We start from the raw sequence: 72089 nt of genomic DNA on the forward strand, positions 1-72089 counted from the left end.
CAATACCATTATTACTGAATGGGCTTAGGCCCAATAGGCTTGAGTGACTTGGGCTTTGAATGGGTTTTCCTTACACACCGAGTTTCCCCAAACTCACCCTCTTATTTTCATCCACGCAGAAATCCCCAACCATAGTGGGCTTGAGTCGTGAGGGATTCGAGTGGCCACCGCTCGAAAGTTTGATTTTCTTCCGTGAACTGGACATCCTTTTATTTACGTTTGAAGTTTTGGGTTTTTAAATGTAATAAGGCCGCTTAATTATTTTTGATGGTTTTAATATGTATTACTAAGATAGGTATTACTTATTTTAACTGTTGAAATTGGATAGCTTTAGGGCGCGTTTTCAAAAACAACAATTGATTTCAAAATAACACGACAACAAGCAAAGCTTCCGCAATGAAAGTATTTTCCAAAATTAATCACTTTTCCTAAAAATGACTTAATCAAATCGGTTTCCTAGAAATATCCATGACATTAAGGTGTGGCAATGGCGGTATGCATGTCTAGGATTGGATCCGAAGGGAGCTTGGTACTTAAGCAGTCCGATGGACTCACCACCTCTTTTCCGGTTTTCTACCTGGTGCACAGCTTCCATTCACTTTAACCTATAATGAAATTATCTTTTAAAACACTAAATAAGTTTTTCTGGACCAATAATATAAAATGTTTTGAATGCTTCGATGTGGCATGTCGGATCCGACCATAACGTCTGGGCCGGGTTTGGGGTGCTACAGTTACGACAATAGTTGTTAATTTTTTTTAAAAGTCTAGCTAGCAAGCTCCAAGCGACAATTTGATAATAGGTACAGTGGACCAATACCCATCATTGAGTAGAACATATCTTAGATCCAAGTCGATTCAACGATTAGTTTCGAAGATCGAAGAAGAAAGCTTTTTAGATTTTGGTTCATAGATTCGAAATATTCAAAGTTATTTCATGAAAAATATGACCAAAAGAAAAGAAGGGGAGGAGAGCTTCGATTGGTGCAGACAGTGCTAATAGAGAAGACCATACAATAACAATTTTAACAACCGGTAACTTAAATAAAAACTTTCAAATAGTTCAATGACCATTTTATATCTTTTTAAACTTAAATGATCAAAATATAAACTTATTGATAATTTGGTGACCTTAAGAGTAATTTATCTTTATAAAAAATTCATAAATTCACGGTTTCACTTTTAAAATATATTTGTTTTCTCGTTTAATACTTAAAATTTTTAAATTATTTTAGTACCTAAAATATTTCACTTTTTCCGCTTTTAGAGAGAACCTTGTTTTGAAAAAGGAAAACTACATCATTAGTCACTAAACAATGGGTAAGTTTTTATTTTAGTCATTTAACTAAAAAAACTTATAATTTGATCATTGAACTATTAAAAAATTTTCATTTAAGCCACTAAACTATTCAAAAGTTTTATTTAAGTTACTAGGTTATTAAGTTTTTTTTTTTTAAGTTTCGCCAGCGTGCTCTAAGCAACGATTTGACAATTGATATGATGACTCAGTACCCATCAACGAGTAGAAGAACTCACTTTAGATCCAAGTTGATCTGAAGGTCAGTGCCGGAGATCGGAGAAAAAAATTGTTTGAATTTTGATTTACAAATTCATGATTTCCTAAGTTATTTAATAAAAAAAAAACTAAACTATAGAATAAAAGGGGAAAGAAAACTTTCGATTGGTGCAAACAGTGCAAACAACGAATGCCATATAGCATTGACTTTAACATCTCAATAGCTTGAGTGAAAATTTTTGAATAGTTTAATGACAAATTGTAACTTTTTTAGTTAAGTGACTAAAACAAAAACTTATCCATAATTTAGTGACTAATAGTATAATTTATCCTTGAAAAAACAAAAACTTCCTAACTGATTAAAGAGTGGGATGCTATGTCACTGTAATGCAACACTCTTTATTAGTTAGTGTTGCTTAATGTAGACCATAAGTTGCTGGGATTTTAAATTTCTTGGTTCAAAATTGGAAAAGCAAAAGGCTTTTTGGCTTCTTTAACCACATAATATTGAGAATAATGTGCAACTTTTTGTTTATACTTTATATTCTATCTGGTTATGCTTTAACTAAATGCTATGCTTTTCTTCGGATAAAACCCATAAATTCTTTCAAGAATTTGGTTAAATTATATTTGCAGTTAAAATATTTCATTGGTTAAAATTTAATTTTATATTTTTATTTTTAAGAATTTATTTTTCTACTTTTAAGATTTTAAATTGATAGTTTTTTTATTAAATTTATTAGTGTGACATTTTGATTTTTTTTTTAAACATTTGATTGCAATGTAACATTCTTAAATTAAGGTAGGTTCAGTGCCCTAAAAGAATCGGTTGTTGTTAGACTAGCTCTGGCTTGATGGCATGGGCGTAGTTAGGAGGGTTAGCAGGAAAAAAATACCCACTTGAAAGCAGGGGTGTAGCTAAGGGAGCTGGCAAGGGCCCAACCCCTAAAATAGAAATTTTTTTTATTTAAGTCTTTTAAAATTTTTAAAATTTTAAATTAATAAAGGTCAAATTATACTTTGACCTCTAAAATGATAATTGATTTAATCTTTTAAAAAATGTAAAGATATAAATTATTAAATAGTGAAATTATATTTTTACTGCTGTAATTACAATTTTAATTTTCCCCCATAAAAAAGCTTTCTAGTTTCGCCCTACTGGATGTCTGCTTTCCTTGGCTTCAAATGCCTGGCTAACAAAGCCTTAAGGGGGAAGCAAAGTCAGTAACTAGACCGTAGGAAGAGAAAGGATTGATCCAAGATCTAGGCAAAAGGGAATTGATTTAGGTATGTAAAGGCTCAAGGCGTAGGAACTGAATCGCTAGAAAGATCTCTTCTTTCGTTTAAACCAAGTAGGCCCTAAACCAAAGCTTTGATCGCTGTGCTTTCCCCTTATTGTTAGTCCTCTTACCATACACCACTTCGAATGGTTACTTCCCCCCTTACTTAACATAGGCCGATTCACATCGTTTTTATAGGCAAACTCTGCAGTTGGAAGAACTTATTCCCACTTGCTCGGTCTCCCTTGCACTAAGCTCCTCAGAAAGTCTTCCAGTAAACCGACGACTGGAGTCTGGCCGTCCTGAGTGATAAGCACTGCTAAACCTCAGTTCAGTGCCTAATTTCTTCCGTAGCACCCTCTATTAGGGGGCAGACTGGTGTCTTGATCGGACGTAATGCTCCCCTTTCGTCATAAGGCGTGGTTTCTCACCACCTAATGATGATATCATATCACGATCATGTGGTAGCCCCGTTCGAATTCCATATGCAAATTCTAATTGAAATAAAAAAAACCCGATTCAAATTTACGAAAAATACAAAGGGGTCAGTGATTTGAGTATAAATGGTTTTTACATTTCATTTGTGTGGATGGTCTGGCAAGCATTTTTCTTAGCTGACCACTTTATTAGATTCTCTCAGGGAATCTTTTAGGCCTTGGCATGTCAATTGCAGATTTACAGACCTGAATACTGTTACCTGGCATAATATATCTGTCTACTTTCATAAAGACAACCATTTTACTAGTCAAGAGAAGCATTGGTTTTCAATATAGACAGATACATTTTATGCATTTCTTTTTACTTTATTGTTCAATGATGCAAACTTCTCAAATGAGTAAGGCTTTCTTATACTCATCCAGCTTATTCTATACTACCTACATTTGAGGAAAGTAGCATAGAAATTTGTGCTTGTTTAAGTAGTGTAATGTTCCTTTTTTACTACAATTTGCTTTCAAGGAAAATTATCAATGATGAATGCAGTAGTTATATAACCCCTTTAAATGCCATATGATTAATATAGTAATTCGATTCTTGAAATGCATATGCTTGACTTCCTTGATTTATTTATTCTTCTCTTGATATTAAGACCCAGATTCGACCACACTTGGTTGTTTGTTTTATTGCAGCTCCACCTTTACTTAGTTGCAAGTCATTAACAAACTCAGTCCATTAAATGTGTGTTTTTAAATCTAACAAGATTAAGAAACTTGCTACAAATTCTTCTTTCTTGCGGTCTCAGTGTTTATCCTCTCCTGTATTGGTATATAAGGAAAAGATTCTATTGTAATTGTATCAAATAATAATATAAAGATGTATATATAATTATTAAAAAATAAATAAAAATTATAAATTATAAATATTGAGAAGGGTTGGATGTCGAATTCTCAATAGAAGGTATTGTTCCACTCAAGAGAACACCTCGATTCACAGTTGATGTAGATACAACTTACAAGTGTACTTTACATAATTAATATCTATAACAATACATATACCTCTTTTATGAGCTTGCAAGTTATATGTATACCAACCATCAACTAAGACACCTGGAGTGAAATAATACTTCCCATTAAAAGTCAAAAATCCAATTTCTCTCGACAATAAATACACCTGGACGGAATTGATGAACACCACCTATATTCAACTACCATTTTTACAAATTCACATTAAAGAACTGAAGGGTTTTATTATTATTAGTATTATTTCTTTCTTTAACCTTTTATGATGTTTGCAAGTTCACAGCCCAGTAACCTTCTCCACCACAAAATGCGGTACGGAAATATAGTCTCTCCTACCTTCATTACTTCTCTTTACTTTTAAGGGAAACCGATCGCAGGAGCAATAAAATAAATTCAATAATTAAAATTATTTTGTTATATTTTTATTTATCATAATATTATTTTTAGTTACATTATTATAAAATATGTTTTTATTTCAAAATGCAATATTAATAAATTTTAATTTTATAATATTAGTAATTAAACCTAAATTTTTAAAATTAAAAATTAAAAAATCTAAATTTATAAATAATAAAATAATATATAATATATTTTAATCAAAAAATAATTGAAGAGACCATCATTGTGTTAAGTATTAAAAGACAACACAAGTTTTAAGTAATATAGAGGATAATCAACGGCAGAAATAGTAAAACAAACCCGAAAGGTGTAAAAACAAAAAGGAACACGCGTCCTAATCCCAGGGCTAGCCGCCCAATTAATGACCCATACTTCTTGGTCAGAATGACCCCCGTTATTTCACCTTTGGTAATAATATTCTAATAGTTACTATGAACAAAAACGTGCTGATTAAAATTTTAATGGTAATTCAATTATTATTGGGTTTTATTTTTGTTGTTTAATTGTGAAAATTCTAAAAATAAAAAATTTAAAATAAAAATAAAATAGATATTTAAAAGGAAACTATAAGTATCAAATTATTACAAATGAATTATCAAAGTAATTATAAAATCAAATCAAATCATTATAATATAAATAAATTAAAATTGATACAATTCAGACTAAAGTCAACAAACTAAACTAAAATCTAAACACATGTTAAGATTTTGACACCTATAGATATAATTATGCACAATAAATCTTAAACTTAAATGCTAAAAACCCATAAAAATCATTTAAGAATTGACCCAATACCACATTAACAAATAATAATAATTCTAAGTTCGGTAGACGAGCTGATTAGCCTCTTTATGTCAATGTTGTTGCATCAATAAATTTAGGTCCCCTATATGGATGAACACATAGAATTGACAATTGATGATGAACACCTACCACAAGTAATAATAAAAGCTGAGAAGGAAATTATTGAACAACCCAACATTTTATACCTATCTCACATGCTTCAGTCTCATGATAATTGGGATCTACAATAAATGTACTACATAAATAGGGCAACCCAAACCCTAAGACCCTCATCAACTCAAGTTAGATATTAGAATCGAGAATCATAATGAACATTGGAAGTGAAGCTCAAAATAGAAACATGGTGAAAGAGTTGAATGTAGATGAAGGTGAGTCTTCAGAGCCAGTTAGTCCCACTGGTCAGTATTTCAACAGCTCAGTGCTGTCCATTTGTGTTCTTGCTGTTTTGGACTCCGATATCCCTATCGATGATTCCCCAGCCTTGGCTTTGCTTAAAGATGTCTTCCTTCCCATTAATCCTCGCTTCTCTTCCCTCATGGTATATATATATGTCTTACACTTTATTTTCTCTTTCTCAATCATCTTTCAATGGTGCTAACTATTAAAGTGATGCTGAGAGACAGGTTAAAGATGAAAATGGAGTAAAGCAGTGGAAAAAGGTTGAAGTAAAGCTAGAAGATCATGTAAACATCCCTAATTTTCCACCAGGGTTATCACCAGCATCTTATGACAACCATCTAAGCAACTATCTGTCCAAAATAGCAATGGAACAACTCCCACATAACAGGCCACTATGGAACATTCATATCATCAAGTACCCAACTAGCAATGCAGCTGGTAATCTAATATTCAAGCTCCATCACTCACTGGGTGACGGCTTTTCTCTCATGGGTGCTCTTCTTTCTTGTCTACAAAGAGCGGACAACCCTTCGGTTCCATTGACATTCCCTTCACTTACTTCAGCCCCCACAACCACAAGTCTTTCTCTCAAGACCAACTGCATCTTCAAGAACATTCCTAATGTCTTATGGTCAGCTTTCAACACCGTATCAGATTTTGGGTGGAGCCTGTTGAAAAGCAGCTATGTTGAAGATGATATTAGTTTGATAAGATCCGGGGGTCCTGGAGTAGAGTTCAAGCCAATTGTAGTTTCAACAATGACATTTTCACTTGATCACATCAAACAAATCAAGACCAAGCTTGGAGTGGTATGCTATTTTTTGGTACTAAAATTTATGTCACTTGCACATTAAATAACCCATTAGTTGTTTTCATTCAATCTGCCTTACAATTATGCATTTAATTGAAAAGACTTATATTTTAATAAATAATAGTAATATATTGTTAATGAATTAGATAATAAAATTTTAATTCAAAAATTCAAATCAGGTAAAGTTTATATATAATTTTAATAATTTTTCACATAAATAATTAAATATAAATACTTTAATCTTTTTAGTGAAATGGTAGAGGATATAAAAGATCTAAACATTTAGCCTTATTAGATAAGTTGCATTTAAGAATCTGCAATTCTGCGCCTATTTTCCTTCATTGAGAAAACAATATGCTGGTAGACAAGTTTGTTGATGTTACACCTCTGTATATCTTTCTCATTATATATATTTTTAAAGATAGTCACGAACTTAAAATATAAATAATAAAATAAATATTAATTTTTTTAAATTGTTATTTTTATTAAATAATTATTTTATTTAAAAAATTAGCGAATTTTGATAAAATGAAAAAATATATATTTAAGTGCTGAATGGAGTATAATGGAATTATGAAATTTTGTTGGATAAATTTTAAAAATGCATTGAAGTCTTCGATATTTCTAAAAAAAAGAGTATATGGTCATAATATTTTTACTATGCTCCATTATCAGTAAGGTTTTATTTCATATTTTCCGTTTAGACTTACTTATTTTTCGGGTCACTAACAGACAATAAATGATGTAATTACGGGGATAATTTTCTTTGGAACTCGATTATACATGCAAGGAGGAAGCAATAAGTTGAATAGTGAAAATTCAACAGCACTTGTGTTGCTCAATACTAGGAACATTGGAGGGTACAAATCAGTGAAGGAGATGGTGAAACCCGATCCTGAGTCAGCGTGGGGAAACCAGTTCGGGTTCTTGCATGTTTCATTGCCTGAATTGACCACTGTTGAATCTTGCAAACCGCTTGATTTTGTTTGGAAAGCTCAGAAACTTATCCAGAGAAAGCGAAACTCCAGAGCTGTTTTTCTTACTGGTCAGCTGTTAGAGTGTTTGAGGAAGTTTACAGGGCCCGAGGTATGTTATTTCAACATTATTATATATAAATAGTATTTGGTATCCTGGCAGTGTAGTTTTTTTTATTGCACAAGTTGTTTTAAAAATATGACAAATCTTTTTTCTAAATATATATATATATATATATATATATATATATTTTAAAATTTTACTACATTTTTATAGGACATTTATTAACCCTTGACCTTATGAAATCTAAAAACTCCATCAGTAGTACACTAAATACTTTTTCTCTATATATAATAATGATACCTATAATGATATATACAAATCAAAATCCGATTCAATCTTACTGGATAACCCAAAATAATTTGTAGATATTTGGTTTTAACAAGAACAATTATCAATATTAATATTGTTAAACTCAACTCCATTGCCACCTTAGATCAAAAAGGGTCTCATTTGAAAGTTTCATCTATCAAATCCTAATGAAGCAATTACCCTATTAGGATATCATTTCAGAGGAACTTGGTCTAGTCTAGCTCTTCCTCTTCCATAGAAGCAAAGAATCCTTTTTTTTATACTAATATTCTGTCCAAATTTCAACTTAGCTCATTCAATCTCTATAAATACTATGAGTGGCTCTCCACACCACCACAGTGTAAATCTTTTACAACCTCTATCGCTAAATATTGCATCAACAATTAGTGTTGTTTAGGGGAATTAGAAAAAAAAAAGTTATCTCTAGAAAATGAAACCATTCACAACATGCAAAACTTTGAAATCCCAAAAGAAATTGAAGAAACATAAAGAACATCACAAAGTTAGCAAAAAAAAAAAAAAAGAAGAGTTATCTGAAAGAGTTAGTCAAGAAAGAAGCTAGCCAAAAGGCTCACCAAATAGTTAACCAAAAAAATGGGCTAGATAAAAGAGATGGTTAAGAAGGGAGCAAGGAAAAAGGTTCACAAAAAGGAGCTAGCCAAAAGAGTTTGCCAAAAAGGAGATAATTAGAAAAGTATGAAAAAAGTAACTAGCAAAAAGAGTTAGCCAAAGAACAGACATAGCCAAAATAGTTAGCCATGAAAGGAGTGAACCAAAAGAGTTCGACAAAAAAGAGGCTAGCTAGATGAATTAGCAAAAATGAAACCTAGCTGAAAGAGTTAGAAAAAAATGGACTAGCTAGAAGAGTTAGCAAAAAAAACAAAAAAAAAGATTTAGCAAGAAGAGGTAACCAAAAAGAGAAGGCTAGCCAAAAAAGAAGAAGCCAGATAGAAGAGCTAACTAAAAAAAGGCGTTAGCCTGATGAGTTTTCTAAAAAGGAGTTAGCTAGAAGAGTTTGCCAAAAATGGGTTAACCAGAAGAGTTAGACTAAAAAAAAAAGGGGCTAGCTAGAAGAGTTTGCAAAAATGGGAGTTAGTAAGAATAGTTCGACAAAAAAGAGGTATAAAAAATAGTTGGTCAAAAAGAGAGCTATAGAAGAGTTTGCCAAAAAAAGGGGGGGCTATGTAGAAGAGTATGCCAAAAAACAAGAGGGCATCTCGCCTACCAAGGGAGACCCCCTAGCACACCAGTGCCGACCACTACGGGCACCCTTTGTACAACAATGGACTCACACTTTCCCAACCTCGCATCAATAGCCAAGTACTTTTAAATTATTATCTATTAATGCTTATCCACTATTAATGTTTATTGCTTAAGGGAAAAGGTGGCTAGCATTCCTATTATATGCCAAAAATTTTATGCTCAATGAGATGATGAAGTTTTCAAAGCTAATTGGGATTCACTTAAAGAAATGAAAGATTAAGAGGAAACCATGCCAAAACATCTTACAAATAACAAGGAAATCAGATATTATGATCTAAGGTACGTCATTGGAAATCCCTACTCTTTAGGCTCACCTCTAAGGCATCTTATTTTGACTTTAGAGACATCAACGAATTAGTCCCACCTTACATTGCTTTTACATTATCTCAAGGGTAAAGAATACATCCTTCCTTGAATCCAAAGAGAGAAGCACACTCCCCCTCGATGTCTTAAACAAGGATGCGAAGGAAAAAAAATCTTGATGCCAAGGTGAAAAGTACAGTCCCCCATGATACCTTAGAAAAGGATACAGAGATGAAAAAAATCTCAATGCAAAAGGGCAAGGTACAATCCCCTTAATTCCCTAGAGAAAAATATGATAAAATAAATCTCAAAACTAATGAGTGAAGCACAGTTCCCCATTGTATACAAACTTATGCTCTCAAAACACAAGGTAAGGGTTCCATCAAAATTTGTATATATAATGTATGACCAAATAATTCGCCTCTTTAAGTCTGTTTCACTAGAATTTGCCTTAAAGGCACCTTATTTTGCTTTGCCATATCAAGCTCGAATTTATAGGTGTTTTATTTCGCTTCACTAAATCAAGCTCACATTAACAAGCGTCCCATCTCATTTCACCAAATCAAGCTTACCTCTATAGGTATCTTATTTCGCTTTGCCAAACCAAGCAATTTATTTTTCTTCGTCAAATCAAACTCACCTCTAAGGCATATTATTCGCCTCTTCAAGTGCACTTCACTAAATTCACCTCTAAGGTTACAACAATTAAATGTTTCAATTGCCATAAACAAGAGACACAAAGAAGCATTATCTTGAGGAAGGTAATTTTATAACTTTCCCTTCGACTAGGGACTATAAGTTATAACTATTTTTACTACCTCCTTAAATCCCAGAGATCAATTTGGAAGTCTTATCTATCACATCCTAATAGACCCTTCATACCTTCACACCATTCTATATAGTAAGGCATTATTCTAGAGAGACCCACGTTAAGTTTCTTCCTTTTATAAGCTCCCCTTATCACCAATAATGCCTTAGGGCTCTTTTCCTATACCAAAACTCTACCCAAATCTAAACTTAACCCCCTCTATCACTAGTGGCTCTTGGCACCACCATGGTGTGAACCACCATGGTGTGAACTATCCCAACCTCTATCATCAAATCTTACATAAAAAATAATTTTTTTTACTATTTTAAAATTTGTTTTGAATAAACCATTATTGTTTATAATATTTTTTGTCCAAAAAAACAATTGTTCAAAAATAATAGTGTTCAAAACAACTTTGTTCATAATAGAGCTTTAGTCTAGAACAATTGTCATCCAAAGTAGTTGTCATTTGAGAATAGCTCTTGTTAGAAACAACTCTTGATTAGAATATTTTTTCCTACAAGAGCAATTATGTCCAAAACAAGCATGATTGATTGTTCTTAAAGAATAGTCATCATTCAAGACAACTCATATTTAGGACAACTATTGTTAATAACAACTATGTTGAGAATAATTGATGTTGAGACCAGTCATATTTAGAATGGCTATTGTCCAGAATAATCTATCAAGAACAAGTCATGTTCGAAATAGATCAAGATAACTCTTATTAAAAACAACTTTTTGCTCAAGAACAACTCATGTTGGGATTGATTTTGGTCAAAACAACACTAGTTATAAAAACTCTTCTCCAAGAACAACTCTTATTCAAAACAACTGTTGGTTGGAACAACCTACGTTTAGAACAACTCTACCATAGAAAAAACATGTTCATAGAACAACTTATCAAAGAAAAAATGATTAAGAAAAACACATTCTTCCAAAGATGTTTTCTAGAAGATGTATATTCACAAGATATCATTTCACCAAAATAGAAGAAATTGAGATAACTTTGTATTATAGCAAGATTCTTGGGTTAACTTTACTCTTCGAATATTCTCAAAAGCTTAGCTCGGTGGATCAAAGATGGAAGTAGTTAATAAGCCCCTTTTTAACTTTTCCTTATAGTATTGAGTGTTTTTTCCTTTCTTTTATAAACATTGCAAACTTTTGTTCACTATTCACCATTATCAACAATTTAATTATTGTTTATATATTGTTAATATCTTTGTAATCTAACGTATCTCAATTTACTCCAATTCAATATCTAATTTTGTAAATTTTATCATCTACATCTATAAATAAAAGTTCCCATAACTCATTTGAGAGAATTTTGGAACTTTTGGCTTTGGGGCAAGCTTACTCTCAAACTCTTGTATAATTCTTTTATCTTAATTCTGTCCTTATCTTGGTTCTCCATCTTATTAAGCTTTGAATCAACATTCTAACCATAACTTGTCATTGCGCTCATTACTTACGGATTGCTCCAATCCCTTTCTAACGTCTCTCAACACATTTCATTTCACTCTTTGGAATATTTCCTCTCCTTACCAATACACCTCTACCTTATCCGAACTCGAATTTTTCAAAATTTATCCAAAATTTATAATATTTGAATTAAATTGGCCTTAATAGTTATAATTTAAACCCAACCAATACGTCAAATGTACTGTTATGGTTCCAAATTAAAAGAAAGGGTACAGTCAATAATATTTTACATGTATTATAGACGACAGCCAAATACATCCATAGCACATTGAAGAACTCAAGCATGACAATCTCAAATGTGATTGGACCAGTGGAACGAATGGCATTGGCTAATCATCCAATTAAAAGCTTGTATTTTATGGTGGTCGGCGTACCTCAGGTTTGTTTACAGATTTTGCTAAAACTTTTTATTTATATATCAATATATATATATATATATATATATATATATATATATATTTAATGGATGATTTTGCACATTTACAGAGTCTAACCATAACAATGGTTAGTTACATGGGAAAGCTGAGGATTGCTGTAGGAACCGAGAAAGACTACATTGATTTGCCCAAGTTCAAGTCGTCTATCAAGAATGCCTTTGAGATGATACTCAAAGCTACCCATGAAACTGTTTAAACTTTTTTTTTTTCTATTGTTTACAGTGCATCATGAATATGGATGTATGATCCTCATTGGCCCCAAAGTTTAATATTATTTTATTTTAGATTTTTCCTCACTTCATTGATAGCATTTAACTAGTACATAATAATTTCACAATTTGGTCTTGATGGACGAAAATGAATTCACAAGAACAATAGAGCACCATGCAAAGCAACTCCAATGTCAAATATACAGAAATGGGAAAGAAAAGGGGTCTATCATTTCAATTAAAAAACATAAATTTTACATTATGAAGGAAATAAAGAGAAAAGGGTTTATTTCACTAAATGTACCTAAACTATCTATTAAATTTTAAATTGGTCTCTATATGATCCTAAATAGTTTACTATAATTTTCTTCTATAATTAATGTAAAAGATAATGTACTCAAATTATTTCAATTTAACTAAAAATATTAATAAAAAATTGATTTTTATATCAATCTATAAAAGGTTTATTAAATTTACAAACATATAAAAAAATAAAAGACATAGGAATACTTTAGATGTGCTAGCTTAATAAAATGACCATTGTTCTTTGCATAATTATTTATTTAGTTCTCCAACTTTATAAAAGAAATCATTTTAGTCCTCCACTTTGCACATGTCTATTAATTTAATTTAAGCTAATATAGCAGAAAAGCCTTCAAACACCATGTTTAAATAAACTTTTGTACTCATTTTGTAGTCAAACATGCCCCTAATTTATGGTTTTTATTCATTAAATCCCTTAATGATAGCTGAAATTGACTTTCTTTTTCCTTTTATAAAACACCATGAACGTCAGCCATTAAGGAGCTGCAAACTTCAGCTCAAACCTCTGTCTTTGCAAGCTAAAGCCTGTTGGTATTTTCGCCATTAGGTTTCTTTGTATATATGAAAAAAATCTAACTTGCCAATCTTGGTTACCTAACTCCCTCATGCTTGTCACCGGTTGTTAATTAAAGTTCACTCTACCCTTCAACATATCAGTGGAATCCATTATGCTCTTTTTTCTCTTTCTAATAATTAGGGTAGGGATTTGATGTTGTTTTATTATTTTGAAATATTAAAGAATTTCAATCTCATACATCGTTGTTTTTAGTAAGAGAAATATTTATGACTAATAGAATTATAACACATATAAAAGGATAAAAAAAAAACTACTTCAATTGATCAAGGGCTTCAAATTGGTAAAAACAACAATATTAGGTGCTTATTTGACTACAAAATAAATATAAAGACTTATTTAAACACAATGTAATGATTTAAGGGGTTTTTTTTATACATTAATCATATTTAAAATTAAATTTCATATCAATAATAAAAATTCTATCAGAAACAAATTAAAAATCCCTGGCGGGGCTTAATCCTAGTATATTTTATTACAAATTACAAAGAAGGAATTGCATGTTCTGTGTCAAGAATTTGTGTCCCTAGTTTAAGACTTGTTTACAATAATTGTAGTTTCATTTCTAACTCTAGTATATCTTGTTGCAGGTTGTTATTTCGGTTCTTATGAAGGATTGCCAATGGCAACCTTTTTAGTTTCAAAAGGTGAAGACTCAATCAATGAATGTTAAGAGTATTGTATATTCCAGAGATTGAGTTAGTTAGCCTAGCTGTTAGCTTAGCCCTCTGTGCTATTAGTCTGTTACTCAATTAGTTAGATTGTTAGCCATAGCAGTTACCATAGTGTTCTATAAATACTATCTCTATAATGTTCGTGAAAGGTAGTCAAAATACAAAGATTTCTTTCAAATACTCAATGTATTCTTTCAATAATTAGCAACATTTTTCATTCCTTCATTCTATCTGTTCTTTTAGTCGAGTGATTCACCTTAGGTGCTAACATGGTATCAGTTGCCTAAAAGGTTCTAGAGACCTACCTCAATGACCACCGCCGCTTTTACCGATTCAGCTACCGTTGATCCTGGATGTCCAGTGTTTACTGGTACTCGACGCATCTAGTCATTTCCTTGCTATGAGACAATTAAGTTGGATGAAGGCACGTTTTTCAGTGGCAGCAACACATTCGGTTGATTTCTAGGGTTATGAGCTGACCGGTTTCTTGGATGGCACTTTGTCGATTCTACCGCGTTTTGTGCAGTCTCTGGAAGGGTCATTCGTTCCAAATCCAGATGCATCGGCCTTTGTTTAACAGGACATCTTATTAGCTTCATGGTTACTTTCCACGATTAACCCCTCCATTTTATCTTCTTTTCCAGAAGCACGATCCGCATGTGATGTGTGGACCACCGCCACTCGTCTTTTTGCTCCACTCACCAGTGTAAAGCTTGCCCGTATTCGTTACGATTTGTTTTTTCTCAAGAAAGGCAGTCTCTCGGTCAAAGAGGTCGTGGCCAAGATCCAGAATATGAGTGCCTTGATAGCGGCTTCTGGTTCGCGCATCTTCGAAGAAGAGAAGGTCGAGACTCTGCTTGTAGGCTTAACTCCTGAGTTTGATGTTGTTATTACTCTCGTTTCGCTCTCATCTTAGCCTTTGCGGTTTCAACGCCTTGTTGATGTGCTCCTTGAGTACGAGAATCGTCAGACGCGTCTGATTCAGGAGATACCTCTTCATGCCAACCTCTTGGAGACTGTTCTATCGCCGTTCATAGGGGCTCTATTCGTGGTGCTCGTCCCCCATCTAGAAGCCGCGGACGAGGGTTTTGATCCAGAGTTTAGTGCCAGATTTGCGAACGGTTAGGGCACCTCGCTCAACGATGTTTCTACCACTACAATCGTGACTACGAAGGACTGTCATCAGGTGTTCGGGCATCGTCTCTAGTAGATCATCATGGTCCGTTGCTTGTTTATGGTGGACTTCAAGGTACAAATTCAGCCGAACCACCGCCTTATTATTCGGGAGGAAATTTCCACCCTTACGCGTCTGTATCTAGAAATATTAGGGATTATAATCCCTTAGTGCAGAGAACTGATGATGGTCTGTGTGGTGGGGCCCCTGATGGGTGTTTATTTTGACCGTGCACCTATGCGCTTTCATAATATAGGTTCTAGGCTGATTGGGCTTGTTGAATATAATGACCATAGGCCGATTACTCATGGTCACTCTAGGTTGATTGGGCCTGTTGGGCTTCATGGCCAATGCAGCATGACCCTAGTCCAGATTTTGGGGGTGTCTCACCTTCCTTTGGGCCACATGCTCCCACTCTGCCAAATTGGTCTGTATTGAATTGTGTAGAGCTTGGTGTTCCTCCTGATCATGACCGTAATCGTGGAGGTCCAAGTAGTGATGTTGTTGGCCCATGTATTCCTTGGCAGACTAAGCCTCGAGCTCATGTTTACACTGGGTCTGACTCCTGTATTGGTCTTCTTCGTATACCTGATTTGCATGCGTCTGATGTTTCTACCTTCACTGGGTCTCATATTAATGCTACTCAATACGGCTCCAACTGTGATGGCACTGACTCTTACATCCCTATGCCAGTTGGCAATACATCCTGGTATCCCGACTTGGGTGCTTCACACCATGTATGTCGCGATGCCTCTACGTTGCATGACTCCACTCTTTATTCAGGTTGTAATAGGCCATTTTTTGTCCAGGCCCAAACCAAACCAAATAAAAATAAAAATTACAAGTCTATTTAAAAAAAACCCTAAGCCCAAATTACAAGCCCACAATCTAAACTAAGTTTTAATAAAGTAAAAAAAACCCTAGCCTCCAGCGTCCTTGCCCTCCACGTGAATAGGCACGTCGCCTGAGGCCTGATGGGCCTTTGTCGCGGTTTCACCAAAATGGCAAGGGCATGCTTTTTGCCACCGTCACCAACTACTACCTACAAAGAAAAAATAGAAAAGACAGGGACAATAGATGCAAACCCAAGAATAGTGACAAAATAAAAATATATGTATTTTAAACAAGTGTAAAATGGATATAAAAGCCAGAGAATAGATTGTATTAAAAAAAAAGATCGGAATCAAATACAAACACACAAAAAAGCGTGGTTCTTTTGTATTTTTATTTTTTAATTTTCGAAAATAAGTAATAAAATAAAAAGGAAACTTTTTAGCTTTTTTGCCGCTGCCATCATCTCCCTACGTTTTGGAAGACCGTCAGATCCTCGAGGATTTACTGAAAGGTTATATCAAAGAGACCGAGAATCGAAAGGTTCCTTTGCTTCTTTTTTTTTTTTGTATTTTGGTGCTTTTTTTTTTTTTTTGAGATTTTGGCCTCTGATTTGGGTTGAGGAAGGTAAAACAAAATGGACACTTTTTTGTGAAATCCGACCACCAAAGATGATGGTTGCCGTCGCTGACGACTGGTGGCCACGGCAGATAGAAGGTGATCCCCTAGCCGGACCCAGCCCCTTTTCAAAGAAAACAAGAGAAATTTTTTTTTTGAAACCTGTCTCAAATGAAAATTTTTGGTAAATTTTCACTTATATAGGCTCCCAAAACAGCGTCATTTCGGGACTAGCCTCAAACGCCCAAAACGACGTCATTTTGGTCTCTAACCAGTTTACCTGACCCAATGCCTCAGGATCCACGTGTTTTTGGACTAGGGTATAATTGTAACCCTAGTCCTTCCGCTTTTCAAGCGGTTTGTAATTAGGTCTTAATCCTTTTTTTTTATTTTTTTAGAAATTATACCACATGATTTTCGTGTGCTTTAATTTAGTCCTCGGTTCGCTGATCTCCTAGAGAAGGGACGCGTGTCCGTAGGATTGGGATAATTGCTTCGTTCGTCCCTCTATTTTTTTGTGCATTACAATTTAGTCTTTCATATTTATTTTATCCAGATTTGGCCCCAATATTCCACTTAAGTTTCGATTTAGTCCTTCTTATATTTATGCATTTATTTTATTATAATTTAGGCTCTCAATTTCATTTTAATTTTGATTTAATCCTTATTTATTTAATTTTGACCCTTTATATATTTTTTTATTTATTATTTGTTTGTTTGTTTATTATTCCTTTACTTTTTTAATATTTAAAATTGGTTTATTTCCTTTTTATTGTACATTTTATTTCTTTTTATTTATTTATTTATTTTTCTTTACCTTCTTAAATATTTAGAATTTATATTACTTATATTCCTTTCTTTTTGTACTTTTATATTTTATTATTATTATTATTATTATTATTATTATTATTATACTTTCATATTTTATTATGCATGTTATTATTATACCATTGTTACTACAAATTGATGTTGCATTATTACTATTCGCTAGCATGGTATTTTTATTTTACTTTTTGGTTATTTTTATTTCATTTATTTATTCTAATATCATTTTATTTTACTCATCACTATTTGGTTTATTTCATTAATTACTATGCCATCATGTTAAAATATATTTATTCATTTTACACTATGCCCAAATAAATTAAGTGTATATCATTTTAAGAAATATTGTCATTTTATCAAACACATAGAAAATATTCAAAATCGAGGCAATATTCGGTATTTTTGGAATTTGAGGAGTTATGCTCCTAACTTACGGAGTATGGTATCTTCCTAAAACCGAAATAGTCAAATATCCCATTCAAAATAACAAAAAACAAGATTTAGATAGCGATCAAATGACGATTATATTGGTTTTCGAGAATCTAATGTATCGTGTCCTAACTCACGGGGCATGGTCTTTCTTCTCGATTAACTTGAAATAAGACATTTTTCCATTTAATTTAATTTAGTTGAATCATATCTTAATAACATTATGCAAAAAGGGATCGTGTTTTAAACTCCCTTCAAATTTTCAATTCTCAACACTAAGACATCAAGTAATCAACTAGGTACCAATTTTGGGTGTCACGAGGGTGCTAATCCTTCCTCGTGCGTAATCAACCCCCAAACCCATCTCTTGGATTTTGAATACCAAAAATCATTGTTTTAGTAAATCAAACCTTTTATTAAGACGATATAGAAGCCCAATTTTGCCTGAGCCCTAAACAGCAACCAAAAATAAATAAAAATAAAAAGTCTCAAAGTCTAATTACATTTGCAAGCCCAAATGACCCGAAATTAAACATCCCTAAAGCCCAAATGGCCCACAACCTAAACTAAGTTTCAGTAAAATAAAAAAAAAACCTAGCCTCCAGCGCCGCTGCCCTCCACGTGAAGGCGCGTCGCCCGAGACACCTCGTCCCGAGGTTTGACACCCCTGTTGCCATTTCACCAAAATGGCAAGGGCGCCCTTCTCTCCCCAACATTGACCGCATGTTGATGCCTGCAAAAAGAGTGAAAAAGGACGAGAGACAGCCAAGCAAGAAATAGTAGAAATGAATAGCAAAAAGAACAACATAAAATCAGCTATAAGAGCCTAAGAAAAACCGATTGTAAAGGGGGGATTGATTTTTTTTGAAAACAAATAAAAAAAACAAAAAAGAGCAATAAAAAATCAAATACAAGATATGATTTTATTTATTTATTTATTTTTTAATTTTCGAAATAAATAGAAAATAAAAAAAGAGAAGCTTTTACCTATTGCGCCGTCGTTGGAAGGGTAAAAGCTGAAAGATTCTTTTCCCTTTTGGAGATTTTCGGTGAGGCTTTCGACGATTCCAACTCCATATCGGAGTTTTATGAGAAAAAAAAGGGACTCCTTGGAAAATTTTGCCTATTGCCAGCCACTGGAGGCAGAGGTCTCTGTCTCTGGTGACCGGTGGCTGCAACGGAGCAGTGGCGGTTGTGATGGCAAGCCCCAAAGAAATTTCAGAGAAAAAATAAAAGGGTTTTCATTTTTTAAAAAAAGTTTAAAAATGAATTTTTGAAGCCCTTTTTTTACTTAAATAGGGTGCCAAAATGGCACCATTTTGGAGTGGTCTGAAATGCCCCAAAACGACATCGTTTTGGGGCTGACCAGAGATCCAACCCGATCGTTTTAGGATCCGCGTGTTTTTTTAAAAGGGAGATATTTGCGCATTCGATCCTTCTGCTTTTTAAGCATTTTTCAATTTAGTCCTACTTCTTTTTTTTTTTAATTTTACCCTTATAATCTTATTTTATTTCATCTTAGTCCCTTGGGGAATGATGTCGTTTTGGGGACAAGGAATAATTTTCCAGTTAGTCTCTCCTCTTTTTCACGTGTTCAATTTCAGTCCTAATTTGATTTTTATTTATTATGATCTATGTCTTTAATCTTGTTTTGATTTCAATTCAGTCCTTTGTTCGATTAATTTCATTATTTATATATTAATTTATTTATTATTCTTCACTTTTTAAATACGTAAAGTTAATATTATTTATATTTGTTTTATATATTTATTATTTAGTATGGACGGCTACTGCAAATAGAAGGCGCCAGTCTATAGAAAGTTAATATTATTTATATTTGTTTTATATATTTATTATTCTTTATTTTTTAAAATACCCAAATTTAATATTATTTACATCTATTATAGTTATTTATTTTTGTTCATTATTCTTTTATCTTTTAAACATTTAAATGTAATATTATTTACATTTTTTATCAATTTACTTATTTATTTATTTATTTATCTTTATTTCACTTTTAAAATATTTATTTAATATTATGTATATTTATTTTATCTATTTACTTATTTATTTATTATTCTTTTACTTTGTAAATGCTTGAATTTAATATTGTTCATATTTGTTTTGTCTATTTATTCACTTATTTATTCTTTTACCTTTTAAAACATTTGAATTTGATATTATTTATATTTGTTTTTGTCAATTTATCATTTTATTTATTCTTTTACCTTTTTAAAATACTTCAATTTAATGTTATTTGTTTTATCTATTCATTAATTTATTATTCTTTTTTGAAATGTTTAAAATTGGATACCACTTATATTCATTAAGCACTTTTCATTTTCATTTTTTATTTAAGTTACTTTATTTATTATATTGTGATGTCATAAATTGATTTTCTTATTATTTCTATATTCACATTATTATTGCCATAGTGTTTGTCCATTTACTTGTTATTTATCGTTCTAATATAAATGACCTGCCTTATACTGATTACTTCACATTACTTCATTACCATTACGTCATACGCTATATTTAAACATATTTTTTGTTTTCATACTAAACCCGAATAAATTAAATGTGTATCACTTTAAGCCTCATTTTCTTTTATTGCACGATGAATAAAAAGAAAATATTTAAATCGAAACGACATTCATTATTTTTTTGGAAATAGAAAAGTCGTGTTCCTAACTTACGGAATATGTCTTCTTTCTAAAACCGAGATAATTAAATATATTTTAAAATAAATAAAATTTTTAGCGTTTATTCTCGTTTTCGGGGATTTAAGGCATTATATCCTAACTTACAGAATCTGATCCTTCCTTCTCGAGTAACTTGAAATAAACCTTTTTCATGAAAATTATTTTAGTTAGATAGCGTCTTAATAAAGGATCGTATTTTATTTCCAAAATTTCGACACCAAAGACATCGAATAATCAATTTTTGGCATAACGAGGGTGCTAATCCTTCCTCGTGCGTAACCAACTCCCGAACCCATTTTCTGGATTTTTGTAAACCAAAAAACATTCTCTTAATAAATCAAACCCTTTACTAAAACGATCAAATTACGAGGTGATCCGATCACACCTCATAAAAAAAAGATTGGTAGCGACTCCCATTTTCATTTTCAAAATATAAGTCGATTTAAAAAAAAATGGTTTCGACAACGATCAAATTCAAAAGTGATCCGATCATGCCTCATAAAAAAGATTGGTGGCGACTCCCCTTTTTTTTCATTTTTTAAATAAAAAATCGATTTAAAAAAATAGTTTCGACAACTTGGCAACTCTACTGGGGACAAAATAAGAGAGTCAAACCGTGAGTTGATTACTTTTGGTCTTTTTGTCGAAAATTGATTATTTGATTTAAATTTACGATCCCTTCATTTCATTTCATCCTTCATTTTTGCAATGTTACATAATGATATATTTGATTTATTGGTTCAAGTCTCTCGGTATATTTTCGCATATTGCATTTGCATAACCGTTCGATTTTGCCCTTCTTAAGTGGGGTGAGAAACTATTCCTTCATGAGGTCTTCACCTCCGTATAGGATCGCGGATCGCTTTCGGGATACATCCGTACCTATGTCTTCGTGACAATTTCATCTCCATATAGCCATAGGGAAATGTATTCTCCTGAACCGAACTCAGTCCGTATGAGCCTATAATGGGTGAGGGTTAAGGAATCTATTGGTTCAAGTACCCTTACTTTAGAACCGAACTGCATATAATGAGCCTTAAGAGCCTACCCTGGATAAAACTACACCAAACCCCTAGTGGTTACTCGAATAGGTATTCTATTTATTATCTCTTCCTTGCTTTGAATTCTAGATTTGTATGAAATGTACTAACTTGTTTTGTTTTGTTTTGACTATGACTGCATGGCATTTTCATCATAAAAAAGGTATTGATTCATGTTTAGTTGCTAAATAGAGAATCATGGAAAATGGGTTTCTTAATAAAGTGAAAAACAACACGGCTGCGCGAATATGGTCCAAGAAAAGGAAATAAGAGAAATGTGACAGTCTGTGAGAGGGGTAGGTCAGAGATATGGGCCATGTTATGAGTGAAGCTTTGGTTCGAGTATGAGAAGTGATTGGCTGCTTGCAGACCCCAGCTATTCAAAGCCTAAAATATGAACCGGAGTTGGATTGGGCCTGAGAATTAGCTTTTTTTGAAAAATTTAAGGTTTTGAGTGTGAAAGCGAGGCTGTATATGTATCCGCTTTATGTAAAGAAACTTGTTTTCTAGTAAAGTTGTTCTAATGAAATTGAACTAGAATCAACGCCTTTTTGCATGCATCTTTTCTATTCATTAACATTACATTTCATTGCATGCAATAAATTTCATAAATTCCAAAAGTGCGTCAAGTTTAGAACTCTAGTACAGAGCCTGATGGATGATAAAGAGTTGGAATTCTTTGAAGATATCGAAGGTTCGAAAGGGAAATATGTTTGTACCTTTGAAGAAGGAACTAAAAAAAAAACTATTAGGAATTTGTTCCTACATCCCCAGAAGTATTTTGAACAACTGGACTGTAGAGGAGATTCCTATAGTTTTTAGGACCATTTAAGAGTAATATTCAGAACACACATATTGCTCTAAGCTTGGGAGCAATAGGAATCTTTTTGTGAAAAAGGCACATGTCTACTATTTTTTATTTCAATAAAATGCATCTTCATTTCTCGTTTTGACAAACATCCTTTCATTCTTTCCATTTCATTTATACGTATACCACACAGATAGTTATTCTTAGATTCATTTGTTCTGTAGGTCTTCCTTCGTTCCTATAACAAGTCTCCAAATATCAATGATATGAGCAACGCCGCTACTGATTCAGAATATTTTTTTAAGCAAGATATGTGTTTAGAGGAACCTTAGGACTTTAAAGGTGATCAAGATTGTAACCTAACTCCTGATTTGTTGAGGATGGTAGAGCAAGATGAGAAACAAATCCTACCTCACAAAGAGTTAGTGGAAATTGTGAGCTTAGGAGAGAAAAAAAAGGTGATGATTGGAGCTTGCATTACCGTAGAGACAAAGCGAGACCTTATTGAGTTACCCCAAGAATTCAAAGACGTCTTCACATGGTCATATCAAGAAATGCCCGGGTTAAGTACCGGTATTGTGGTACATCAGCTTCCCATAAAGGAAGAGTGTAGGCCAGTTCAACAAAAGCTCTGAAGGATGAGGCCTGACATTTTGCTGAAAATAAAAGAAGAAGTCAAGATACAATTCAATGCTGGTTTCTTACAAGTGGTTAAATACTCAGAATAGGTAGCCAATATCGTCTCTGTTCCTAAAAAAAGGGAAAGTACGAATGTGCATAGACTACAAGGATTTGAATAAAGGTAGCCTGAAAGATAATTTTCCATTGCCTCATATCGACACCTTAGTGGACAACACATAGGTTACTCACTGTTCTTCTTCATGGATGGTTTTTCTGGATACAACCAAATTAAGATGCATCTTGAAGATATGGAAAAGATGACATTCATAACCATATGGGGAACATTTTGCTGTAAAGTTATGGCATTTGGACTAAAAGCGCGGGAGCAACGTACCAAAGAGCCATGGTAACCTTGTTTCATGACATGATATATAAAGAAATCAAAATTTATGTCGATGATATGATCACAAAGTCCCAAACAGAGAAGGAGCTTGTACAAGTCTTGAGGAAATTGTCCTTGAGATTGAGAAAATTCCAGCTGAAGCTCAATCCAGCAAAATGTACCTTCGGGACTAGGTTGGGAAAATTGTTAGGATTTGTAGTCAGTGAAAAGGGGATCGAGATCGACCCAGATAAAGTTAAAGCTATACAGGAACTGCCTCTGCCACGTACTCAAAAAGAAGTTCGAGGTTTCTTAGGGAGACTAAATTATATCTCTCGATTCATTTCACAACTAACAGAGAAATGTGACCTCATATTTCATCTCCTTAAGAAACACAATCTAGGTGTATGAGATGAAGAGTGCCAGAAAACTTTTGACAAGATCAAACATTACTTATCTAGTGCCATTGTGCTGATGCCACCTAGTCTAGATAAGCCGCTGATATTGTACTTGGCAATATTCGGGAATTTCATAGGATGCGTGCTTGGTCAACATGATGAGTCAGGAAGAAAAAAAAGCAATATACTATCTTAATAAGAAATTCATTGAATATGAGACAAGATATTTTTCAATCGAGAAATTATGTTGCGCCTTAATTTGGACAACCCAAAGATTGAGACAGTACATATTATACCACACAACTTGGCTCGTTTCAAAACTGGGCCCTCTAAAGTACATGATGGAGTCGACTGCTTTGAATGGAAGGATGGCTTGGTTATAAATTCTACTTTCCGAATTTGATATAATTTATGTGAATCAGAAGGTTATAAAAGGGAGTGCAATAGCGGACTTTCTAGCTAGTAGAGCTCTAGAAGATTACGAGCCTCTGAACTTTGATATCCCAAATGAAGATCTAATGTATGTTGCAACCACTGAAGAAGACTCTCAAGAAGGTCATCCTTAGAAGCTAAACTTTGACGGAGCCACAAAGGCTGTGGGTAACGGAATCAGGATAGTCCTAGTATCCCCAAACGCAGATCATTATCCCTTTACTAGTAAATTAGATTTTGATTGAACGAATAATATTACATAATACGAAGCATGCATCATGGGCATCCGTGTAATCATAGAACGTAAGATCAAAGTGCTAGAGATATATAGAGATTCCGTATTAGTGATCTATCAACTCAAAGGTGAATGGGAGACGAAAGACCCCAAATTGATCAATTATCAAAGGCTAGTTCTGGAGCTAATTGAAGAGCTTGATGACATCACCTTCTGCTATCTCCCATGAGATGAAAATCAAATGGCTGATGCCCTAGCTACCTTAGCTTCCATTGTTAAAGTGAACAAATAAGAGGATGTAAAATCTATCCAGATGAGTATTTACAAGACTCCAGCTCATTGTTACAACATCGAAGAAGAAGAAGAAAAGGATGATCACCCTTGGTACCACGATATACTATGATATGTGAAGAATCGTGAATACCCTAACCAAGCAACTGAGAATGACAAAATGACGCTAAGTCGAGAGTCAAAAAATTCTTGAAGAAAGAGATCATATGTCTGTATGGTATACCAGAAAGGATTATATCTGAAAATGCACTGAATTTGAACAATAGCACGATATCAGAAGTCTACAGTCAATTCAAGATCAAACACCACAACTCATTACCATATCGCCCAAAAATGAATGGTGCGGTGGAGGCAAACAATAAGAATATCAAGAAGATCATGGGGAAAATGACTAAGACTTATAAATATTGGCATGAAAAGTTACCATTTGCTCTATATGCTTATCGAACCTCTGTCAAGACCTCCATCGGAGCAACTCCTTTCTCTTTGGTTTATGGAATGGAGGTAATTTTACCCATTGAAATTTAGATTCCTTCTCTCCGAGTTTTGGCATAATTGAAGTTGGATGAAACAGAGTAGATTCAATCCCGATATGATCAACTAAACTTGATTGAAGAGAAAAGGTTGAAAGCCATCCGTCATGGTCAGATATAACAAAAACGAATGATGTAAGCTTACAACAAAATGGTTCATCCTAAAGAATTCCATGAGGGGGACCTAGTATTAAAAAAGATCCTTCCTATACAAAAGGACTTCAGAGAAAAGTAGATGCCAAACTGGGAAGGACCTTATGCGGTGAAAAAAGTCTTTTTTGGAGGAGCATTAATTTTAACCTAGATGGATGGCAGAGATTTGCTCAACCCTGTGAATTTAGATTCAATCAAGTGGTATTTCAACTAAAAAAAATGAGTGGCTAAGGTGAAAACCCACAAAGGGCGTATTGAGACCAAAGGAATTCTGAGTTCAAAACCTGAAAAGGGCGGCTCAAATTTTGACCAAAGAATGGGCATGAAATAGTCGTTTCCCCACAGAAGCAACAATGACGAGAAACTTTACATCTTGAGGCATCAACAAAGTACTCTAGATCTCCTAAATATATATCAAGCTCAAAATGGTCCTCAAAAAGTTTGTGCAGAGAAGATCATACTGCGATGTTTGGGGCACATATTTTCATTTTACTCATCTTGTATTTTAGCAGTGTTTGCTATCTTTGATTAATCCATTCATTTCAAGTCTTACTCCCAATAAAATTTCTTTTTGTCCATTGTGATAATATTTTTCAAGTATTTTTTTTATTGAAATAATTATTAATGGACTGATAATATTCAAGTAAAAGGAGTTCTGCATATTGCTCTGAAAAGTTTTCTAAATAGTACAAGGACCTGAAATAGGACCACTGGTCAGAATTGACCAAATTTAACAGTTGGAAATATTTGGGAAAGAATAGTCTAAATTGTGATTTTTTTTTCGAGTTTTCTGTCAAAGATACCAGCTGAACAAGAAAGCAGGCTAATACGTCAGTGATAGAACCTTGATAAACAACGAGCAATGTTAACCTAAGCAATAAAAGGGGATCATTTTCGAAAAATGACATTGTGCATTCAAAAACATCATTCATACACATCTAGTTAAGAGCATTTGATTCATTCTGATCATAACATCCTAATCGCTTGGCATAAATATAGGTCCATAAAATGGATTCTACAGGTCATGTTCCTCAGAGAACGATGTAACTGATCAGTGAAACCATAAATCCTATACCCCTGAAGTTACAGTGGGAAGAATTGAAGTCATCGTTGCGAATCTCATCTCCTGAAGTTGTAGTGGAGCAGATTAAAGACACAAATCTTATCTCATTAAAGTTGCAGTGGAGCAGATTGAAGATAACAAATCTTATCTCTCTGAAGTTGCAGTAGAGCAGATTAAAACTATAAACCTTATCTCTCCAAAGTTACAGTGGAGTAGGTTGAAGTTACAAGTCTTATATCCCTGAAGTTATAGTGGAGCAGATTGAAGATAGCAAATCTTATCTCTTTGAAGTTGCAGTAGGGCAGATTAAAGCTGTAAACCTTATCTCCCTAAAGTTGCAGTGGAGCAGGTTGAAGTTACAAGTCTTATCACCCTGAAGTTGCAGTGGAGTAGATTGAAGATAACAAATCTTATCTCTTGAAAGTTGCAATAGAGCAGATTAAAGTTATAAACCTTATCTCCCTAAAGTTGCAGTGGAACAGGTTGAAGTTACAAGTTTTATCTCCTTGAAGTTGCAGTAGAGTAAATCGAAGATAGAAAATCTTATCTCTTTAAAGTTGCAGTAGAGCATATTAAAGTTATAAATCTTATCTCCATGAAGTTGCGGTAGAGTAGATCGAAGATGGAAAATCTTATCTCTCTGAAGTTGTAGTAGAGCAGATTGAAGCTACAAATCTGATCTTCCTGAAGTTGCAATAGAACAGATTGAAGTTACTAATCTTATCTCCTTGAAGTTGCAGTGGAGTAGATTGAAGTGACAAGTCCTATACCTCTAAAGTTGTAATGCAGTGGAGCAGATTGAAGATACAAATCTTATCTCCCTGAAGATGCAGTGTGTAATGAACCGAAAGTTACGGTATCGAAAATTGAGTCTTGAGTACTGTTTCCGTGAAATTATTTCATGAATATTTATTAGAAATATTTATGAATTATAGTTGAATGGTTATTTAGTGTTTAATTAAGTGAAGTAGCTTAAATTTAGTTTAAAGGACTAAATTGCATACGGTATAAAAGTTTAATTATAGATTAAAGATTAGTAAAGAGACTAATCTAGCAATTAGACCCTAAGTGCCATGTGTGTGAATGTATGATATAACATGTGTAATAGTTGGTAAAGATATTAAATGTGTTAAAGTAGTTTTTCTTATAGATTAAGTTATTTTATTAGAATAATATTATATTATTAATATTATTATATTGAATATAGATTTATAAGTAAGTTAAAAAAAGAAAGAAAGATAGAAAGAGTTACAGAGAGCAAGTAAGTTAAAAAAAAAGAAAGAAAGATAGAAAGAGTTACAGAGAGCAAACGTGAGAAAGAAAGAAAGAAAGAAAGAAAGAAAGAAATAGAAAAGGGAAATTTGAGGATTAAGGCCCTAAAGCTTGATTGGTAAGATGTTTTAGCTTATTTTCTTATAATTTTTATGTTTATGGATGCCTAATTCAAAGTTCTACATGTATGAGGTTAAAATGAAGAAAAATAGAAAATTTTTAGATATTGATTTAGTTGAATAAATTGAGGTTTTATGGGTTAAATTGATAGACATTGAAGTTAGAAGTGAAAATTGAGTGATATATTAAAAGAATTCTAAGTTAGGTTTAAATAGGGATTAAGTTGAATAGAGCTCAAAATTTATGTTTTATAATGAATTTTATGAGGTAGAAATTGTTAATGAGTTGATTAAAAGAGAATATGAAGCTTAAGTTAAAGAAAAAAGATTAGTAATGGAAAAAGGACGAAATTGGAATTTTTGTAAAAGTTTGATAGAAAGTGAAAATGTGTTTTATGAATTAGTATATTGATGATTTTTAATTGTATGATTGTTAGTAGCAAACGTAACACCGGATACGTCATCAAAGAAGGGAAAAGAGAAAGTGAACGAAGATATCGATTAAATTCGATAAGTAGTGGTTTGTATTTCTATAAACCGAGCTTAATTGTTATTACTATATTTGATATTTATATTGTATGAAAATGTGAATGAGGTAAGTATTTTTACCATATTGAAATGAATGAGATTTTGAATACCATATTAACGATTAATAGGGCTAGTCGGATATAGTTGACATGTCATAGGAATTGGAAGTATTGGGATATTCCGACATTGAGTCGATGAGACACTATGTGTCGACTACTGTTAAAGTTCCTGATTTATTCCGATGAAGTACTTTGTGTACTATAATGTTAAAGTTCCGGATTTGTTCCGATGAAGCACTATGTGCTTATGAGTGTGGGTTGGATCCGTGTATCCGTTAGTGTCCGAGTTATGTTAATAATGGTAAATAAAGTAAAGATTATTAAAGTACTGATTGATATTGAATAATAGCAATAATGTGTTTGAATTGCCATGTTTTAAAGTTGATTAAGCTATTGTTTATAGAAATACCACTGAGAGTATTCTCAGCGTACGGTTTGTTTCCGTGCGTAGGCTAGGTACGAAAGTATAAGGACTCAGCATACAAGCCGATCCTCGAACTCAAATTGGTGAAGTTTCTATCTTTTTGAAAAATGGCATTGTACCTAGGATGTCTTTTGGTCATTTTGAAAGTATCTAAGTTGTTAAGTGATATTTTGGTATGTTTTGTAAATGTTACCAAAACTTTAAGTATGGTATGTTTTGATATGTTAGTGAAGAGTAATAAGAGGAAGTGTTGGTAAATATTGTAGAGAGAAGAAATGAAGATGTTATAAACTTAGTTATCAATATTTTATACTAAAACAGATTTGGACAGTAACAGTAGTCCAACTTTGAAAATATACCAAAAATAGTATAAAGTGAATTAGATGATGAATAAAATATGTAATTGAAGATTAATGAATCTATTTTTATATGGAAGAAACAAAATAGGTAAAAGAGTTTTATTTTATGAGATATTTACGTTTTGGTGAAACAGGGTTAGAGCAATTTCTGGATTCCCTGTTTTGACTTTATAAATTCACCATAAATTGTGTATTAAGAATTAGGACTCAAAATTTATATGTATGGATTCCTTATTGAGTCTATTTTTAATTGAAACAAATGGAATAGTCATTAGATTTCTTTACAGGAAGACATTTGATTCGTAGTGCACAAGGGTCAGAGTAGCCGAACCCTGAAAAATGGGAGACTTTTTCTAATAAACTGTACTAATTGGCCTAACCAAAAATTCTAGAAAAAAATTAGTAAGTAGATATATGAGTCTAGTTTCAGGAAAAATTTACGGAATTGGATTTTGAGTTTCGTAACGCGAGATATGATTTTTTTAGCAACCGTGACACAGATGGATAGTTTACTACGAAAACTGTTTAAGTGCTAAGATAAGTTTTGTAATGTCTCCTGCTTGACTCCGACAACGGTCTCGGGTAGGGGGACGTTACAATATTGATTGGTATCAGAGCTAATTAGGTTTAGTCAGTTCTAGGACTAAATCAAATGTCAATGTGAATCTAGAGGTACATGCCATTACTGAGTCAAATTTGAGTTGGGATTGGATGCTGATATGTTTGTTGAATATTTTTGTTTTATAGCATTAAGAATGTCTGATAAAAGCATTGAGGATACTGATCAAGAGATGTATAGTGAAGATGATGAACCGTATAATATGAATGAATCGGAGTTTGCAACTCCAAGTGTGAATCCAGTAGGAAATCAACCGAATGTTGGAAGTGATAATACTGAAGTCTTTAGAATAATCGCCGATGCCCTTCAAAAAGTGGTAGGAACTATGCTTGCTACATCCTCTATCCCTACTACCCAAGAGCTCCAATTAAAGAATTGAGAAAATATGGAGCTCTGAAATTTTTGGGTGCAAAGGGAATTGATTTGACTCTTCTTTGGCGGTTAAAGACTACAAAGAGAGTTCGAAGCAACTTGAATGTACACCACAAGAAAGGTTAGTGTGTGTTGTCTCATTCTGCAAGAGGAAGCTTTAGTATGGTGGGAATCGGTGATTGAGAATGTACTTGAGGAACAGATAAGTTGGGACTTCTTTCAAAAAGAGTTTCAAAATAAGTATTTGTGAGAAATGTACATAGAGGACAAAAGACAAGAGTTCTTAACACTGAAACAAGGTGAGATGCTTATAGTGGATTATGAACGAGAATTTTTGAGATTGAGTAGATATGCCACTGAGTTTGTACCGACTGAAGCCGACCGATGTAAAAGATTTTTAAGAGGATTACGTGATGAATTTAGACTATAGTTGATGCCTCTTAGAATCACTGAGTTTGCATATTTAATGGAAAGAGCTAAGATGATTGAACAAATTCTCAGAAGGGATAAAAAGTCTGAAGTTGCTCGTTCGACTGAAAAATGTCCCGGAATGGTTAGTTCAAGTCCGCAGCCTAAGCGGTCAAAGAAATCACGAGGTAATTGGAGATTTAGTTCTCGATCAGAAAGAAGTGATCGAGTTCGGAAAAGACAGACTACTGTGTCTACTGGCAGTATCCGAAGTCCAGTTCAGAATACTGAAATTCCAATATGTGAGCATTGTGGAAACCGACACAAAGAGGAATGTAGAAAGTTGATTGGAGGTTGTTTCCGTTGTGGAGCTACCGATCACTTTGTTAAAGATTGCCCAAAGATATCTGGAACAACACCGACAGTAGTGCAAAGATCTGAATTTACTTTCAGAGGCCGGGGATCAGGCTGAAGTAGTTCGTTTGCTAGAGGTGGTACTAGAAGAACTAGTGAGAGTGCTACACAACAATCAAGCTAGAGCTCCAGCTCGAGCGTATGTTGTGAGGACTCAAGAAGAGAAAGATGCTCACGATGTGGTGACAGTATATTCTTATTGAATTCAAAGACCCGCTTATGCTTTAATAGACCTCGGTCATCACATTCATATGTTAATCGAAAGTAGTTGAGACAAAAAATTAGAGTCCAATTGTCTAAAGTTATGATAGAAGTGTCTAGTCCATCGTGACAAACTACTTTAGTGAACCATATATGTCGAAGATGTTCGTTAATGATTCAAGATAGAATATTCCCTGTTGATCTGTTGATTATGCCATTTGGCGACTTTGATGTTATTTTAGGAATAGACTGGTTATCAGAACGTAGAGTGATTTTAGACTGTTATAAGAAGAAGTTTATTGTTCAGAATGAAAGTGAAGATACGATTGAAGTAAATGGTATTCGGACTAGTGGATCAATTCGTATTGTTTCGGCCATTAAAGCTAGCAAGCTTCTTCATCGAGGTTGTAATGCTTTCTTAGCATATGTGATTAATTCGGATTCGGTTGAAAGTCGATGTAGTAAAATTGGATTGTATGTGAATTTTCTGATGTATTCCCTGAGGAATTACCTGGATTACCCCCTGATTGAGAGGTAGAATTTGTGATTGAAGTCTACCCAGGTACAGATCTGGTATCGATACCTCCGTACCGTATGGCACCTACTGAGCTAAAGGAATTAAAAGTACAATTGCAAGACTTATTAAACAGAGGTTTTATACGACCTAGTACATCACCATGGGGAGCTCCAATATTATTTGTTAAGAAGAAAGATGGGTCAATGCGGTTGTGCATTGATTATCGACAACTCAACAAATTGACTGTCAAGAACAAATATCCACTTCCCCGAATAGATGATTTGTTTGATCAACTGAAAGGAGCTTCCGTATTTTCAAAAATGGATCTAAGGTCGGGATACTATCAGTTGAAAGTAAAAGAGTGCGACATATTGAAGACGGCATTCTGTACGAGGTATGGGTATGAATTCTTAGTAATGCCATTTGGACTGACAAATGCCCCTACTGCTTTTATGGATCTTATGAATCAAATTTTTCAGCCATACTTGGATCAGTTCGTAATAGATTTTATCGATGATATTTTGGTTTATTCCAAGTCAGAAAAAGACCATGAGCAACATCTCCGGATTATTTTGCAAATACTACGAGAAAAGCAATTGTATGGAAAATTGAGCAAGTGTGAATTCTAGCTATCAGAAGTTGTGTTTCTTGGTCATGTCGTATCAGCGGATGGAATTAGAGTGGATCCAAAGAAGATTGAAATAGTTATTCTGTGAAAAGTTTCTAAGAATGTATCAGAGGTACGAAGTTTTCTCGGATTGGCTGGTTACTATCGAAGATTCGTCAACGAATTTTCAAAGATAGCCTTACCAATGACCAAGCTACTACAGAAGAATATTCCAGTTGTTTGGAATGAGCAATGTCAGAAAAGTTTTGAAGCATTAAAACGAATGTTAACAGAGGCACTAGTGTTGACTTTACCAGAATCAGAAAGAGATTTTGTAGTGTACAGTGATGCTTCATTGAGTGGACTGGAATGTGTACTGATGCAGAACGGGAAAGTCATTGCTTATGCTTCACGGCAACTGAAACCGCATGAACGTAACTATCCAACTCATGATTTAGAATTAGCAACTGTAATTTTTGCCTTGAAGATTTGGAGGCATTATCTTTATGGTGAAAAGTGCTATGTTTATACGGATCATAAAAGTTTGAAGTATCTGCTTTCGTAAAAAGAATTGAATCTGAGACAAAGGTGTTGGATAGAGCTTCTGAAAGACTATGATTGTGTCATAGACTATCATCCAGGGAAGGCTAATGTAGTAGCCGACGCACTGAGTAGAAAAGCTGCGATTGAATTACGAGCAATGTTTGCACAACTTAGTATCACTGAAGATGGAAGTCTTTTGACTGAATTAAGAATAAAGCCAATAATGTTTGATCAAATCAGATCAGCACAGTTAGAAGATGATAAGTTGTTAAAGAAAAGAGAGATGATTCAGAATGGTACAACATAAAATTTTAGCATTGATGGAAATGGTTGTCTAAGATTTCAGAATCAATTTTGCATTCCGGATAATTCTGAGTTGAAAGAGTTAATTCTTCGAGAAGCTCATAATAGTCCATTTGCATTTCATCCTGGAGGTATGAAAATGTATCATGATTTGCGTGAATTGTATTGGTGGTCGGGAATAAAAAATGATATAACTGAATATGTGGCAAAGTGTTTGACTTGTCAACGAGTGAAGGCAGAACATCAAGTTCCATCGGATTACTTCAACCTATCAATATTCACGAATGGAAATGGGACCGAATAATGATGGACTTTGTGACGGGATTACCGACGCCTACAAGTAAAAAGAATGCTATTTGGGTAATAGTTGATCGACTTACGAAGTCACTCATTTCTTAGTGTGAGAACCGATTGGTCGTTAAAGAAACTTGCTGAGGTTTATGTTCGGGAAATCATTAGATTACATGGTATTCCAAAATCAATAATTTCTGACAAAGATCCAAGGTTTACGTCAAGGTTTTGGAAGCAATTACATGAATCTTTCGGTACTTGACTTCACTTTAATACAGCTTTTCATCCACAGACTGGTGGTCAATCTGAACGGGTAATACAAATTTTAGAAGATATGCTTTGAGCCTGTATGATTGATTTTGAGTCTAACTGGGAATATTATTTGTCATTAACCGAATTTGTATATAATAATAGTTTCCAGTCAAGTATACAAATGGCACCGTATGAGGCTTTGTATGGATGAAGATGCCGATCACCCGTATGTTAGACAGAACTGAATGAGAAGAAGATGATTGGACGTGAATTGGTTCAAGAAACAGAAAGTACAGTTAAGAAAATTCAGGAAAGATTGAAAACTGCTTTTGATAGACAGAAATCGTATGCAGATTTGAAACGACGGGATATTGAATACTCAGTTGGGGATAAAGTATTTTTAAAGGTTTCACCTGTAACGCCCCAATTTTCAGGAATCCTGTGAATGTTGGCATAGGTTTAATTATGTTAGTGGGCCTCTAGAAAGCCTAAGCTTAAGATAGAACCCGGCAATTTTAGTTAATTTTTGTTCCATAAGAAAAAGGGAGTGAAATTATGAAATAGGACCTATGTGAAAATGTTTGAAAATGCTATAGGCTAAATTGAAGTGGCCAAATAAATAGGAGTGCAAAATAGGAGGATTTGCATGACAAACCTCCCATTTTACATGAAGTGGCCAACCATCATGTTGTTGTAGACAAAATGTGCACTTGATATCCATAATTTATGGTACAAATTGATACAAATTGATAATAGGTTAGGTAAATGTTTCATGATAATGGGTTAGGTAAATGTTTCATGATAAGAATTTCATGTCTTTTGTATTAAAGAATTAAATGGATGAAATATGAAGTTTTATTAAAAGAAAAAGGGGTGAAAAGAACAAATTTTGTCCATCTTTGTTCATCATAGCTGAAAGTTAGAGAAGAGAAAGGAGAGGAGAAAGCTCTTGAGTTTTCGGTCATTAGGAGGAGGAAAATTGAAGGTAAGTTCTTGGTACCTTGCTTCTATTTTGAGGTTCATGAGTTCTTCTTGATTCTACCTTAACTCTTGAAGTATATTTTGATTTTTAGTTGTGTTGTGAGCATTTAGTCATGAATTAAAATGAAGGAAATGGTTGTTGTTTCATGTTCTTTTGATGAAAAATGGAAGATAGGTGAAGTTGAGCCAAACAAATGAGCATGCATGTGCCTTAGATGTTAAAGGGAAAAATCAGCTAACATGTTGTGCTTTAAAATGATGAAATGGAGATTATACTTAAGTAAAATCATAGATATGTGATGATTGATTGGTGATATACATGTTTAAATAACATGCATGCAAGTTATGTGTGAAAGAGTGATTTGTTAATAAATCTGCTTGGGACAGCAAAGAGAACGTGACTTTGGAAAATCACCATAAATTGTGGGAGATGAGTTAGAAGGTGAATAAATTATATAATTAAAGCTTATTGAGTCTAGTTTCTAATGAAATAAACAAGAACATATTTTGAATTCTGTACAATGAGAAATTTGATTCGTAATGAAGAGTGGTCAGATTAGTCAAACAGTGAAACATGGGAAACTTTAAGAAAAATCTAGTATTGATTGGCTAAACCAAAAATTCTGAAAATTTTATGTATAGAAGATATATGAGTCTATTTTCACGGAACTTGATTTGGAGTTTCGTAGCTCCAGTTATAAATGATTTAGTGATTTGTTGCTCGGAAGGCGACTTACAGTGAAATTATGATTATGTGGTAAACATTGACAAAAATTTGTTAATGAGTTGCTTATTGATTTCTTATAAGCTTACTATGATCTGTAGGTGTGGTTGGCCGAATATTGTAAGGGGTTAATACGTAGTTTGTATTTGAATAGTTAGATTAACGTGTTAGTAATCCAATTGTAGGCGGTTCGTGTGTGGATCTCACAAAGCATATCGTCGCATAAGCAGTATGTAATCGACACCTCTCTTAGACTAGATTGGCAAAAGTCGAAAAGCGAAATGCCGAAAAGTCGGTATTTTGGGAATTTGAGTGTCGAATGCTCGTAAGATAGTTGGGTTGTATATTTGGTAATCTAAAGTAATAAACTGCAAGATGCAGCGATTTCGTACATTTTGATAATTTGGGCTTAATGGGCCAAAGATCAGTTCATGGGCCAACAGCCCAATTCGATAAGTATCTTGTGATAAGTGTTCGATAGTACGTAAATAGTTAGGATATGCATGAAAACCCTAAAAGTAGCTAAATTACTATAATACCCCTATGTATGGAAAATTACGGTTATACCCCAGGTGCAAAATTACCGTTATACCCCTAGGTTAATTTTGATTGAAAAGCATGACGATCGATTACGTATGATGTATGCCATGATTATATATCATTGCATGTGGACATGGGTTATATTATGGAGGAAGCGTTACGGTGGCTATGCCACAAATATCGATCTGGTGGCTCGCCACATATATCTGATTCGGTGGCTCGCCACGATTATCTCATATCTGGTGACTCGTCACATTATTCGCTCTGCGACCATGCTGCAAATTACGTGGTGTGTAGCGGTTGGGTGGGTCGAGTTGTCTCCCACACGGTGTAAGGTTTGTACGAGGGGTGTATACGGTTGGATATGGTTGGGTTTCGCATAAACATGTAATATCTGCTTACGTTACGCTATGGGCCTATGGGCTTTATTCAATTCATTGCAGGCTAAGGCCAACTTATTCTATTTCGTGGTTTGAGTGATATAGGCTATGGTTGGGTTAATTTACATGAGTTTCCCAAACTCACCCTTTTATTTTCATCCACGCAGAAATCCCTAACCATAGTGGGCTTGGAGTCGTGAGGGAATTGGAATGGCCACCCGCTCGAAAGTTTGATTTTCTTCCGTGAACTGGACATCCTTTTAATTACGTTTGAGGTTTTGGGCTTTTAAATGTAATAAGGCGGTTATTTATTTTGATGGTTTTAATATGTATTACTAAGATAGGTATTACTTATATTTAACTGTTGAAATTGGATAGCTTTAGAGCGCGTTTTCAAAAACAACAATTGATTTCAAAATAACACGACAACAAGCAAAGCTTCCGCAATGAAAGTATTTTCCAAGATTAATCACTTTTCCTAAAATGACTTAATCAAATCGGTTTCTAGAAATATCCATGACGTTAAGGTGTGGCAATGGCGGTATGCACGTCTAGGATTGGATCCGAAGGAGCTTGGTACTTAGCGATCCGATGGACTCACCACCTCTTTTCCGGTTTCCTACGGTGTACGACTTCCATTCACTTTAATCCTTAATGAATTAATCTTTTGAACATCAAGTACGTTTTCTGGACTTAGAATGGAATTTTTTTTTACGTTTTTGATGTGGCATGTCGGATTCGGCCATAACTTCTGGGCCGGGTCTCGGGAGCTACATTTAGTGGTATCAGAGCCTAGGTTGCAACAACTCGGCTTTGGAATGGGTTTACAAAAATAAAGATTTTAAAAAACCAAAATTTTATAAAGAATGCGAAAAACGCGATTTTCAAAATTTAGATCTTTAGAAGGTGGCATTAGAATCTCCTACTCAAGTCTGTAAGTATTCGAATTTTTCGAATATTTTTTGAATTATCTGTCATCATGAAACCCTATTAGGACACTCTAGATAGGATGATCTGAAACCATAGGAAAATTTGATAAGAGATCAAATCAGTAGCTAGACTCGATTCTGCGAAAACAAACTTTGAATTACTCTCTGATTCATAAAACATCCGTAATAAACACTGGAATATTGAATTAATGCATAAAAATTCGTAATCGGATAATACGATATGAGTACAAGAGCCACTCGTGGAAGAGGCCGTGGACGAGGCCGAGGTAGTACTCAAGTTGGATCTTCGTCTTCTTAACACATACCCGCTGGAGTAGCACGACCACCACCGGTGGATGAGAATGGGCCGTATGATCAGTGCGGAGGATGATGCCTCGTCACGAGTAATGCTTCGTGTTCGGAAAGGGTTACCGGGCAAGTGCGGCAATGGAGTTCGGGATCTATTTCGAACGACTTGGCTAACTGAGCGGAGATCTTTAGGGGCGTGTCTGGTATAGCCCCAAATGTGGCGGAATATTGGTTGGAGGCCACAGAACTGATTATGGATGACTTGGACTGCTCTGAGGAGATTGTGAGTGGGGTATCTGTACTAAGTCATTTGGGTCACTCGGTTAGGGTAGACAAATTGTATAGGAATGTACCCTTAGAAACTCAAGGCAAGGTTTTTCCTAGAGATCTGATGGAGTTACCGTTCGGAGAGTTTGACCTCATTCTGTGAATGGATTGACTTGTTAAGCATAAGGCGACTCTGGAATATACTGCTAAACGAATGGTGTTAAGAACTACAAAGGATGAGGAGGTTATGGTGATAGGTGAAAGAAGGGATTATTTGTCCAATATGGCGGCATTAAGAGCCGAAAAGTGGATTCAGAAAAGTTGTGAGGTCTATTTGGCATTTGTAAGTCAGTCAGAAGAGGAGGGACTGACAGCGGATAAGGTTAAGACCGTAAAGGAGTTCCAAGATGTTTTTTTGGAGGAGCTTCCAAGATTGCCTCCAAACCCAGAAGTGGAGTTTGGAATCGACTTATTGCCTAGAACGGCACCAGTGTCTATCGCACCGTATAGAATGGCACCGAAGAAGTTGGTGGAGCTAAAGGCACAAATTCAAGAGTTGTTGGATAGGGGCTTCATTAGGCAAAGCGTGTCTCCATGGGGAGCACCGAAGGATGGTACAATGCGGATGTGCATTGATTATCGCCAGTTGAACAAATTGACAATTAAGAATAAGTATCCACTGCCAAGGATTGATGATCTGTTTGACCAGCTTAGAGGGGCTTCTGTATTTTCTAAGATCGACCTACGATCTGGATATCATCAGTTAAGGGTCAAGGAGGTAGATATCCATAAGACGACATTCAAGACTCGGTATGGTCATTACGAGTTTCTGGTTATGCCATTTGGACTAACGAACGCTCCTGTAGCGTTTATGGATCTGATGAATTGTGTGTTCCAACCATGTTTGGATCAGTTCGTAGTCGTCTTTATTAATGATATCCTAGTATATTCTGAAACTAAAGTGAAACATGATGAGCATCTCCATATAGTGCTGCAAGTGTTAAGGGAGAAGGAACTCTTTGTGAAGTTCAGCAAGTCTGAACTTTGGTTGAGGGAGGTAACCTTCTTAGGACATGCAATCTCTGCTGAGGGGATTAAGGTGGACCCTTGGAAAATTGAAGCGATTTTGGAGAGGAAGCCGCCTAGGTCAGTGTCGGAAATATGGAGTTTCCTAGGACTGGCAGGATACTACAGAAGGTTTGTAGAAGGTTTTTCTGTGATGGCAGCACCTCTGACAAAACTCATAAGGAAAGGGGCACCGTTTGTATGGACTGAGACCTAGCAGGAGGCTTTTGAGAAGTTGAATAAAGTTCTGACTGAAGCACCTGTGTTAATTCAGCCGGAGTCTGGGAAGGATTTTAGTGTGTACAGTGATGCATCACACGTGGGTTTGGGCTGCGTGTTAATGCAAAAGGGTAAGGTGGTTGCATATGCATCACGATAGCTTAAGCCTCATAAGGGAAACTATTTGACTCATGATTTAGAGTTGGCAGCAGTGATATTTGCACTTAAGATTTGGAGACATTACTTGTACGGAGAAAGGTGTATTATATACACTGACCATAAGAGTCTTAAGTATTTGTTGACTCAGAAGGAGTTGAACCTTAGGCAAAGGAGATGGATTGAGTTGCTTAAGGATTATGACTGTTCGATCGAGTATCACCCAAGCAAGGCTAATGTAGTAGCCGATGCTCTAAGTCGTAGAGTCAGATGTCGATCCGAGAGCAATGTTTGCTCGTCTGAGTCTCAGATGATGATGAAAGTCTGTTGGCTGAGTTGCAAGTGAGGCCAACCTGGGTGGATCAGATTAAGGAAAAGTAGTTGAACGATGAGTCTTTGGTCGCTCGTTTTCAATAAGTTAAGGAAAGGGAAACTTCTGAGTTTGGGAGCCAGAAGAGACGTTGCAACAGCAATACCCTCATCTGTTTGGATTAGGTAAATTTCGAGGACGAAATTTCTTTAAGGAGGGTAGAGTTGTAACGCCCCAATTTTCAGGAATCCTGTGAATGTTGGCATATGTTTAATTATGTTAGTGGGCCTCTAGAAAGCCTAAGCTTAAGATAGAACCCGGCAATTTTAGTTAATTTTTGTTCCATAAGAAAAAGGGAGTGAAATTATGAAATAGGACCTATGTGAAAATGTTTGAACATGCTATAGGCTAAATTGAAGTGGCCAAATAAATAGGAGTGCAAAATAGGAGGATTTGCATGACAAACCTCCCATTTTACATGAAGTGGCCAACCATCATGTTGTTGTAGACAAAATGTGCACTTGATATCCATAATTTATGGTACAAATTGATACAAATTGATAATAGGTTAGGTAAATGTTTCATGATAATAGGTTAGGTAAATGTTTCATGATAATGGGTTAGGTAAATGTTTCATGATAAGAATTTCATGTCTTTTGTATTAAAGAATTAAATGGATGAAATATGAAGTTTTATTAAAAGAAAAAGGGGTGAAAAGAACAAAGTTTTGTCCATCTTTGTTCATCATAGCTGAAAGTTAGAGAAGAGAAAGGAGAGGAGAAAGCTCTTGAGTTTTCGGTCATTAGGAGGAGGAAAATTGAAGGTAAGTTCTTGGTACCTTGCTTCTATTTTGAGGTTCATGAGTTCTTCTTGATTCTACCTTAACTCTTGAAGTATATTTTGATTTTTAGTTGTGTTGTGAGCATTTAGTCATGAATTAAAATGAAGGAAATGGTTGTTGTTTCATGTTCTTTTGATGAAAAATGGAAGATAGGTGAAGTTGAGCCAAACAAATGAGCATGCATGTGCCTTAGATGTTAAAGGGAAAAATCAGCTAACATGTTGTGCTTTAAAATGATGAAATGGAGATTATACTTAAGTAAAATCATAGATATGTGATGATTGATTGGTGATATACATGTTTAAATAACATGCATGCAAGTTATGTGTGAAAGAGTGATTTGGTAATAAATCTACTTGGGACAGAAGCAGTAATGTGACTTTGGAAAATCACCATAAATTGTGGGAGATGAGTTAGAAGGTGAATAAATTATGTAATTAAAGCTTATTGAGTCTAGTTTCTAATGAAATAAACAAGAACATATTTTGAATTCTGTACAATGAGAAATTTGATTCGTAATGAAGAGTGGTCAGATTAGTCAAATAGTGAAACATGGGAAACTTTAAGAAAAATCTAGTATTGATTGGCTAAACCAAAAATTCTGAAAATTTTATGGATAGAATATATATGAGTCTATTTTCAAGGAAAATTAACGGAACTTGATTTGGAGTTTCGTAGCTCCAGTTATAAATGATTTAGTGACTATTGCTCAGGAAGACAACTTGCAGTGAAATTATGATTATGTGGTAAACATTGACAAAATTTGTTAATGAGTTGCTTATTGATTTCTTATAAGCTTACTATGATCTGTAGGTGTGGTTGGCGAATATTGTAAGGGGTTAATCGTAGTTTGTATTTGAATAGTTAGATTAACGTGTTAGTAATCCAATTGTAGGCGGTTCGTGTGTGGATCTCGTCGACATATCATCGCAAATGTGTGTAATCGACACCTCTCTTAGACTAGATTGGCAAAAGCGAAAAGTCGAAATGCCGAAAAGTCGGTATTTTGGGAATTTCTTGAGTGTCTGAATGCTCGTAAGATAGTTGGGTTGTATATTTGGTAATCTAAAGTAATAAACTGCAAGATGCTGCGATTTAGTACATTTTGATAATTTGGGCTTAATGGGCCAAAGATCGGGTTCATGGGCCAACGGCCCAATTAAATAAGTATCTTGTGATAAGTGTTCGATAGTACGTAAATAGTTAGGATATGCATGAAAACCCTAAAAGTAACTAAATTACTATAATACCCTATGTATGGAAAATTCTTGTTATACCCCTAGGTGCAAAATTACCGTTATACCCCTAGGGTTAATTTTGTTGAAAAGCATGACGATCGATTACGTATGATGTATGCCATGATTATATATCTGTTGCATGTGGACATGGGTTATATTATGGAGGAAGCGTTCGGTGGCTATGCCACAAATATCGATCTGGTGGCTCGCCACATATATCTCGATACGGTGGCTCGCCACGATTATCTGTATCTGGTGACTCGTCACATTATTCGCTCTGGCAGCCATGCTGCAAATTCGTGGTGTGTAGCGGTTGGGTGGGTCGAGTTGTCTCCCCACGGTGTAAGGTTGGTACGGGGTGTATACGGTTGGATATGGTTGGGTTTTGCATAAACATGTAATATACATTACGTTACGCTATGGGCCTATGGGCTTTATTCGAATTACATTGCAGGCTAAGGCCAACTTATTCTATTTCGTGGTTTGAGTTGATATAGGCTATGGTTGGGTTAATTTACACATTGAGTTTCCCCAAACTCACCCTTTTATTTTCATCCACGCAGAAATCCCCAACCATAGTGGGCTTGGAGTCGTGAGGGAATTGGAGTGGCCACCGTTCGAAAGTTTGATTTTCTTCGGTGAACTGGACATCCTTTTAATTACGTTTGAGGTTTTGGGCTTTTAAATGTAATAAGGCGGTTATTTATTTTTGATGGTTTTAATATGTATTACTAAGATAGGTATTACTTATATTTAACTGTTGAAATTGGATAGCTTTAAAGCGTTTTCAAAAACAACAATTGATTTCAAAATAACACGACAACAAGCAAAGCTTCCGCAATGAAAGTATTTTTCAAGATTAATCACTTTTCCTAAAATGACTTAATCAAATCGGTTTCTAGAAATATCCATGACGTTAAGGTGTGGCAATGGCGGTATGCATGTCTAGGATTGGATCCGAAGGAGCTTGGTACTTAAGCGATCCGATGGACTCACCACCTCTTTCCGGTTTCCTACCGGTGCACGACTTCCATTCACTTTAATCCTTAATGAATTAATCTTTTGAACATCAAGTACGATTTTCTGGACTTAGAATAGAAATTTTTTTTTTTACGTTTTTGATGTGGCATGTCGAATCCGGTCATAACTTCTGGGCCGGGTTTGGGGTGCTACATCACCTTGGAAGAAAATTCTAAGATTTGGTCAAAAAGGAAAATTAAGTCCTCGTTTTATTGGGCCTTACGAAGTTATTGAGAGAATTGGACCAGTAGCATATCAATTGGCCTTACCTCCTGAACTACAGAAAATGCACGATGTCTTCCATGTTTCTATGCTAAAAAGATATTGATCGGATCCTTCACATGTTATTACGACCGAGAATATAAAGATTGAACCTGACTTATCGTATGAAGAAGAACCAGTTGAGATTCTAGCACGAGAGGTAAAAGAATTACGTAATAAAAGTATTCCTTCAGTAAAAGTGCTATGGCGAAGTCACAGTGTTGAAGAAGCTACATGGGAACCAGAAGAAACGATGAGATCTCAATACCCCCATCTCTTTTCAGGTAAATTTCGAGGACGAAATTTATTAAGGGGGAGAGAATTGTAATGAACCGAAAGTTACGGTATCGGAAATTGAGTCTTGAGTATTATTTCCGTGAAATTAATTCATGAATATTTATTAGAAATATTTATGAATTATAGTTGAATGGTTATTTAGTGTTTAATTAAGTGAAGTAGCTTGAATTTAGTTTAAAGGAGAAAACTGCATACGGTATAAAAGTTTAATTATAGATTAAAGATTAGTAAAGGGACTAATCTAGCAATTAGACCCTAAGTGCCATGTGTGTGAATGTATGATATAACATGTGTAATAGTTGGTAAAGATATTAAATGTGTTAAAGTAGTTTTTCTTATAGATTAAGTTATTTTATTAGAATAATATTATATTATTAATATTATTATATTGAATATAGATTTATGAGTAAGTTAAAAAAGAAAGAAAGAAAGAAAGAAAGATAGAAAGAGTTACAAAGAGCAAACATGAGAAAGAAAGAAAGAAAGAAAGAAAGAAATAGAAAAGGGAAATTTGAGGATTAAGGCCCTAAAGCTTGATTGGTAAGATGTTTTAGCTTATTTTCTTATAATTTTTATGTTTATGGATGCCTAATTCAAAGTTCTACATGTATGAGGTTAAAATGAAGAAAAATAGAAAATTTTTAGATATTGATTTAGTTGAATAAATTGAGGTTTTATGGGTTAAATTGATAGAAATTGAAGTTAGAAGTGAAAATTGAGTGATTTATTAAAAAAATTCTAAGTTAGGTTTAAATAGGGATTAAGTTGAATAGAGCTCAAAATTTATGTTTTATAATGAATTTTATGAGTTGGAAATTGTTAATGAGTTGATTAAAAGATAATATGAAGCTTAAGTTAAAGAAAAAAGATTAGTAATGGAAAAAGGACGAAATTGGAATTTTTGTAAAAGTTTGATAGAAAGTGAAAATGTGTTTTATGAATTAGTATATTGATGATTTTTAATTGTATGATTGTTAGTAGCAAACGTAACACCGGATATGTCATCAAAGAAGGGAAAAGAGAAAGTGAACGAAGATATCGATTAAATTCGATAAATAGTGGTTTGTATTTCTATAAACCGAGCTTAATTGTTATTACTATATTTGATATTTATATTGTATGAAAATGTGAATGAGGTAAGTATTTTTACCATATTGAAATGAATGTGATTTTGAATACCATATTAACAGTGTTGGGCTAGTCGGATATAGTTGACATGTCATAGGAATTGGAAGTATTGGGATATTCCGACATTGAGTCGATGAGACACTATGTGTCAACTACTGTTAAAGTTTCGGATTTATTCCGATGAAGTACTTTGTGTACTATAATGTTAAAGTTCCGGATTTGTTCCGATGAAGCACTATGTGCTTATGAGTGTGGGTTGGATCCGTGTATCCGTTAGTGTCCGAATTATGTTAATAAGGGTAAATAAAGTAAAGATTATTAAAGTACTGATTGATATTGAATAATAGCAATAATGTGTTTGAATTGCCATGTTTTAAAGTTGATTAAGCTATTGTTTATAGAAATACCACTGAGAGTATTCTCGAGTATGCGGTTTGTTTCGTGCTTGCTAGGTACGAAAGCATAAGGACTCAAACATACAAGCCGATCCCGAACTCAAATTGGTGAAGTTTCTATCTTTTTGGAAAATGGCATTGTACCTAGGATGTCTTTTGGTCATTTTGAAAGTATTTAAGTTGTTAAGTGATATCTTGGTATGTTTTGTAAATGTTACCAAAACCTTAAGTATGGTATGTTTTGATATGTTAGTGAAGAGTAATAAAAGGAAGTGTTGGTAAATATTGTAGAGAGAAGAAATGAAGATGTTATAAACTTAGTTATCAACATTTTATACTAAAATAGATTTGGACAGTAACAGTAGTACAACTTTGAAAATATACCAAAAATAGTATAAAGTGAATTAGATGATGAATAAAATATTTAATTGAAGCTTAATGAATCTATTTTTATATGGAAGAAAAAAAATAGGTAAAAGAGTTGTAGTTTATGAGATATTACGGTTTGGTAAAACAGGGTTAGAGCAATTTCTGGATTCCCTATTTTGACTTTAGAAATTCACCATAAATTGTGTATTTAGAATTAGGACTCAAACTTTATATGTATGGATTACTTATTGAGTCTATTTTTAATTGAAACAAATGGTATAGTCATTGGATTTCTGTACAGCAAGAAATTTGATTCGTAGTGCACAAGGGTCAGAGTAGCCGAACCCTGAAATAGGGGAGACTTTTTCTAATAAACTGTACTAATTGGTCTGACCAAAAATTCTAGAAAACAATTAGTAAGTAGATATATAAGTATAGTTTTAGGGAAAATTTACGGAATTGGATTTCGAGTTTCTTAACTCGAGATATGATTTTTTTAGCGACCGTGACGCAGATGGATAGTTTACTACGAAAACTGTTTAAGTGCTAAAATAAGTTTTGTTATGTCTCCTGCTTGACTCCGGCAACGGTCTCGGGTAGGGGGAAGTTACACAGTGGAGTAGATTGAAGATGCTAATCTTATCTCCCTGAAATTGCGGTAGAGCATATTGAAGATGTGAATCTTAATTCCCTGAAGTTGCAGTGGAATGGATTAATGCTACAAGTTACAAATCTTATCTCCCTGAAGTTGCAATGGAGCAGATTGAAGATGCGACTCTTATTTCTCTAAAGTTACAATGGAGCAGATTGAAGTTACTAATCTTATCTTCCTAAAGTTGTAGTGGAGCAGATTGAAGCGACAATTCCTATAACCCTGAAGTTGCAGTGGGTTAAAGCGAGGCTACTTGGAAAATAGAAACACTAAAGAAGTCGAGATTTGGTAAGACCAGGCAAAATTGGCCCTTTTAAGGTCTTTGCTCCGTTCCCATTACATGTTAACGAGCAAAGAGGGGCAGCTGTAATAGGCCATCTTTGCCAGAGCCTAAACCAAACCAAATAAAAATAAAAATTACAAGTCCATTTTTTTAAAAAAAAACCCTAAGCCCAAATTACAAGCCCCCAACCTAAACTAAGTTTCAGTAAAATCAAAAAACCCTAGCCTCCAACGCCGCTGCCCTCTACGTGAATGAACACGCCGCCCGAGGTCAGACGTGCTTTTGCCGCCATTTCACCAAAATGGCAAGGGCATACTTTCTACCACCGTCACCAACTACTACCTACAATGAAAAAAAGGAAAACGCAGGAACAATAGTAGTAGACGCAGGAACAATGACAAAATAAAAAAATATATGTATTTTAAACAAGTGTAAAATGGCTATAAAAGCCAGATAACAAACTATATTAAAAAAAAAGATCGAAATCAAATACAAACACACAAAAAAGGGTGGTTCTTTTGTATTTTTATTTTTTTATTTTCGAAAATAAGTAATAAAATAAAAAGGAAACTTTTTACCTTTGTTTTCGCTGCCGTCGTCTCCCTTTGTTTTGAAAGACCGTTGGCTCCTCGAGGATTTGCTGAAAGGTCGCATCGGAGAGATCAAGAACTGAAAGGTACCTTTTTTTTGTATTTTAGTGTTTTTTGGGGGGGTTTTGGCCTCCGATTTGGGTTGAGGAAGGTAAAACGGCCAAAAGGGGCACTTTTTTGTGAAATCTGCCCACCGGAGACGACAGTCGCCGTTGCTGATGATCGATGGCCGCAGCGGATGGACGGTGGTCCCCTAGGTCGGACTTAGCCCTTTTTCAGAGAAAACAAGATAAAAATAAAGTTATTTTTTTTAAAAGCTGTTTCAAATGAAATTTTTGGTAAATTTTTTCACTTATATAAGCTCCCAAAACGATGTCATTTTGGGACTAGCCTCAGACACCCAAAACGGCGTCGTTTTGGCCTTTGACTCATTTGCCCGACCAAAGGCCTCATGATCCGCGTGTGTTTGGACTAGGATATAATTGCAACCCTAGTCTTTTCGCTTTTCAAGCGGTTTGTAATTAGGTTCTAATCCTTTTTTTTTTTAGAAATTATACCACATGATTTTTGTGTGCTTCAATTTAGTCATCGATTCGCTGATCTCCTGGAGAAGGGACCCGTGTCTGTAAGATTGGGATAATTGCTTAGTTGGTCCCTTCATTTTTTTTGCGTTACAATTTAGTCCTTCATTTTTATTTTATCCCGATTTGGCCCCAAAATTCCACTTAAGTTTCGTTTTAGTCCTTCTTATATTTATGCATTTATTTTATTATAATTTAGGCTCCTAATTTCATTTCAATTTTGATTTAATCCTTATTTATTTAATTTTGACCTTTTATATATTTTTTATATATTATTTTAATTATTATTTGTTTATTTATTTATTGTTCCTTTATTTTTTTAATATTTAAAATTGGTTTATTTCCTTTTATTATACATTTTATTTCTTTTTATTTATTTATTTATTTTTCTTTACCTTCTTAAATATTTAGAATTTATATTACTTATATTCCTTTATTTTTGTACTTTTATATTTTATTATTATTACCATTATTATTATTATTATTATCTTATTATGCATATTGGTGTTATGATTTATTGCTATTATTATTATACTTTCATATTTTATTATGCATGTTATTATTATACCATTGTTACTACAAATTGATGTTGCATTATTACTATTCTCTAGCATGGTATTTTATTTTACTTTTTAGTCGTTTTATTTCATTTATTTATTTATTTATTTATTTATTTATTTATCATTCTAATATCATTTTATTTGACCCATCACTATTTGGTTTTATTTCATTAATTACTATGCCGTCATGTTAAAATATATTTATTCATTTTTACACTATGTCCAAATAAATTAAGTGTAAATCATTTTAAGAAATATCGTCATTTTATCAAACACTTAGAAAATATTCAAAACCTTAGGCAATATTCGTTATTTTTGGAATTTGAGGAGTTATGCTCCTAACTTACGGAGTATGGTATCTTCCTAAAACTGAAATAGCCAAATATCCTATTTAAAACAACGAAAATCAAGATTTAGATAGCGATCAAATGGCGATAATATTGGCTTTCGAGAATCTAATGTATCGTGTCCTAGCTCACTGGGCATGGTCTTTCTTCTTGATTAACTTGAAATAAGACATTTTCCATTTAATTTAATTTAGTTGAATCATATATTAATAACATTATGCAAAGAGGGGTCGTGTTTTAAACTCCCTTCAAATTTTCAATTCTCGACACTAAGACATCAAGTAATCAACTAGGTACCAATTTTGAGCGTCACGATGGTGCTAATCCTTCCTCGTGCGTAACTGACTCTCGAACCCATCTTTTGAATTTTGAATACCAAAAATCATTATTTTAGTAAATCAAACTTTTTATTAAGACGATCAAATTCCAAGGTGATCTAATCACACCTCATAAAAAAGATTGGTAGCGACTCTTTTTTTTTTCATTTTTTAAATAAAATGTCGATTTAAAAAAATGGTTTCGACATAGGTAAATCAACTCTCTTAATGGGTGACAGGTCTCCCATCACGATCTCGTCTATTGGAAATTCAGTTTTACCTACACACTCTAAATTGATTCGGTTATCTAATGTTTTGTGCGTTCCAACTATAAGAAAAAAATCTATTGTCTCTTTCAGTTTGCTACTGATAATGGTGTATTTTTTGAGTTTCACCCAACATATTGTGTTATTAAGGACAGTGTAACTTGGGAAATCTTGCTGACAGGCCATATTTGTAATGGGCTGTATCATTTTTCAATGTCGGGTTCATCTGTTCAAACTGCTATTGCTTCTTATGCTGCTCACATTGGTCTTCAAAATTGGTCTACTAATTTTGATATATTTTCATTATGGCACAAACGCCTTGGTCATCCATCTGTTTCTATTGTCAAATTTGTTTTGAATAAATGTAGTATTACTCAAATAAATTTTGTCTGGATACTGTTTGCTTTGCATGTCAAAAAGGAAAATCCCATGAATTGCCATTTCCCAATTTGACCACTAAATACACTGATCCATTTAGTTTAGTTGTCTCTAATCTCTAGGGACCTGCGCCAATTGCTTGTGGTAACAATTGGTATTATGTATCTTTTATTGACATGTGCACTCATTTTACTTGGATTTATCTTATTCGCCAAAAGTCTCAGGCTGTGGATTGCTTTGTTCAGTTTCAGCAATTAGTTAAGACTCAGTTTGAGAAACCTATCAAACAATTTCAAAGTGATTAGGGCAGTAAGTATCAAGCCTTCACTTCTGTCCTAGCAAACCAAGGGATAGTTCATCATTTGTCGTGTCCACATACCTCCAAACAAAATGGTATGGCTAATCACAAACATCTGCATATTATTGACATGGGACTCACACTCTTGACACAAGCAAATCTTCCATGGACTTTTGGGCCTATGCATTTTGTTGTGTCATTCATTTCATTAATTGTTTTCTTAGACTCCATATAGAGCTCTTCATGGGCAAGATCCCACGTATGATCATCTGTGCATATTTGGGTGTTGTTGTTTTCCTTATTTATGTTCATTTCAACATCACAAGTTGGATTTTTGTTCTCAACCTTGTACGTTCTTGGGATATAGTTTTCAACACAAAGGATACCAATGTCTCTTGCCAAATGGTAAGGTTATCGTTTCTCATCATGTTGTGTTTGATGAACACCTGTTTTTGTCTCCTCCGTCTACTACGCTGGTTTTTGTGTCCTCATCTGGTTTTATGACAATGTTTGTTCCTCTTGTTAAGACTTCTCATCTAGGCCCGTGGAGCTCTCGCCTGCTCTCTTACCATCATTTTCCTCTCATGTTTGCTGCCTTTCGCCCACTATCTCTGCAGTTCCTTAGGCTGAGGTGGGCTCTGATCGTAAATCTCATAATTTTTCTCCTTTACTCGATGATGATGCTCCTAGCTTTGTCATGCCTACTCCTAATGTTCAGTCCTTTCCTCCAGTTCAAGAATCTTCTTTGCCTCCGAAAAATACTCATTTAATGGTTACTCGGTTTAAGGTTGACATTTTTAAGCCAAAGGCACTGACTATTGAGGTTGTTGAGCCTAACACCATTGAGGAAGCTTTTACTACCACAGAATGGTGTGCTACGCTCAGGCAGAATTTGATGCTCTCATTAATAATTCTACCAGGGATCTTATTCCGTTACCACCTAATTGCAAGGCAATCAGGTGTAAATGGCTTTTCAAAATCAAGAAAAATCCTGATGGCACTATCGCTTGTCGCAAGGCTCAGTTAGTTTCAAAAGGATGTTCTCAAGTACCTAGGTTTGACTTTAAGGAGACTTTTAGTCCGGTTGTAAAACCTCCTACTATTCGGGTGATTCTGTCTGTTGCAGTTTCTAGAGGGTGGCAGCTCCGTCAAGTTTATGTGAACAATGCCTTTTTAAATAGAGGTCTTGCTGATGAGGTGTTCACGCAACAACCCCTGAGCTATGTTCAATATAGGTCTGATAGAAGACCTTTAGTCTGTCGTCTGAAGAAAGCTTTATATGGTCTTCGTTAGGCTCCGCGTGCTTGGTTTGATAAATTAAAGAATTTTCTTCTTTCAGTCGGTTTTGTTATGTCTAAATCTGATGCATCTTTGTTTGTTTCTCCGACTGGCTCTGTCCTCTATGTGCTTGTATATGTAGATGACATTATTGTTACGGGGAGTGTACCTCACGATATAAATAGCTTTGTTCAACAGTTGAATGATGAGTTCTCACTTAAGGATAAGGGTGATCTTCACTATTTTCTCGGGATTGAGGTTACTCATTCCTCCACAGGGTGTCTTCATCTTTGTTAGAAAAAGTACATCCGTGAATTACTTGAACAAAGTTCTATGTCTCATGCTAAGAGTGTTCATACTCCAATGGTTAGCTCTTCTACTCTATCTAAGGATGAAGGAGATCGTCTTACTGATCCTACTGAGTACAGGAGTCTTGCTGGTGCTTTACAATATATAGTCTTGACTCGTCCTAATATTGCGTATGCGGTGAATTGTATATGCCAGTTCATGCATGTGCCCACTTCTGTTCATCTGATTGCATTAACGAGAATTCTATGGTATTTGAGTGGAACACTTGATTATGGAATTGTGTTTCGTCCATCCGATCGGCTTTCTTTAGTTGGATATGCAGACGCTAACTGGGGGCTAGATTTTGATGATCGTCGCTCTACGACGGGCTACTATATGTTTTTTGGCCACACGCTTGTCTCCTGGTGTTCCAAAAAGCAGTCGGTGGTTTCACGATCTACGACTGAGGCTGAATATTGAAGTCTTGTTGCCGCTACTAGTGATGTTACTTGGCTAGTCTCGTTACCCAAAGTGTTGCGAATCTAAAGTGTTGATCAACCGATTATTTGGTGTGACAATTCTAGTGTAGTTGCCTTAGCTGCTAATCCTATTTTACACTCCAAGTTCAAACTAGTAGAGCTTGATCTATTCTTTGTCTGAGAAAAGGTCACCGATGGCTCTATTAATGTTGGTGAGGTTCCTGCCTGTGATCAAGTCATCGACATTCTAACCAATCCACTTTTTGTATCATTTTTTGCTAGATTTTGAAATCTTCTTCAGGTCTTACCTATCGAGAAGATGGGTGAATGTTAAAAGTATTGTATGTTCTAGAGATTGAGTTAGTTAGCCTAGCTGTTAGCTTAGCCCTCTGTGCTGTTAATTTGTCACTCAATTAGTTAGATTGTTAGCCATAGCAGTTACTGTAGTGTTTTATAAATACTATCTCTATAATGTACGTGAAAAGTAGTCAAAATACAAAGATTTCTTTCAAATACTCAGTGTATTCTTTTAATATTTAGCAAGATTTTTCATTCCTTCATTCTATCTGTTCTTGTAGTCTAGCGATTCACCTTAGGTGCTAACAATGAAAAGTCTAGTTGGTTGACTAACACCATAATTTAAAGAGCTATAACTCTTGGATTAAATCTCTAAAAATAAGACACCATTGAACACAAGTTTGGTATATTTTGTGTTATTCTTTCTCCCCTTTCATTCTCGAACCAAATCTTTATATATATATTTTTATGATTAGAGTATCTTTCACGTATATTTTACAGTTTATAAAAATTAATAATTTCGTGATTTATAACTATTCACCAAACAAATTAACTAATACAGAAACCAATAAACACCAACTCTAATTTCAAATCTTAATTGTAGAATATCATTCAATCCCAAAGCATATGTCACGATAATATGAATAGAATCAAAAGTTGTTTGGTCATAAAAAAGAGATAACTAAACTTATTTCCCTTTCTTTTCTTCATCACCAAGCACAGAATTTAGTATCGGAAAGCATTCTAGACCCCCAGATTCGACAGCTCTTAGGTTACCTTCATCTAGCAGGAATCCGAGTACATCCAAGTCCGTTCCAAATCCAATTCATGGCGGGAAAAATTGTATAAACGCTCGTTAAATCGCATGTATCAACTCTAAGCACAAGTAAGGGAGTTATCTCCCAATTTTAGTTTAGTTCAAATACGATCTCCATCACTACATATTCAATGTAAAGGTAAGACATTAATGTTAAAACTCCTTAAAACAAAGGGCAAGAACAGATTCTTGGAAACAATTATGCATGTGAATAACTCCACCCAAAAAACCAACAATGAAGATAAAGATTAAAATGACCAGATCACCAATAGGCAAACCCATATAAGTACATATTAGAATAGCAGTTGCAGATCCATTCATCAACAACAGCATGTTAACATAAAAAAGTAGTATCATAAATCTTAAGCTTTAGAGACCAACCTCTCAACCAGTATAGATAACCTATCCACACAAGAAGTAACAAGCCTGTCATCATCTGATCCATGTATGTTATGGGCATGCCGGACATCTTCTAAGCTTAAACCTACTGCAATTACAATACTTTCATGATTAGAGAGACTCATAATAAAGTTACAGTCAAAAAGGGAAGTTGATGTTATTGAGCTATTTGAAATAAACCCAAGTTTAAATTCTTCAATCTTTCCTCTTACTCCCAAGAAATACTAGGAAATTTTGGAAGAGTGCTTATAAGCTTTATTAATGGAAAATGGCTGACAAAGATACATGCACTATCAATACTACATCAACTGACCAAGGAAAACAAAGACAATATCATTGCATCCATTGTAAGTTTCACGATCTATATTACACAGTCAGGAACAAAATTTTGATGCAGCAGCAGCCACAGCAGCAGGCAGCCGAGCTAGCTAGCTATACAGTTATAACGAGAACATTAATGCTGCTCCTTCCTTGCTATCTAATTCACTGCTACAATCCCTTTTGTTCTCTTAATTTTTAATTAAGCTTGGGATTTTATTGCCTAACGATAAGAAGTTTTCCAATTTCATGGCATGTACGTGGATCCTAACATGATTGGGAAATCCCAGGTTTCGGGATAGATTTCATAGTTCAAATCCCACGTTTCAGGATGGATTTGGTAGTCCCATAACTCTTGTTGAAGTTCCTCTTCGCAGCTGGATCCTTTCACTAACTTGTTCAGTTTATCCTTTATTATTTGTGCTCCAACAAATGCTCCAATCTGTGATCAAACAAATTGATCAGAGTAATTTCTTATTTGGCCGAACAAGAAGATAGATGTGGATAAATTACCTCAGCATGAACAATGTGGAAAACTGTATTCCCTAGGATAGAGAAGCTGGCGTTTAGTACTTGAGCTCCATGTTGATGAAGTATGTAAATCATCTCATAAAACATGAACTGACTGTCTTTCCCAGTCGTTAAAACCACTTCCATGGCTGACCCATTTTCGTTCATCTTAATTTCAGGAGATTTCGACCTTGCTGTGGTTTCACTTGTGATGGTATCGGCACATGTATAAGATCTCTTTCTTCTCATTAAGCTTTCCTTTTTCTCTCTGGATTCGTTCATCCTTGTCTTCAAACTCGTTATGTAGTTCACAGCTTCATCTATTTGATCAGGAAGTGACAATAGCTCCTACAAACATGAAAAAACAAAACAAAAATGACAAACCCCACATGCAAATTCAATAATTCTGACAAAACACAGCCATTAAAAACAAACAGACCTTGGAATTACGATGGGGAAGTAAAGAATTGAGGCTGGCATACAAATTCTTCATATGATTTCTCCTGTTCTTCTCTATGATCTTCCTCTCGATCTTAGCTGAAGAACAACGAGCCCTCTGCTTCTCAATTTGCTTGTCCACGGCTAAGTATTCCATTTGAAGTTCCATTGGTGAAGATGCGTTAAGGTGTTGTCGTGTTGGTTTATATAACCCACCGGAAACAGCTTGTGGCTAAAAAAATCAAAAGGGAGTGGAAAAAGGAAAATAAAGTGGAAAACGCCGAAACTTCAATGAGGGAGTAAAAAGGGATTACGGTTGGAATATGATGGAAGGAATAGTTGAATAAATGAGAACACGTAGACGTCGTCATTTATGTTACGTCACCCTCAGTCATAAGCATATTGGTGCATGCTAAATATCTTCAAAATATAAAATTAATGGGCTAAAAATATTTTCCTTTTTGTTCATAACCAAATTTCTATTTATTTTACCACTGCATTTTTTATATATTCAGAATTAAATTGGTAATGGAACTTTAATCCTAGGGGCACACATCCCTATCTTTTTCTTCTCTTTTTTCTAACCTTCCCCGGAAACAGCTGTTTTTCTTGATTTTATTCTGCCACCCTTTTACATTTAGATATGTCTATTTCGGTATTTACTTTCGTCCGTAATTAGGTTTTTCCTTTTCCTTTTTATTTACCTCACATTACATTTTAATTTTTTATGTTTAAAATATTACATTTTAATCACTTACATTATCATTATTTTATAAAGTGACTACTTTATCGTTAAACTCCGTTACCTCCTTAACGATAGTCTTGCGTGACAGTCCAATTGAGTTTTAAATATCAACTTGAATGTCTAGTTGTTGTGATGAAAATAGGTTTTTAATTAAATAAATTTAATTTGAAATGCCACGTAGGACATCTAAGATGGCATTTTAAAACCCATTTGGACTGCCACGTAAGACCAGCATTAGGGAGGTAACGGAGCTTAACGGTAGAGTGATCACTTTGTAACAAAACAATAACGTAAGTTACTAAAACATAACATTTCAAACATAAGTGACTAAAATGTAATCTAAGACAAACAAAAGTGATTTTTTTTTTATAGTTTACCCTTTCTTTTAATTTTTATTTGTATTTTTAATTTTAACAAATCCCTCTGGGAAAAGAAATTGGAGCATTTCTAAGTTGGTGAGTAATTTGAATAGAGACTTTAGTAACTCAAATTATTTTTTCAAATTTCACCTAGAGAGGTGGTTTTTCAAAAAAAAAATATTTTATTTTATTTGATACACATGGTCCCTTATAAGATAAATACTAAAACTTCAAAAATCATTGATGTGTTCTCGTAATCGGTTGAACAATTATAGAATCACAGAAGTGGCCCGATCGTCTAATTTAGGTTAAAAGGATAGAAAATAATAGAAAAATATGGATAAAATAAGATAGATAGATAAAGTAAGGACCTCGACCCAATAACTATGTTTAGAAAAGAACCATAGGTATAGAAGACTTCGACCCATTTTTTATGAAACAAGTTAAAGAACCGAAAGTATCAAGAAGAAACCTCGACCCGTTACCTATCCAGAGGTAAGAACCAAAGGTAAAATTGTGATTGTCACACTCTAGAAAAGAAAGAAGGGGAATGATAAGATTGGAAAGGCGAATGCCACAAGATGTGAATCTTGAGAAGTTTGATAAGTGTTCGTAAAGAACAAAAAGAAATAATCTCACAAATATATTGATCATAATCCCCACAAATGAAGTTCATGCATACAATATTATATTACATTCAATGGATGACTGAATGGTCATATGATTCTCCCTTTGATGTGCATACACTTGGTCAAAACATCCCTATTAACCATACATGATGTTCATCCTTGCCATCCATGCATTTTTAAGTTCAATGTATGCTTTATTAATCTCTTACATCCTCCTTATCGTAGGTTCATGTATCTGGATATTCAATGAATTACCCAATAGTTAAATTTTTCTCCCTTAGGCACCATCCATCCAAGGTATGTATGTATGTTGAATCCAACAATGCATTAATCAAAACTAGTACTCTCAATAAAACCCTAAAGGGTGAGCAAAATGCTATTAAAAGCACCCTATGAATTAGATTCTCAGGAAAAAAATGATTAAACCCTTCATTCATTCTTTAGAGGATAAGATTTCAAATCTTCCATGGGATATTATCATTCATCTATCAGGGGATAAGATTTCACATCCCTCAAGGGATCATATTTCACATTCTTAAGGAAATACTATTCTGTATCCCTCAAGGGATAATATTTCATATCCTTTAGGGGACATTATTATTTATCCCTAAAGGGATTTTATGATTAACCCTTCAAGAGATAATATTTCACATTATCCAAGAAATACTATGGAGATAATATATTGAGTCTCTCAAAGGACCATTCATACATTCATCAATTAGGAAATAATACTTTAAAACTCTTATGAAAACATTTATTCATCTATCAAGAAATACTATATTAGTCTCCATAAGGAATCAGACAATTAGTTATCCAATCTATCAAGGAATAAAAGTAAACTTCTAAACAAAACCTTACAATAAGTCAACTCTTAATTTTGTAGTAGATGTAAAGTCATTCATTACTACCTTACAAGACAAATTCAAACATTTCAGGGGCTATCCTAGGATAAAACAATCTTAGCAATGTATTCCTCCAACAGAAGAATCATCAATTACATTTCCTCCCTAACAACAACAAAACTTCACCCCTATAAGAAAAATTTCTACCTAATCTCTTATTTAGTTATAAGAATAAGTTCTCATAAACAAAATACCTTTCACCAAGATATTTATGTAGATGTTAGAAACACTACCAAGCAAATTTGTCTCTAGTGTTGCCAGCCTCATCTTATGTGATAGAGCAACACACCTTAGAGAACACCATCAAGGTAAAAGCCTTCATTGTCATCTTTGTATAATTTCTTGCATAAGGGACGTAATATCATCATGAAATCTACTAAATGCTAAACAAATACTATAGTCTCTTACACATTTTTGTGCAAAAAATATCCATGTAGTCCTAGACAACTACTATGCAATCATAAATACAAATACGGAATCAATTGTTTACTTCCTTAAGTCATTGTCAAGTCACTTTATATCTCATCTCAAACCTGAGTGAGACATATTGTTATACCATAGATCATATATAACCCTAAAGAATGAGTATAAAGCCCAGAATACTAATCAATCTAAGAGAAAGGAATATGCACAAATGGGTAGATGTCACTCAAAAGGCATTCGACAAGTACCTATGGTACCTACTAAAAGGCAAGAGGCAAATGGCAGGATCACCTCCATTTGGTAAAGACATTAACATCGACCATTCATGAGTAAGAGATAGTTATACCTTACCCATTCACACACTCTTATGTAGTCTAGAAAGACATGACACCTTTAACATAAAAGGACAAAGTATATTCACTTAGAGCTATGATTTCACCATTACCTTTACTTTGCCTAAACTTGCCTTCTAAACTCTAATCTAACCCTTATTAGATTTAAGCATTATAAAGTGGCTCAAAGTAAAAGCTTTGGTGCCCCATACTTTACCCTCTATTTTATACTTTCAATCATCATTAGCCTAAAAGTTTCCAACCCATAGTTGTCTTCAAGTGTGATTGAAATAGATTCAAATACAGCCACATAAATACTTATTATTATTTTTTACTAAACCCTAAATGGATAAGTGTCACCCCTTGAATTATTATTGTTAAGTTCAAACTTTTCATAAGCAATGTATCAAGTAAATTTTTTTTTTAACTTTTTAATTTGGATTATTAATCGGTGCATTGACGATGGAGTTTTTTAATTCCACTCATAAAGTTAAAAGAAAATGTCATGTCTCTTTTTTAAGGAAAAATATTTGCTATACTACTAGTGGAATTTTTAGATTTTACAAATAATATCAAAGTAATGACAAGTGTCTTATTGGGATATAGTAAAACATATATATATATATATATATATATATATATATATATATATAAAAGGGCACATGACAATTTTAAGATTACTTGTAAAATAAAAAATAATACATTGTTAATGTATCAAATACTAACCTTTTTTTTATTCACTAAAAAAATTACTAACTTTTTAAAATATCAATTAAAGGTATGTAATAGTTTTTAATCCCACTTCTAAAACCTTTTTTCTACCAAAAAATATTTATACTAACATAAGTAAATTTATTTATACTAAAATTTATTACATTCTGGAAAAATAAATTATAAATAAACAATAAAAAATATTTTATGTAGTTATTTTCAGTGGTAAATTAAAAAAATTAAAGATTCTAATTTATATTTATTGTTGTAATTTGAGTTTAGTTTTTAAGTAAATTTTTAATCGAGTGTGAGTTATTCTTTATACTATTAATTATTACAAATAATTAATTCATCAATTTAATTATAATCAAAATAAGAATTTTATAACTTATATTTAAATAAAAATATCTCGTAATAAATGGGGAGTGGACTTTGGTCCAACGGCTTGCGTCGGATGATTGGTTTTGCAAAATCAAATATTAACACTTCCGAAGCATAATCATTATTAAATTAAGGAGTAATACATATAAGATTAAGTTATTTAAAACATGTTTAAAAAGATGAGGTTGAAATTTTTGTTGAATCAGAACCGTAAAATAGCAGAGACGTTTTCCTTGAGGGGGCCCGTCTCCCATGGGGTGTCAAGTGTCAAGCCAACAGAAACTTGAAGATTTTACTTCTACTAAAGGGAAAGGGGGTTGACCGAAGGTCAAGGCTGCTTGATCTGTCTCATACTTATGGGAAATCACTGTGTGAATTGCGGCTCTGAAGTCTGTTCCACCTGTTGATGCATAATACTTCCTCCCATTTCAGTGTTGACTGTCAACTCCCCATCGTTTAAGCTTTCAGGTTTTCAATTGTCATAGTACTTTTCAATATAAACAGGGTAACACAAAGTCCGGCCGCTAACTGGGAAGCTCCTTGGAACTTCATAGGCAATCCCATGGAACCACCACACTACCTCAGACTAGACCTCTCTCTCTCTCTCTCTCTCTATCTCTATCAGATTCTAAACAGGTGCCTTTTGGAGGGTTGTCATTTCGGGGAAATGCAGTATGGCAACCACACTACCTCAGTTTAGACTTCTCTCTCTCTCTGATTCTAAACAGATGCCTCTTTGGGGATTGTCATTTCGGGGAAATGCAGGATGGCAACTTTTCTTTTTGGGGGTTCATTGCTGCGTGGATAATTTTCATTGCTATGCCACAGCACTCAAATTAATAAAATATTAAATATGCTCTTTTGATTTGGGATTGTTGCAGTGGAAGTAGACTCACTATATCCAAACCTTTCAAGTCAATTATTATTTATTCGATTAATTCTATGATAAACGTTGATTATTGTTACCAATGGATATTTAATGATTTTATATTTTAGTTCCATTTCGTTCTCAAATTTATTAAATGATAAATTGTAATTTAAGAAATAACTTAAAATAATTAGTTGCAATTTTATTATTTTAATAGTCTACATCTTTATAATTTTTAAAAGATTAAAATAATTTTTATCATTTTTGAAGGTTAATGTGTAATTTTACCATTATTAATTTAAAATTTTATAAATTATAAATGACTTAGATGAAAAACTTTTCATTTTAAAAGGGCCTTACCAGCCCCTTGGCTTCACCACTGTAAGCAATGAAAACAATCTATTTATTTATATAGTTTGGATTCAATCCTAAGTCTACAAGATCATGTCTAAAGAGTTAATTCCTTATAATTTCGACAGTATATGAGATGATTTAAGCTCAATCTTATGTCACGGGGCTAGAGCTTTTGTCTTGCATTTCGTGCAGCCTTAGGCGATCCTTTCGATCCAAACACGCCTAAGTCAACCTAACCACCAAACAATTGAGGATTCACAAAGAATTCCTCCAAGACACTAATTTATATAGAGGAAGCAACTTAGCCAAAAGAAGGCTCAAAAGAACAGAAAGTCAAAGAAAACTATGCACGAGAGGTGCTTGAGTAAATGCTCTTAATTGTATTATTTTCTCTCAAAGAATACAAAAAACAATAAAGAATGGAATGAATTACAAGTGAGGGGAGGCTCTCTATTTATATTTGAGCTCCCTAAAACCGACGGTCTAAATCAAGTTGCATCAACGAACAAATTAGCCTATCCCTTAAATCTAGGGATTCAGATTAGTTTCCCTGTTTACCAAGGTAGCTTATGTTGTCATATCTTCATCATTGGGTCACCCAAGTTTCAATCTGATAAGCTTCTTCAACAGCTCTTTGAATTAGGCTAGCTCTTGTATGCCAAAAGATCCCCATGTCAATGATAGGCCTCAATAGAATGCATTGTGTGTGATGGTCACGGACTTTGAACTGCGGCCCATGACATTCTTATTCATGCTTATTGCAACCCCACTTTTATACAACTATGAAGATTAAACTCTCCTACCAAGTCTTCCTCAAAAAAAAAAAAACTTGTTACAAACTAATAAAATAGTTTGTTTACAACATACATTTCGCTCAATTAAGTTTCTCTAATGAAAAGTTTGTACTCTCAAAACTCATTCATAAATCATAACTGAAGACCTTTTTTGGTTTTTAGAAATCGATAGGAATAAAATTTTACAATTTTATTCAAATTAACCTTCTTAATAAATGAGATAAAGTAGGAATCGATTTCAACTAAACTTTTCAATCACATATCTCAAATAAGGAAAGTCAATCACACTAAGGGTCAGTTCTTCATTGCTTTTGAAAAGTGCTTTTGAAAAGTGTTGTGGAAAAGTACTTTTGAGAAGTACTTTTGAGAAGTGCTTTGAAAAAATTTAAGTGTTTGATATTACTGTCAAAAAGTGTTTTTGAAAAGTAAAATGTCTATTTTAGACATGATATTATAAAGTAACAAATATATATTTAAATAATGTTCAAATTAGTTAATATTATTATATTTTAGTAAAAATATAAAAAATAATTTATTATAACTTATTGTTAATATTTTAATATTTAATATTAATTTTAAATATTTCTAAGTAATTAATATTAATTATTTATTAAATTTAATTAGAATATATAAAATATATTTAAATATTTAAATATAATAATTAAATATTTGTAATTAGATATTGACACAATTGTATTATTTTTAAAAATATTTTTATTTTTAATTAATGCTTTTAACACATTTGTAAAACTCATATTAAATAACTAAGAAAGAGAACACAAAATAATAGCATCAAACACATTTTAAGTCAAAAGTAAGGTTAAAAAGGTAAAATAACAGTCAAAAGTGCTTTTTTACTGAAAAAGCTAAAATTTACTGCTTTTTCATCTTTAAAAAAGCTCTTCCCAAAAGTTAAAAAAGTTGCTCCAATGATATGTGCTCTTCATTACTTTTAAGAGAAAAGCACTTTTTTTAGAAAAAATTCATCCCAAAAGTAATGGAGAACACTAAATCACTTGGAGTTGCCTTTGCTTGACTAAAACTCTTAAATAATTCACGAAAATTTTCTACATTAAATCCCCTAAAAAAATACTAAAAGTAGGTATAATAAATTAACAAAAAGATGGAAATGTTTAGTTTTAGGGTGAAATTTTTTTATGCAAAGACTAATGCTTCTCTTTTACAACTTTCAAGAGGAAAAGAGCGACTTTCGTTGATCACTTAACGTACTAGAAAAAAAAGTAAGAATTTCCCATGATATTATTCACCATGCTTTAGACAATAACGAGTTGGCAATGTTAATTTTCTCAAATTGTTGTTGAAAAGAGAATCAAAGAAGATGTACCCAAAAAATTTATTTTTTTGACAAGGATGAACTCTTTGTTCATACAGTAATGTCACTAACTTGAGCCCTTTTGGTGATTAAGGTAGGCATGGAACCTTGTCCTACCACCTCCACCAAATCCCAAACTTTTTAATTTTTTTGGAGACATCATTGAAAATGTCTTGGGGAAGAGTGTGATGTTTCAATCATTCTTGTGAGATTACTTTTAATTACCAATACAACTCTCGTAAAGCAAATTTGCTTTTTGAAAATACTTTAAATTAAAATGATTTAAAAAATCAATTTTAGATAGTTAATAATAACATGTGAAAATATATATCTTTAGAATACATGAATAATATAATATATTAAAACATAAAATTAACACTTCTTTCTATTTTTAACTCTAAATTTAATATATTTTTATAAAAATTTTAAAACTCTAAATTCTAAAATTTTAGAACCTAAATCTTAATTTAACATTTTCCTTAAAATCATAAATAAATTCTAACCCTCATAAACCTAGTTAAACAAAAAAAGACAAAAACTAATTTTATTTAAATAATCAACACTAAGGGTTAAAATATTATTAAGTAAAATTGATCTAGTGTTAAAAAGTGTATGATATTGATTAAATTTTTTAAAAAAATATTAGATTTTGTTACACCCACGATGTGGGTGAAAGAAAATATTTTATGTTAAAAGTATTTAATTAAAAATGATTTAATAATGAATATAGGTGGAGCAGTAATGAATTTGTATTTCAATACTATTGAATATGTGTTCAATCTTTGGACTTTTAGATTTTAATTATTTTATTTAAAGATGATATAAAAGTATGAAAAGACAAATATCACCATAATAATATTAATTATCATTTAAAAGAATAGATATTTTTATAATTTCATAACTAAATTGGTGACCTGATTAATAGTGATACAAATTTAGTAGGGTGCTTAAATATATAGAATAAATGATGTAATTTCGCAAAAATATGAGTCGTTATTTGTTAAAATTTGTCACAAGTAAGTGTTTGCTTAGGTGGTTAAGTGCTTTGAATGTGTTGAGATTGGGTGTTCAAGTCCCTTTGTGAGTGTATGACAATCAGTGTTGTTAAGTGGTCAAGATTTAAGTAAATTCAAATGCTTTAAAAAAACTGTTAAGAGTAGTAGATTAGTGGGTTAGTTGGGATTTAATAGCAAAAAGTGATATTTGGTTTAAATTTTCATTTTTTTTCCCAAAATATTTGCCCCGCATTGCACGTTTGTTCTTCCATTTTTTTTCCCAATTCAATTTCCTTCCTGCTTTACAATTCAATTTTCTTTGTTTCCTTTCATTTGTTATCATTCCCATATTTTTCAATTTCTTATTATTTTGGCTGCTATTTCGACCATTCGGGCTTTTAACTTACTTCTACTCTTTCTTGCTATTTGTTTCGGTTTTGGTGTTGTGATTATTCTTTTGATTTCTCGTATAAGTACTCTTGAATCCTTTCTCGTGTTGTAGGTGAGTTTATTCTTACTGTTAACTTTTAGGGGTTGAAAATGTTCTATATGCTTAATCGATTGCGTTTTTAGGGGAAGTTGGAGAGGCAATTAATCCTCCGGTGACTTAGAATTGTTGGTGGATTGCTGTTTTCTTGAAGGTGAGAAGTTGATTTGAGTTATAAATGTCAAAATTCTGTGATAGTATGTCGAAGTTAGTTTTATTGTTTGTTGTGAATCGAGTTGGAAATCCATCTCAAATAGTGTTTAATTGATGTGTTTGGGTTTCAGGAGTCTAGTAGGTGTTTTTGCATCAAAATCGAACTAGGCGTGTAACCAGAAACCTAGAACACAGTAAACGGCGAAAGTTAAAATTGGGCACTGACGACACCACGCGACTGTGTGCCAAGCCGTGTGGTAGGCCATGTGACAAACCATGTGCTGGATCATGTGTGAAACACGGTCCAGGCTATTTTGGCCCATGTAGGCCACACGGGCTAAGCAAATTTTGGTCGTGTAGGCCCACAACTCAGGATTTTTCCCTATGGTCGTACACATTGTCCCGATAGACTATGTGCCTTCCATGGGGTTGGTATGTGATTAAATACACTATGAAACACGAAATTGGGTTATCTGATTAGTATAAATTTTGATATCTGCAAATGTGTCTGAGCTATCATATGATAGTTTAAACTGAGAGTAATGTTTAATACGAACATGATTTGTATCTGAAATGTCTTGCATGATTTCTGTTCTATTTATATTTGATTCTGGGGTAGGATATATTATATAGATAAAATGTTCTATGAGAGGCAATATCTCTCCCATTATACGAGCAACACAACTGCAAATATTCTGAAAAGTGTCATACCGATACTCAGTGGTGTTTAAGGTTAGATAGGTCTTTGATAACCTTTATGGTGTGTTGGGATGGTCAAAGTTGGAGTGTAGCGGTTAGGGGTAGGCTGTATGAGACGTTCATCTGTATCTGTTCTGCTATGTAGTTAATATGAAATTAAACCTGTGATTCTGTTTTCTTTTAAATTATACACAGACTTTCGAAACTCACTCTTGTTTTAACTGAAATTTTTTAGGTAATCCTTAGATTTAGGCCGGTCGGTTTGGTGGGAGCTTGGTTATATTCGTAATCTATTTCTTTAATTATTTTAAATTGGATTAAGTGTTTTATAAAATTTGGATTGTTTGAATATTTTGAGACTGTCTCGGTTTTAGATTTTAATTTAGATTTTTGCACGATGTTGATAAAACGATCTACCAAAAATGATTATTTTTCCACAACAAACTATTTTTGAGAAAACAAACTTGATTTTCCCATATAATAATCTAAGAATTTTCGCTGCAAGGAATTTGATTTAATTGGGAAACGTAAATAAACAATGTTTTTAGTTAAATAATTATGACTAACATGTTTTCTAATAAAACAGGTTTTCAAGTAACAAAAGTTCACAATGTTTTTCAAATAAACGAAAACTGGATTTCAAATCATTTTACGTAATCACTCCAGATTCGGCCATAACGTCTAGGTCGTGTTTGGGGTGTTACATTTAGTGGTATTGGAGTCAGATTACAAAACTCAGGCTGTGAAAATTTTGGGTTCAAAAAAATTTTATGAAAAAATGTTTTTCTGAGTAAAGTTCATTTTTTCCACGAACCTGAAAAATAATTCTATGAAATACCGAGTCTCCAGTGCTAATCCTGTAAGTACTTTAGGTAGAAACCACTGAAATGATTAGAACTGTACTGTGATAGTTAGAGACTGAAATATCACTTAAACTTCTTTTGATAACTTTGGAACATAAAATATATGCTAATTAATACTGGAATTAATTCATAAAATTCGTAATGTAGATATATTATAAATGAGCACTCGTGGATCATGTGGACGTGGTACCCGTGGGCGCGACGGGCGTCGTAGAGGAACTCGAGCTGAGCCGTCCTCAATGGGTGGTATGCCTAATCTAGATACGAGTAAGACATAGTCTACACCTATTGCTGAGATCAAGTCTCAAAGTCGCTCGGCTGGGGACGTTGTATTGTCCCAAGCCATCTTAGAGTGTTGGAAGAGGTCGTTGGGCCCCATTTTAGTTTTGGGAGCTGTGGGTCGGTAACTAAATGACTCTAGTCTGATGGCATTGAGTTATTTAAGGTGTCACTAGAGTCGCCCCGACTGTGGTCAAGTACTGGTTAGAGGCCACAAAAAGAATTATGAATGACATCAACTGCACCCCTTGAACAGAAATTGAAGGGTGCAGTATCTCTGTTTCACGATGAGGTGTATCAGTGGTGGTTAATGGTTGAGGAGGGTACTCAATCGGATCAAATTACTTGGGATCAATTTAAAAGCGCCTTTTTGAGTAAATATGTAGGGGAAGTTATGTGGATGCTCATAGACGCGATTTTATGAACCTTACCTAGAAGGATAGGACTGTGGCTGAGTGTGAGGCTGAATTTTTTAGACTGAGTCGTTATGCTCGATGGATGGTGCCAACTGAGTATGAGAAGTGTATTCACTTTGAGGAAGGATTAATGGATAGTTTGAAGGTTTTGATAGTTCTACAAAGGGAGCGAGAATTTGCCGTCTTGGTGGACAAGACGAAGATTACTGAGAAGGTTAAGCGCGTTGAACACGAAAATAGAGAGCATGAGAGGGGTAAGAATAAGATGGATTTGAAGCCCTCTAGTTCTGCTCAAAGGCCTAAGAAACAGGCCAACTTTGATGGGCCTTCAAGGACTGAGGTTCCAGTTGTTTGTACTGTGACTCAGCTGTGTGGGGACTATGGTAGATGTCATCCAGGTGAATGTTGGAGGAGGTTTGGACTGTGTCTGCGATATGAGTCGATGGAGCATCGTATCAGGGATTATCCACGACATTCTGATCAAATGTAAGCTCTAGCTTCGATATTTTTTTAGCCTCAGCGGGTAGTTCAGCAACAACCTAGGGGTCGTGGTCTGGCCAGGGGTGGTAATAGTATGGGTAGAGGATAGAGAGCACCGGGTAGAAGTGCTAATTAGACTGAGGCTCGGCAGTTTACGTTGGTTTATACTGCTAGACGTCATGAGGACAGAGGCACCACAGATGTTATCTCTGGTATGTTCTTTATTCATATCGCCCCTTATTTTACATTGATAGGATCAACATATTCCTATGTAGCTAGTTCTGTTTCTAGAAACTTGGGGATTTCAGTTGAGAGCACTTCTGGAGAGATTATTGTAGTTAGTCCGTTGGGTTAATCTATTCAAGCTAATAGATTGTATAGGAGTGTACCGTTTGAGATACAAGGGGATTGTGTTTCTGGCTAATTTAATGGAACTAACATTTGGGGATTTCAATCTGATTCTAGGAATGAACTGGCTCATAGAGCATCAGGTCAGTTTGGATTATGCTAATAAAATGGTAGTTCTGATATCATAGAATGATGTGGAGGTGGTTATGATCAACAAGCATCGGGATTATTTATCCTATGTGGTCTCCGCTCTTATGGCTGATAAGTTAGTTTGTAAAGGATGTGAAGCTTATCTGGCTTTGTGAGTGACTGAGCTTCTACGGGTTCGAATGTTAGGGACATTCGAAATTTTAAAGAGTTTCTGGATATTTTTCCCAAGGAGTTGTCAGGTTTGCCTTTAGATCTGGAGGTCAATTTTAGTATCGAGCTTCTATCGGGTATAGGTCTGGTGTCTATCACTTCTTACCGTATGGCATCGAAGAAGCTTTTAGAGTTAAAGGCTTAGATTCATGACCTTTTGCTCGAGGGTTTATCCATCACAGTGTTTCTCCTTGGTGGGCACCAGTTTTATTTGTAAAGAAGAAAGATGGTACCATAAGAATACGTATTGACTACCATCAGTTGAACAAGTTAACGGTGAAGAATAAGTACCCACTTCCGAAGATCGATGATTTGTTTTTCATATCGGTTAGCTTTACCACCAGAACTTGATTGAATTCATAATGTTTTTCATGTATCTATGCTACGACGGTATCGATTAGATCCTTCACATGTTATTTCTCCAACAGAGGTAAAGATTCAACTTGATATGACATACAGTAAAGAACCAGTCAAAATTTTAGCTTGGGAAACAAAAGAGTTAAGAAATAAAAATGTGGCATTAGTAAAAGTTCTCTGGAAAAGACATGGTATTAAAAAAGCAACTTGAGAACCGAAGGATACTATGAGAAAGACCATTTTCACCAAACCTCTTTACTGGTAAGATTTTTTAGGACGAAAATCCTTAAAGGGGAGAGTTGTAACAACCTATTTTCAGTGAAATCGAAATAGTGGTTTTGGGACCACAAATTCGGGCCAAAAATAAAATTTATTTTAGTTTTATTGCATGGTCTGTATTATGATAGTGATGTCATGTGAGAAACCTGATAAGAAAATTTTACCGATTATGTGTTTAATTATGGGAAGGACCAAATCGCATAAAATACAAAAGTTGAATTCTAGTAGCTAGAATGATTAAATAGTTATGGAATTCAAAACTTGAGGTCTTTATATGGTAGTTAAACCATTAATCAAAAGTTAGTAAATATTTTTGATGATTCATCCATGGAAATTTAGAAAAGGCAAGGACTAAATTGGAAATAGAAATAATTAAAAGATGATAAATAATTAAAAAGAAATTAACGTCTTATTTTATGTCATCTTCTTCCCTAAAATACATGGAAACCCTAGGAAAGAGAAAATAATCTTTCTTGGGTTAATTGGGTAAGTTTTATTGTCCCGTTTTTAGTAATTTTGATATTTTTGAAACCAAGATAGTTTGGAACTAGTAGCTGTGATTTTTGCTCTGAAGATTTGGAGACATTATTTATACGATGAGAAATGCTACATCTATACTGATCATAAAATTTAGAAATATCTTCTTTCTCAAAAAGAATTGAACTTGAGATAAAGAAGGTGGATAGAACTCCTAAAAGATTATGACTGTGTTATAGACTTCCATCCGGGAAAAGCTAATGTTGTAGCTGATGCATTAAGTAGAAAAGCTGCAATTGAATTGAGAGCGATGTTTGCACGGCTCAGTATCAATGATGATGGAAGTCTTTTGGCCGAGTTGAGAGTAAAACAGGTAATGTTTGATCAGATCAAATCAACACAGTCAAAAGACGACAAATTATTGAAGAAAAAAAAGATGGTACAGGATGGTACAGCAGAAAGTTTTAGTATTGATAATTGTGGATGTTTGAGATATCAAAATCAGATTCCTGTTCCAACTAATTCTAAGTTGAAGAAATTGATTCATCAAAAAGCTCACGATAGTCCATTCACTTTGCACCTCAGAGGTATGAAGATGTACTGGAATTTATGAGAACTATATTGGTGGCCAGGGATGAAAAGAGACATAGTAGAATTTGTGAGTAAATGTTTGACTTGTCAGCGGGTAAAGGCAGAACATTAGGTTCCTACTGGACTGCTTCAACCTATTAATATTTCCGAATGGAAATGGGATCGAATCACGATGGATTTTGTTACGGGATTTCCACTATCAGTAAGCAAAAAAAATGCTATTTGGGTGATAGTTGATCAACTTACCAAGTCCGCTCACTTTATAGCAGTCAAAACAAATTGGTCATTGCAGAAACTTATAGAAGTATATATCCAGAAAATTGTTAGATTACACGGTATTCCGGTATCGATAATCTCAGATCGAGATCCTCGGTTCACATCGAGATTTTCGAGGCAGCTACATGAATCATTGGGTACTTGATTTAACTTCAGTACGGCCTTTCACCTGTAAACAAATGGACAGTCTGAACGAGTAATTCAGATATTAGAAGATATGCTTCGGGCTTGTATCATTGATTTTGAATCAGGTTGGGAACATTATTTGCCATTAGCTGAATTTGTCTACAATAATAGTTTTCAATATTGTATACAAATGCCTCCGTATGAAGCATTATATGGTTGAAAATGTCGATCACCAATGTGTTGGGTAGAATTGAGTGAAAGGAAGGTGATTGGGCCAGAATTAATTTAAGAGACAGTTAAGAAGATCAAAGATAGATTAAAAGCAGCCATCGATAGACAGAAATCTTATGACAATTTGAAACGTCGGGATATTGAGTATTCAGTTGGGGACAAAGTATTTCTCAGTGTCTCTCCTTGAAAGAAAGTATTGAAATTTGGCCGAAAAGGAAAGTTAAGTCCTCATTATATCTGGCCATCTGAGATTGTAGAGAGAATAAGACCGATCGATTATTGGTTAGCTTTACCTCCGGAATTATAGAAAATTCAAGATTTTTTTTAATGTTTTTATGCTTCGAAGATATAGATCGGATCCTTCTCATATTATTTCTACTGAAGACATTGAAGTTTGACCCAATTTGTCCTATGAAGAAGAGCCAGTTCAGATTTTAGCAAGGGAGGTAAAGGAATTAAGAAATAAATGAGTTCCCTTAGTAAAAGTTTTATGGAGGAGTTATAGTGTAGAAGAAGCGACTTGGGAACCGGAAGAGATAATGAGAGCACAATATCCTCATCTTTTCTCAGGTAAATTTCGAGGACAAAATTTATTAAGGGGGAAAGAAATGTAATAACCCAAATTCACTGGCATCGAAAAAACGAGTTATAGGGTCTCCCTCTTAGTAAACCAAGTTCATAAATATTTATTAGGAATATTTGTAAGTCTAGTTGTGTGTTTAATTAGGCTTTAATTAAGTGAATTTAGCCTAATTAAGAATAATTAGGAAAAAGACTAAATTGAATAAAGAAAAAGTTGAATTATAAATTAAAAAATATAAAGGAACAAAATTGCAATTAGGCCAATCCTTCTAATTTGAGGCGGTAAACTTAGATAAAGTCTATGATTTTTCTTAGATTTTTATATGTTATATAATTATTATTAATTAATTATTATTATAGTTTATATTAAATTATTAAAATTATGATATCTATTATGAAAATAAATATGATAATGACAAATGTAAGGTACAAATTAATACATGTGTAATAATATTAAAAAAAGTACAAATATAATATTATAATTGATTTATTTAAAAATTAGAGTTAAAAGATATTTATTAATACCAATGCGGGGTGTGAAAAATAGAAGATGCTAGAATCAAGAAATTGTAGCAGGTATGCTATGCCAACACAAGCCCTTAATCCACACGGGCATTTCAACAGGCACTGCCTTTTAGCCACAAAGTCTTAACTTCAGAATCTTATATTAATCACAACAAGATTGACATCATAATTCTGAGTTTTAATATTTCTGATGTGCAGGATCCATTAGTAATTGCAAGCACAGAGCATACTTTATTAACGCTCTTTTGATAACTCATCTAAAACATTCTAAGAAGAAGAAGAAGACTTAGAGAAAATAAGAAAGGTTTTCAGAAAGTCATGATAGAAAAACAATTAGGGTTTTATTGCTTCACACTTATCTTACAAGAGGAGACTCATCATCCTTTTATAGGCAAAGGTGATGTAATACAACAAAATACTTCACAGTACTTTGGATAAACATCAGACTGTAATAGTTTTAAGATATGATTACACGATCATAAAGTAAAGATGACTCACATAGCAAACAAAACTAGTATTAGTCATAAAGTAGAATAGGTCATCAGCTGTTGGCATTCGAGTGGGGTAGTTGAGCACTATCCAGAGAATCTTCACTGTTGCACATCATTTCTTCATCTTTTTCATCGTTCAATTCCATTTTTTCCAGATTGATTTGACTGTATTGCCACGGGTAATCTTGTGACCATTCAGTGGGGTCAGGTATGCTTTTACAATATTCACAGAGAGCATCTAAGACTTCTAGATGATAAGGAGTGTATGATTGAGGCCAGGTGTCCCATGGTGCATCAATATCTGGAGGTGGCCATATCTCAATTGGAACAGTTCTATTGAGCTGGCATAGAAACTTTTGAAGTTCTCGATATTGTGCCTTATCTTTGAAGACTTCATCTTTTAAGGTTTTGTGAACCCAAGAGGTGGGGAAGGAGTTGAGCTGAGTTGCCTTTCCACATTTGACAAAGTACTGAGGCTTATAGAAAATTATAATAATATAACTTCCATAAGTACCTTTTGGCTGGTTGCAGTATTGTTCAATTATCTGAAGCCATTGTGGGAGAGGATGAAACCAGCTGAGAAAAGTAAAGAAATTTTGTTGTTCTGGTTCAATATTTCCTCGGATGGCCTTTTTCAGGTAATAGAGAAGGTCAATAGTGTTGAACTGGATAGCGATATGGTAAAGATGAGTAAGATACCATAAAAACCATTTTAATTCATTTGGTTGTTCAACAAATTCAAACCTTATTGGATGAATAAAAGGATAATCAGGATGAATTCCCCAAGGTTTGAGAACAAGACCTC

At 33.9% G+C, this 72089-nt stretch overlaps 2 protein-coding genes and 1 long non-coding RNA gene across 4 annotated transcripts; 1 reads left to right on the forward strand and 2 right to left on the reverse strand.

Annotated features, from left to right (window-relative positions):
- The first annotated feature begins 5630 nt into the window (after positions 1 to 5630).
- On the forward strand, positions 5631 to 12605 carry LOC108460587 (wax ester synthase/diacylglycerol acyltransferase 4-like). Of its 2 annotated transcripts, none has more exons than XM_017760131.2 (5): positions 5631 to 5994; positions 6080 to 6664; positions 7399 to 7752; positions 12114 to 12251; positions 12359 to 12605. In XM_017760131.2, exons 1-5 carry the CDS (start codon positions 5764 to 5766, stop codon positions 12503 to 12505), a joined length of 1455 nt encoding a protein of 484 aa, XP_017615620.1. In that variant the 5' UTR covers positions 5631 to 5763; the 3' UTR covers positions 12506 to 12605. The 2 variants fall into 2 exon arrangements, with proteins under 2 accessions (XP_017615620.1, XP_052882479.1); XM_053026519.1 differs by having other exon boundaries at positions 12184 to 12251; positions 12359 to 12495.
- A 5753-nt stretch (positions 12606 to 18358) lies between these two features.
- LOC128291689 (uncharacterized) lies at positions 18359 to 19213 on the reverse strand. Its single transcript, XR_008281509.1, has 2 exons — positions 18955 to 19213; positions 18359 to 18700 (listed from the first exon to the last, which is right to left on the reverse strand). It is a non-coding gene; the product is annotated as an uncharacterized LOC128291689 (long non-coding RNA).
- Positions 19214 to 53404: 34191 nt separating this feature from the next.
- Positions 53405 to 54726, reverse strand: LOC108459744 (transcription factor bHLH162-like). Its single transcript, XM_017759149.2, has 3 exons — positions 54440 to 54726; positions 54004 to 54348; positions 53405 to 53932 (listed from the first exon to the last, which is right to left on the reverse strand). Exons 1-3 carry the CDS (start codon positions 54605 to 54607, stop codon positions 53738 to 53740), a joined length of 708 nt encoding a protein of 235 aa, XP_017614638.1. The 5' UTR covers positions 54608 to 54726; the 3' UTR covers positions 53405 to 53737.
- Positions 54727 to 72089: the final 17363 nt, after the last annotated feature.

Source organism: Gossypium arboreum, chromosome 4 (assembly GCF_025698485.1).
Source record: "Gossypium arboreum isolate Shixiya-1 chromosome 4, ASM2569848v2, whole genome shotgun sequence".
NCBI classification, from domain to species: Eukaryota; Viridiplantae; Streptophyta; class Magnoliopsida; order Malvales; family Malvaceae; genus Gossypium; species Gossypium arboreum.

Excerpts from the sequence above, each read along its gene's own strand:
- LOC108460587 (XM_017760131.2), top strand. The coding sequence starts at position 5,764 with ATGAACATTGGAAGTGAAGCTCAAAATAGAAACATGGTGAAAGAGTTG. Across the intron at positions 7,753-12,113 it reads GGAAGTTTACAGGGCCCGAG|ACGACAGCCAAATACATCCA; the intron begins GTATGTTATTTC and ends CATGTATTATAG. Across the intron at positions 12,252-12,358 it reads TGGTGGTCGGCGTACCTCAG|AGTCTAACCATAACAATGGT; the intron begins GTTTGTTTACAG and ends GCACATTTACAG.
- LOC108459744 (XM_017759149.2), bottom strand. The coding sequence starts at position 54,607 with ATGGAACTTCAAATGGAATACTTAGCCGTGGACAAGCAAATTGAGAAG. Across the intron at positions 54,349-54,439 it reads TTCCCCATCGTAATTCCAAG|GAGCTATTGTCACTTCCTGA; the intron begins GTCTGTTTGTTT and ends TCATGTTTGTAG. Across the intron at positions 53,933-54,003 it reads TCCACATTGTTCATGCTGAG|ATTGGAGCATTTGTTGGAGC; the intron begins GTAATTTATCCA and ends GTTTGATCACAG.